The sequence below is a fragment of the Cydia pomonella genome, chromosome 1 (assembly GCF_033807575.1).
Source record: "Cydia pomonella isolate Wapato2018A chromosome 1, ilCydPomo1, whole genome shotgun sequence".
Classification (NCBI taxonomy): Eukaryota; Metazoa; Arthropoda; class Insecta; order Lepidoptera; family Tortricidae; genus Cydia; species Cydia pomonella.
The window spans coordinates 29,893,911-29,965,999 of NC_084703.1; the positions used below are offsets into that span (position 1 = coordinate 29,893,911).

At 37.0% G+C, this 72,089-nt stretch overlaps 3 protein-coding genes across 3 annotated transcripts; all 3 read left to right on the plus strand.

Moving 5' to 3' along the window:
* The first annotated feature begins 527 nt into the window (after positions 1-527).
* Positions 528-13,260, plus strand: LOC133528057 (uncharacterized). Its single transcript, XM_061865267.1, has 3 exons — positions 528-2,739; positions 2,868-3,130; positions 11,558-13,260. The coding sequence occupies exons 1-3, from the start codon at positions 2,673-2,675 to the stop codon at positions 12,611-12,613; spliced, it is 1,386 nt and encodes a 461-aa protein (XP_061721251.1). The 5' UTR covers positions 528-2,672; the 3' UTR covers positions 12,614-13,260.
* A 4,110-nt stretch (positions 13,261-17,370) lies between these two features.
* Positions 17,371-20,537, plus strand: LOC133528044 (uncharacterized). The gene is made up of 3 exons (XM_061865258.1): positions 17,371-17,531; positions 18,621-18,886; positions 19,351-20,537. The coding sequence occupies exons 1-3, from the start codon at positions 17,468-17,470 to the stop codon at positions 20,404-20,406; spliced, it is 1,386 nt and encodes a 461-aa protein (XP_061721242.1). The 5' UTR covers positions 17,371-17,467; the 3' UTR covers positions 20,407-20,537.
* Positions 20,538-22,296: 1,759 nt separating this feature from the next.
* On the plus strand, positions 22,297-55,786 carry LOC133528143 (uncharacterized). Its single transcript, XM_061865395.1, has 6 exons — positions 22,297-23,163; positions 45,783-45,901; positions 48,159-48,280; positions 48,549-48,682; positions 49,627-49,776; positions 51,578-55,786. Exons 1-6 carry the CDS (start codon positions 23,100-23,102, stop codon positions 51,727-51,729), a joined length of 741 nt encoding a protein of 246 aa, XP_061721379.1. The 5' UTR covers positions 22,297-23,099; the 3' UTR covers positions 51,730-55,786.
* Positions 55,787-72,089: the final 16,303 nt, after the last annotated feature.

Here is a 72,089-nt window from a genome sequence, read left to right on the forward strand (position 1 = left end):
ATTTTAGCCACATTTTTGGAATATAATATCAGCTAAAAGAGAACGTTTATTACTTATTAAACTTTTTGTCTTAACAGAACTTGACGAACTAAAATTATGCCTAATGATAATTATACTAAATTAATAAAATGTGAAATTATGTAAATCTACTAACCACTGCGATATGTTATTTGGGAATTGAAATTTGGTGAAAAATATTTGGCCCAAAGGGCAGTACATTGTCGCTCGCTTACTTATTGTTTTGTATTGTACCGCCTGATGCGAATAATAAGTAAAGGCTAACATTGACATTTTATTTAACAATTTCAATATAATACCTAAGCCTATAAAAGTTTCCGTGTCGGTTTCGGCCAAAACTAGAGCCAAAAGCGAACCTTCGGCACTGGTTTGGATGATTTGGAGAGTGTTAAATATTTGTTTAAGATTGTTGCCTTTTGCCTATTTGTTTCTAGGGAATTGCCTTGGAAGCGATTAATCTTTTATTGCCAATTTAATGAAGCAAATTCAATTCGGTTTGGTAAGATCTGAACCGAACATCGCAACCTTCGGGAAACTCCATATTCGGTCGATCTCTACAAATAACAATCACCACATGGCAAGGATTGCTGCAAGTACCATTATAATTAATAATACCAAAGTATTTAATAATACATACTTTCACCTCTTGTTGTCTCGCATAACATTGTTTGTTTTATTGTGGATGATTAAGAGGATACATACGTGGTCATTTTTCAATACAAACGTTCCCGACATTTTCCTCTCTAGATTTCGGCCCTAGAGAAATATTTTTTATATGAGTTCAATATCTATCTATTATTGTACGCTTTTCTTTTTTTGATATTCTTGTTGTTAACTAGGCTACTTGGAAATGCGTTAACAACAGACGCCTAGCGTATAAAACCGGTAATAATAAACGCAAAAATAAAATGGTCAGACATATTGTTTTTCTCATTCCGTTCCCAAAATTTTGTTACGATTGGTTAAGTTTGAGCGGAGGAAAATGAAGAGAACAAAACCTCGATTTCTGAGCTTTTTACGCAGGATTTTTCACCTAAGCTGCAGTTGTCCTTATCGCACTAATTTTAGATATTTACCTAAAATTCTCAAATCTGAGACGGGGCTCAGCTGGTAGGTATTTCCTTTTAATAGTAGTGGATGAGACTATCTGTCATAAAGACAGTATGTGGCAGATACATACTTTTGGCGCATTGTTCTATACGCTACCACGTATTGATGGTATGCTGACTGCACAATCTATTATATGCCTGCGGAATGCTTGATCCGAGGAGGGAACATTACCGACTTTATGGTAAATAGATACCTAGAAACTTTCATGTAAAAAGAGTATGACATATGTCTGACCTGGGAGTCTGGCTAAGGTGACAATTGCTTGCGCTGCGACAAAGAAAAGCTTTGTGTTCCTCTATCACTCTTCCACATTAGCGCGAAAGTGACCTTTGCGTGTCGTTCGCTACGAAGCGTAAACAATTGGCATGTTGGTTACGCACCCTGGTCCGACTGACTTAATGGAACACAAGTAGTAAGCATTCATCGTTTATTGTAAATAGATTTGAAGCCAAGACACAATTTAAGATGGTATTATGTCGAGCAAGTAATCATTACTAATATTATAAAATGCGAAAGTGTGCCTGTCTGTCTGGGTGACTGTTACTTCTTCACGTTTAAACCGCTTAACCGATGTAGTTGAAATTTGAAACAGGGATAGTTTGAATCCCATGGTAGTGCATACTTGCATAGGACAGTTTTTATTCCAGAAAGTATCCCTTAAGGGGGCGAAAAGATAGATGGAATTTCATATGGCGAATCAATAACCTCTGAACCGATTTACATGAAATTAGATATGAAGATAGTTAGAGTTGTAGAAAAGGATATATAATAGTTTTATCCACGAAATCATCCCGTACGTATAAAAAGGGGGGTGGAAGTTATACATTTCTAAAAAAAGGACTATAAGTTGAGGCTTATAATCGTTTAACTATTCGTAAGAAATAACTAAACTGGCCAATGCGAGTCTCGCCTACCGGCGGCAACAGAAATACATCATCCATCACGGTTCATGAGACAGCCTAGTGACAGACGGACAGACAGACAGGCAGACGGACAGCGAAATATTAGTAATACAGTCCCGTTTTACCCTATGGGTACGGAACCCTAAAAACAAGGCTATGCATTTTTGACCAATTATCTAGCCATCCTTTTAGGGGGTGAAAAGGAGGTAGAGTTTTGTTTGGGGAATAAGCTATATACTATAAAAATAAGCTACCCAAATGACTAAAGAAAGTAGGAAATAAAGCAAATAACTTACCTATAATGAGATTTGATACCCTACCCATTCGGGTAAAAACGATATATTGTTAAAATGTACATTATTTAGATTATGGAAAACTATCAGCGTTTCTACCTAAGACTTTATTATGATACTTAATAATATTAAAGATTAAAATTCTAGCAAGGCGATCACTGATCATTGTATTTTTATCTTTACGGCTTACCTCATACAAACCCTTCATGGAATAGATAAAAGAGATTCAGAAGTATAAGTATTTTATGAATCAATTCTGCGTAAAAAAAACATGTGCGATAAAATGTGACCTGCGATAGTGGTACGATGGGATGGGAGCGAGCTGAGCAGTAGCGCCCGAGCCGCCGGGATGTGGGGCCCACCGCAGCTTGTGCTCTTCGCGGCCGCTGTCGCCGCCGCCTCCACTGCCGCGCAAAGTGTGTTTTCAATATATGTGGCAGTAACATGTTTTGTATAATTAAATAGGCATTCTATATATCCAGTTAGATAAACGTACTCAACATCGTACAAGTGCAACGAATAAACGTTTTTTTCTTATTTTAAGGAGTTGGACAAGAGAAATCATTGGAAGCTGGCCTAGAGCATGGCGAGAAAAAATTAAGCGAAGTGATCCTGGCGACGATGGAGCACTACCAGCAGCCGGAGCCGGTGGGGCTACCTGGCGCCGACGTGCCCGACCCCTACCCCGTGCCTGATATGACGCACTCCATATCGTTCGGAACCACGCTGCACTTCAAAAACACTCTTGTTTATGGCATTAGCAAGTTTCGAATTCTACATATCAATGCAGAAATCGGAGACATGGAGGTATGAGTACATTTCCGTGGCACACTGTATTAGACAACATTCTGGTTTATTCTTATTAGTCCCCGCCGGGCACAGATGGGAATAGAAATGTATGGCGGCGGACTGGCGTGGGAATATACCAATATTTTGGATTGATTTTGTGATTTTTTTGCTGTAATGTCTGCTAAATACAATATTAATAACAACTTATGTAATATCTATAATATAATAATTAAGTATAATATCAGCCTATGCGAATAATACCTATTGTGAAATAATGATAAAATAAGGAAAAACCCTGTTAAGTGCGTGTCAAATGGAGGATGTCATACTTTTATAAGATACACGATAGGTACAAAAAAAGAACAAAGAGAGCGTACCTACTTCGTTGCATTGATCTTAGTATTTTTTTGTTTAATTTATATTGATCTCTTCGTGTTCATTTTACAATCTGAAACGTTACAAATTACGACGTGCGAAATGTTATTAAGTATACAGTTCATTTTATAACACTCACCTACTTAAATACCTAGGGTAGATCCCCTGCTCCTGACATAAGGACGGTTTACCCTACTCGTATTGCACTTATCTACTACGTAACATTACGTATCTACTACGTATTTTTAGTAAAATATATGCCTACAGTGTATTCTTACTTCATTCGAATCTTATCAGATTTAAACTACGACCTTGGAGTATGCTCCCACAGTGAGTTGATGTTACAATGTACTGTATCATTACAGTAACTTAATACTTGGATAACTTCTTGAATTCTGACTAAATGGTATGATGCCTAATACCTAACCAGGACCAGGCCATTACTACAAGATTGCTTGTCAAAACTAGTTACATTCCATGTACTTCACAGGTGTAGGGCGTACGAGATTGCCTGTCAAAACTAGTTACAGTCCGTGTGCTACTAGACCAGCGGTTGAACTAAAATGGGTTTCGATAATATTAAAGTTTTTTCTTTTTTGATATGTCATTGGGAGTATGTTAAATAATACTTTGGTAAAAAGTTAGAAATTTTAAGGTTGAGCTTTCGGTTATATTTAAATATTTTAATTTTTGCTAATAACTAAGTAAATATAGAATTAAAGTTACAGAAAACTTTATCATATCGAATAACACTTCAATTTATGTACAATTTTCAGTTTTTAGAAATCTGGAACAGCTGCTTTCTGGTAAACGTAAAAACACGAGTTATTTTGTAAATATAGAATTAGAGTTGCTGATATTGCAAAATTACGATATTATCGATCAACTTAGTATTCTAGTAAAAAGTTAGACATGTAGACAATGTGCTTGTCTAGATATTGATTTCAGGTTAAGCAGTATAGCTAATATTGAATTAAAGTTTGTAGAGTTAATAATAATCGATCATCAACAATGATCTCAGTTACTAAACAAAAATTTAGAAATATAAAATCACGGCGACACTCATTACTGATATGTATGCATTCCTTGCTTATATAAATACGTTACGTTTCAAACGCGCGGCAAGTTTGCGCGCGCCGCGCGCTGTGGCAGGAGGCAGCGAACAACGGTAGTGGGGAGCGGGGTCCCTTGACTGCGTCTACGGTCCATCAAAAAAATTCCTAAAGCGTGTTTTAAATTAATAGCAATAGAAAATTGTTATTTTGTTGTTACTATAATAGGTATTGTCCGCGGTTTCGTTCACGTAGAATTCGTTATCGCGTTACATGAATATTATTTATTTATTTAAACTTTATTGCACAAACAAAAAAAAAAACAAATGGCGGACTTAATGCCAAAAGGCATTCTCTACCAGTCAACCATTGGGTCAAATAGAGACAAAAAAACACATTCTCATACAGATGACCACCCTTCCTTGTACCATTTTAAAAGCCAGTTGCAGCTTTTCTTTCCCGATTTTTTTCAGATGTTTGGACTTGGTATTTTCCTCGCGATAGTTATTTGTTTAAAGGGGAATGTTGTTGTTAACCGCTAATGCTAATATTGATAACCGATAGTTATATAGAGATACGTTATAAGGTATATGCACCCTCATGTTATTTATTTCTGATAAGAAATAAATGTAAGACCAAAATTCACAGTGATACATTTCAAGTAGGTTGCCTTGTAAGATTGCGTACGGATAGTTTTTTTGTTTGTTATTTAATCGTATGATATATCAAATGAATGCTTATTTGAAAGTTGCCGTATTAAAAAAGTTGGTCCAGTTAATGGTCGCCTAGATTAACCGATTTTTATATAAGATGTAGGCAATCATGGACTGGACCAACTTGTTAAAAAGGCAACCTAGTACAGTTAGTAATATAGTACCTGGGCGACCGAGCTTTGCTCGGTTATAACTATTTATTGTAATATGGTGGTGATAATCTACATAAACTTAAAAAGTAAAATGTGAACTGACAATTATTATTATTTACCATCGATTTTAACCTTACAGCACTTGTCACAGAGTAACACAATCTATTGTCGATTTCTCTTATTACATAGGTAATTTTTTTTTACTAAATTAAACTTGTGTAAAACAATAAAAATTAAAAAATTATATTTAAACTTGAACATATTAAAAAAAAAACATATAAAGTCACCGGGCGAGATTCGAACCCGTAACACTCGTTTAGCAGTCCGCGTCTTAACCCGCTGGACCAGACGGACAGTGGCCGGCAACACGAAATTAGTGACCATATTCTGCGTCGAAAGAAAAACGCATGAAAACTCGAAAACACGCGTTTTCCCAAACATAAGACTAATCTAGATAGATTGTATACCCCCAAAAACTCCTATATACCAAATTTCAGCGAAATCGTTAGAGCCGTTTCCGAGATCACAGAAATATATATATACAAGAATTGCTCGTTTAAAGGTATAAGATAAAATAACTTTTCTTTTGATATATCATGTGACGTTTTCGTTTACACACTAAAAGCACAGTGTAAAAAGTAACAGTGGGCCGACGCCTTTGATGTTTGCGTAAATGCCGACACCGCTCAAGGTCTCCGTACCTACCTAGGGTTATCACAGACTTACACAACTGCCCAAAAGAGGATGGAAATGTTTTTAGTTTTCATGTTGTATGATGTATGTGTACTAATTTTACAAATGACGTCCATTTTGGAAATAAAGATGGGGGACGTCACTTTTTTGAAAAAGTCGTCATGGGTGTTGTTTTCTGGGTTTTTAGGGGTGTGGATTTCAAGAATGGCATCTATTTTGAAAATAAATATGGCGGACGCTACTTTTTGAAATGGGTGTCGATGTGTGTAGCCGTGATATCAACCACCTTTAATTCTAAAATGGTCTCTATTTCTGAAATCTGCACCAACAAGAACCGCCAAAATTGACGTCATTTTTGTAATTGGAACCCCGAGGAACCTCGGAGGTGACACCCATATCGATTTTTAAGAAAAATTAATGTCCGCCATCTTGGATTTCAAAATAGACGTCATTTTCGTTATCGGAATCCCAAGGAACCTCGGATATGACACCCATATCGACTTTTAAGAAAAAATAATTTCCGCCATCTTGGATTTCAAAATGAACGTCATTTTCGTAATCGGATCCCCGAGGAACCTCGGAGATGACACCCATATCGATTTTTAAGAAAAATTTATGTCCGCCATCTTGGATTTCAAAATGAACGTCATTTTCGTAATCGGAACCCCGAGGAACCTCGGAGATGACACCCATATCGATTTTTAAGAAAAATTAATGTCCGCCATCTTGGATTTCAAATTAGACGTCATTTTCGTAATCGGAATCCCGAGGAACCTTGGATATGACACCCATATTGACTTAAGAAAAAATAATTTCCGCCATCTTGGATTTCAAAATGAACGTCATTTTCGTAATCGGATCCCCGAGGAACCTCGGCGATGACACCCATATCGATTTTTAAGAAAAAATAATGTTCGCCATCTTGGATTGCAAAATGACGTCATTTTCGTAATCGGAACCTCGAAGAACCTCGGAGATGACACTCATACCGATTTTTAAGAAAAATGAATGTCCGCCATCTTGGGTTCCATAATGGATGTCATTTTCGTAATCGGCACCCTGAGGACTTTCAAAAATAATGAAAACATCAAATACTACATGATACATATACAAACAGAAGCAAGAAACAATTTCTTGCTTTTTAAAGTCTTAAACTACTCATAATTTCTTAAAATAAGTTATAAAACATGTCCGCCATTTTGAATTTGAAAATTGATATCATAATTATGATATATTTTTGTTTACACTGAGACAAATAATTAGCACATGTCGTATGAAATATTTTAATTGTGTTTTTTTTTAATTTATTTTTATACTACGTCGGTGGCAAACAAGCATACGGCCTGCCTGATGGTAAGCAGTATCCGTAGCCTATGTACGCCTGCAACTCCAGAGGAGTTACATGCGCGTTGCCGACCCTAACACCCTCCCACCCCTCGTTGAGCTCTGGCAACCTTACTCACCGGCAGGAACACAACACTATGAGTAGGGTCTAGTGTTATTTGGCTGCGATTTTCTGTAAGGTGGAGGTACTTCCCCAGTTGGGTTCTGCTCTAGATGTGGATTGACATCCGCTGTGCTGTGCCCTACCACACAGAGCCAGATGACATTTACAATGCCCATACCTCTCTTATAATGCCTGTGCTAAAAATGTGATTGCGAACTACCTGCAATAACTATACAGTACCTGGGCGACCGAGCTTTGCTCGGTTATAACTAACTATTTATTGTAATATGGTGGTGTATAGGTGATAATCTTAACTACATTCTTTTTCTAAATCAAACTTGTCTAAAACAATAAAAATTAAAAAATTATATATAAAATTGAACATAAAAAAAAACATAACAAAAATTAGTCACCAGGCGAGATTCGAACCCGTAACACTCGTTTAGCAGTCCGCGTCTTAACCCGCTGGACCAGACGGACAGTGGCCGGCAACACGAAATTAGCGACCATATTCTGCGTCGAAAGAATAACGCATGAAAACTCGAAAACACGCGTTTTCCCAAACATAAGACTAATCTAGATCGATTGTTTACCCCCAAAAACCCCCATATACCAAATTTCAGCAAAATCGTTAGAGCCGTTTCCGTGATCCCGCGAGATATACAAGAATTGCTCGTTTAAAGGTATAAGATAATTAGGCATTAAAACACTCGTGTGATCCTTTTAAGAAACTCACTTCGTTCGTTTCCTAAGCCCACACTCGTGTATTTTAATGCCTTTTATTATGTAGCAGTAACATAAACTACTAATATATGTTGAAAGTAAGTACAGGCGGCTAACACAATGGTAACAAAAGACAAAAGTTTTGAAAATGTAATTTTCATCATCGTCACTTGGCTGTACATTTGAGGGCCTATCGCGAACCACGTTCGACGTGTTACCTCTCTGTCGCACTTGTAAATTCGTACGTAAGTATGACAGGGAGGCAACACGTCGAACGTGGTTCGCGGTAAGCCCTCTGATGCCACCTCCATTAGTCTTTTGTACGCCGGTATAGCCTTCGACTCAATGTATAATCTACACTTTTTATGGAAACGTAGTTCCTCCTTCCCGTAGAAATATTTAACATTCCCATCACCAAGAAAGATTATTTGCTCGCAGTTATTAGCTGCTCAATTCCTCGTTTTTTCTCTGTTTCTATGTCAGTACAGTACACATATCAAACATTTTTCACTCATTTTGAAGTCATAATAACTTTTATTCTATAATTAAATTCATGTAATGTCCGCATCTAATTTATGTGCACGATAAACAAACAAATGAATGATTTGAAAGAAAAGACAAACAGCGCTTGCGAAGCTGAGCGGGGGGCGCGGGCGGGGCGAGGTATCTATCGCTCACTAGGTCGGCTACGATAGGCTCCCGCGTGCCGAGCCGACATGTTGACGGACCGGCGCGGCGTGGTTATGAATTTCGCGCCTTTTTAAGTTGATTTTACTATTACAATGCAAGCTACACACAGATATTTCTTACTTTCCATAAAATGGCTGCACATATTATTTTATAGTAATAGACTTATCTCTACGGACTTTAATTCAATATTAGATCTTACAGGACAAAAAACGCATATTAATTGTAAAGCACATATCCTATTCTTCTAATTTTTTGCCTTGCCTATTAACTTAAGAATTTAGATATGATATTGTGGATTTTTCAAACTTTAATTCAATATTGACAAAATAATAAGCTAATTTGAGTTTGACAAAGTAGCACGTTGATTTTTTTTCTAAAAATTTGATAGCATAAAGCCTCATACATATTATAAAAGACGATGCTTAAATTTTGTACTTTAATTCAATATTCAAAATTCAGCAATAAAAATACATAAATACCTTATTTATATCTAACGCTCGTTCTAAATTTTCTTCATATATTACAAATATACTTAAAAATATGTCCCATACCAGATAAACATCACTTTTCACTCTTTAGAATTATCGAAACTTATAGGGCAAAAATCCGGTCCCACTATTGGTCTATACACAGGTGTAGGATGTACAAGATTGCCTGTCAAAACTAGTTACAGTCCGTTTGCTCCACAGGTGTAGAATGTACAAGATTGCCTGTCAAAACTAGTTACAGTCCGTTAGCTCCACAGGTGTAGGATGTACAAGATTGCCTGTCATCAAAAATGTATCAAAAATGCGCCTAAAATCGGAATGATGTCAGGTTCAGGTGTCATAGGAAGTAGTTATTAATTTAGAAATAATATGTGATTTCCTAAATTATTTGCTTTTACATTAGTAATACAGCTTCTCATATTCTCCAGTCTGCTAACCTTTCGTTTTGGTACCTTCGCTGGGCTGACTGCTCGGACTAACCAGCATAGGCTCGCATACCAATTACGCGCGGGTTGTACATCGCTCGATCATTTTACGCTGGTTGACTCGATTGCTTAATCACCCACGCTAGCGGGGTGCTAATAACACTCTACACTCTGATCAGGTACTATTCGTACACTTTCCTTCACTTAAGTATTTTTTTGTATTTATTTTTTATAATTTTGGAATGGTGATGACTTGATGAGTGATGACGTGCGATTGCGAACGTTTCTACACGTCTTTGGCGCTAATATTTAACCTGGTAGAGTTGAGAATGTGATCTTGCAAAAATGGGATCTCTTTAAGTTTATATAAGGCCATCAAAATGTATGAAATTATCAATATTCATCGGTACCTCGTTTAGTTCTTGAATATCTTTTGTGTTGTCCTTATTAAATAACACGTGTGCAAAAAACCGAGAGTGGCGCGCACCGCGCACCCTTTTGTTCTTAATGGCCGTGTCTGACCCTTGTGAAATATTCTTTGTTCAACATAACTGCCAGCCTCTGGCCGATAAGAATGGTATTGGAAGACATAATTATATTTACTTACCCGGTGGCATGTGAGCTAGACGGATAACTCACTGACCGTGGTAGTTTTTGTGATTGTCTTATGCCGACATTAGGATTAACCAAGATGCGATGAGACTTGTGGTCATAAGGTGAAGAGAGAACTTTAAAATAGATACTTTGGATATTATTATTACATTTTTGCTAACATTGTTATCACCTTGTACCTGGTGAAAAAGTAGGTTAGTCCAAGCAGTCAGCCCATCCGAAGCACTCTCTAAGCGGTTTTAAATAACAATCATACTTTTTACTTATTAAGCCTGACTAAAAATTATGAATAATCCAGCTCTGCATCGCGTTATAACAGAACCAAATAAAGTAGCTGTAATAATAGAACGAAATCTTTTCTGTCGGTTTAATAAATTTCATCCGGACGTTATTTTCTACTTATTTAGGATAAGACATTCTATTTAAATTTTTACAATTATACCGGTAAAACTGTTATAATATTTTTGATCACTTTTAAAGCAGTTTACCTACTGAATCACTAACTGACATTTAATCATTTATTAAAGCACGCTATATTCATATTGTATTTATAACAACATTTTGGTGGTAAATATTGAGAAATGGAAAATCTCACCTTTTCCCAGTAGGTAGCTATCAGTGGTAAAAGGTCAGAAAAAAATCCCAGTAGTTAGCTAGTTACCACTGGTAATACCGATTCGGTATTACCGAATACCGAACCGAAGTGGGAATACCGAATAACTCTCAAAAATTGACTTTTTTAACATTTTATCTTTTTTTTCGAAAACGAGGTCATTGACCTGAACGCTTTTTCTTGTTAAATGATAGTACAGGATATCAGCTAAAACTTGACAGCTGAATGATAGACCTAGTTTAAAACATTTCACAAGTTACATGAGCCCAAGCAAGATCTTCCGTAATGAGCGTCAATTTAGTTCTAAGGAAAAATTGCCCGCCGCCCGAATTATCATTTGGAACTAAAGCAACTTACTCGTAGTTTGACGTAAATTACAGAAGGTCTTTTCTTAAACATAACTAGCTAGGTACATATAGAAGCCAATTTTACAAAAATAACTGTATTCCGGTACATTTCCAGGTGACTGCCGCCTTATTGATAGACAATCTGCAAGCTAAAGGGAACTACACGTTATCGACATGGTTAAACCGGAACAACGGGCCGTTCACAGTGCACGTCCGTGGACTCCATATCACCGCCAAGGCTAATCTCGGGGTAGAGCGCGACGGAAAGCTCAGGGCTCAGGACATTACCATGGACATGTCGTTCAGCTCAATGGTTGCCAACTTTGAAAACCTCGGCACCTTCGCGAGCATGCTTCAAAGTGTCATAAACTCGGCTGGCACTCTATTATTTGATTCGATCAAGCCATTCGTCCTCAAGGAAGCCTATACCAAAGCCAGAAATGGAATTAACGAAAAACTGGAGCAAGTAGCAGGAGATGTGCAGTTTCCTAATTCCGTGTCGCCGTTGGATATGGTGATCGCAGACGCCCGAAAGATCGTACAGGATAAGGGCATGGATCCATATCAAGTTAAGGATTATAATACTACAGTCAGCGTATTCACTGTATCCTTGACTAATATATGGATTACAGGAATATCGTCTTTTCATCGCGTGGGCAATATAACGTTGAAAATGGAAAATAATACGGCCATTGCTGACTTTGAAATAGGCACGCAGAGAATGTTGGGTACTTTGCAATGGGACTTCTCAGCCATCAGAGGCCTGGTGAAGCGTTCTGGGACTGCCTCTTTTTCAGTTGAATATCTGAACGCGAGAATTGTTCTGGCCCAGCCACTAGACGTGAGAAATACTCCCGAATTTAGAGAACTAGATTTAGAATTGGGTAATATACAAGTTCGTTGTGATGGCGCAGGCACTTTGGACTACGTCATTGAACTGTCTGTCAACATATTACCTAATCTATTACGTTATCAAATTATGGATGCTTCCGAAGGTCTCATAAAAGGAAAAGTGCAACAAGAACTAAATAAAATCAATGTCGAAGAAACAATTAAAGAAGAATTACCAAAAGTTGATGAAATTCAGCAACAAGGGTTTAAATTATCATCTCTAAAAGATATACCCTCTGTTACAGAATCTTTTGATGAAGATGATTTTTTCAATTTTTAGTTAAGTAAACTTTAAAAAACCTAACTTACTTAAACATATTACTTTCTAATTATTGTAGTTTATTTATCTACTCCAACCTCTTATCCAGATATAGGAGGCTATATCTATAAAATTAAGCCAGCTGATCCTATTTATAGCAAAAAATACCTACCTGCTTAATCACAAGATTAAGTAGGTATTTATAGTAGGTACCTAAATAAAATACCAACTTCCTTAAGTTAATTCCCTTTTTTTTCGCTAATTCGTCTGCGTGGAACTTCTTTATCACAATTTCTTACGATCGAACCACTTTGTAGATGGAATCCGGGATATAAATATACGCTGTATCCTATTCCAGTTCCCACGATGTGTACGAGTAAGTACCAAATCTAATCCAAAGTTCGCCTTTGGTTTCGCTCTTATTAAACCAAATGTAAGCTTACAATGCTTTTATTATGTTTTTATTGTAAATTTCCTGCCTGTGACAGTGGTCAGCTGAATTTATATTTATGATTCCAAATTATAAATAGGTAGTTAGGTAAGTAGTAAGGTTTTACACACACACAATGTTACGACAATGAAGAGGTTAATATCTTTTCTACTTTCTGGCTCTAGTGTATAAATACATGATTGGAGAACCAATTAATAAAGGTTAATTGGTTTGTTTATACATACTTTTATTTTCCTTCACGGGTATATTTGTGTATATTTATATATAACAAACAATTTAGTCTTACATATGCCTTACGGGAAACGGTCGGTGTGATAGTTCACAGCCTTCATACTAAAAGTTGGTAGCGGATACCAGCTCTATGTTCCCATCATTGACATGTATGTACGGTCAACCAATTTGATTCGTAGGCCACTATAGAACCATGTCATAATGACTTCTACGACAGTGCTTATTGAGTGATGCATGTCATGTATAGAGTAGTTAAAGCGACAAGATTCTATAGTGGCCTAGGATTCAAATTGGTTGACTGTACAATACTTCGTAAAGACGGGCCTTACGAGCACTACGAATGGGGTGAATTCAAGGGTGTCAAAATCGCATTTAGAAACACTCCTGCTCTCAGTCGTGTAGCGAATTGCGCAGTGCATATTTATTAAAATAAATATCATATTTATTGGTTAGGTTAGGTTAGGTTAAGGTAGGCTAGTTTATTAACTCACTTAAGAATAGTCCCTTTCAAAATTTTGACATTCAGGAAAAATAAACCTTCTTTGGTTATGAAGTATTTTGTAAGTAAGTAATTAAAAAAGAATGTATTTATGTAACACATTTTAACCCTTTGAACGCTTTATGTCATAAACATCATTGAAACGCCAAAATCCAGGGCGCAAGGGAGCTAATGTAAACCTTACTCGAAAGCGTGAAGGTTACTTTGACAGCGTCCGCCATAACACCTGTAGGTGTCCTTGGCACTGTGGGCACGAGTAGTAACGACGACTTTAGGTGTTCTTGGCGTTCAAAAGGTTAATATGTTTTAACTCCCACTTACTTATTTCTACTTAGGTAATAATATTGGTAAGTGAAATTAGTAAACTAGCACGGCAAAATCTGTAATAATTACACTTATATTAATAAAAATAGTAGCATGTCTTGTTTAGCTTTGGCAACAATGATAACATTCATTCAATTATCACTTCATCGTCGCCCTAAAGAAAGAAAGGGACTAAGGTGAAAGATCTCAAGAGCCATTTTTCTAGGGCCATTTTTTGGAGGCGAGAGTGCAATCTGCTTTAATTTGCTTTAATGTATGTATTTAACCATCAGCCACGTACCTACATTAGGCAGTATAAAACAGATGGCGCTGTGTTGCGTGCAACAAGAATGATCGACTGGAATTGTATGCATGGGCCTTTACTTTGAAATCATTGATTCCATGATTCCTACACTATATTGTATAGCTTTGCTATACAGGACCATACAGAATTATAATGTATAATACCATTCATGTGCATATGCACCTGCATAACGCCATCTTGCGCGTCTACTGTAAATACAGTGCCAGTAAATGTACCTTAACAGTGAGGCGTCGCACTTCTCTGAGTGTGCAAATTCTTATTTCGGTTAAGATTACTAGATGGCGTACCTACTAAAACGTCAGCAGCAGAACTCAGCCTAAGTGGTGGCGTCTGTACACGACAAAAATTTAATGCTAATGACTCCTCTTTTGCATTTATGTCTCGTAAAAAATAATAATAATGAACTGGTTAGCTGGATTTAATAACCTATTTATTAGTTCACATTTTTTAACATTGCTTATGCTCAGTGCACATAATGAACCAAAGTAAGCCGATTTAAGCGGCGTAGCTATGCGTCAGATTGAAATAGCAATATTGCTTGCTCCCTTTATTTGTAAATAGTAGAAGATTAAAATAGAAGATGATATGTTCCGTGAATGAATTGGGGATGCTGAATCATTTATGGTATCATATTGATACACATAAAAAAACTTTTTTGTTTAATTCCTCTTAGGTAACGCTTAAACAGCTGAATAAATTTAGTTAAAATTTGGTATATGTAGAGATATTTTAAGTGCCCGGGAAAGAACATAGTATACGTTTTTGTCCCAAAAGTCATCCCTTAGAGATGTGAAAAAGGAGGTGGAAATTTGTATGAGGAATCAATACCCGCTGAACCGATTTAGATGAAAATTGGTATAGAGAGTCTCTAGGAAGAACATAGGATATGGATATGAAAAATCTAAAAAAAATATATGATATACATTACCATGCAAACTTCCACCGAAAATTGGTTTGAACGAGATCTAGTAAGTAGTTTTTAGGGTTCCGTAGCCAAATGGCAAAAAACGGAATCCTTATAGATTCGTCATGTCCGTCTGTCTGTCCGTTTATGTCACAGCCACTTTTTTCCGAAACTATAAGAACTATACTGTTCAAACTGGGTAAGTATTCTTGGTGGGTTGGTATTCTATGAACCTCATTAAGATTTTCACACAAAAATTGAAGAAAAAAAACAATAAATTTTGGGGGTTCCCCATACTTAGAACTGACACTCAAAAAAAAATTTCCGTCTAAGCCATACGTGTGGAGTATCTATGAATAGGCCTTCAAAAATTATATTGAGGTTTCAAATATATATATTTTTTAACTGAATAATTTGCACGAGAGACACTTCCAAAGTGGTAAAATGTGTGCCCCCCCCCCCCCTGTAACTTCTAAAATAAGAGAATAATAAACCTAAAAAAAATATATATGATGTACATTACCATGCAAACTTCCACCGAAAATTGGTTTGAACGAGATCTAGTAAGTAGTTTTTTTTAATACGTCATAAAATTAAAAAATAAAATGTTTTTCATCAAACCCATACATGTGGGATATCTATGGATAGGTTGTCAAAAATTATATTGAGGTTTCTAATATCATTTTTTTCGTAACGTCTAAAATAACAGAATGATAAAACTAAAAAATATATATGATATACATTACCATGCAAACTTCCACCGAAAATTGATTTGAACGAGATCTAGTAAGTAGTTTTTTAATACGTCATAAATGGTAGGGAACCCTTCATGGGCGAGTCCGACTCGCACTTGGCCGCTTTTTTTCCTTTGGATTTACTTGCAATCGGAGGCTTTGCATGTCTAAAGATAAATATCCCATAGCGAAAAACATTTAGATTTCTATATAGATGGAAAAACACATATTTTAGCAAACTGCAGTAATTTCAAAATGATTTTTTTAAATCATGAAAAAGCAAAGTAAAGCAATAAGTCCTGGACATAATGCATTGTACATGATGAGTGCAATAAACGAATATGAATATAAAATTACCGGGATTCCCTCTTTCGTTCTAAAACTGCCAATATTACTCATGCAGCCAATGAAACCATTTTAGATAAATTTAATATTAAATAAAAATAAAATGAGTTACATAAGCAATTTTTATCTTAAATTTTAGTTTATTTACATGAATAATGCCAAATAACTTTAACAACCCATCTGATGTCGTAATAACGTTTAACGTTTAATGAAAGGGAGACTTTTTGCGATAACTCAAAAACAGCTAAATAGATAATGTCCGCTATAGTTTCAGTTTCATTTATTATCTTTCTTACGCTCTACTTCTACGTTTTTTTTTGCATATTTTTTGGACTTATGGTTCAAATGTTCTCCAAATATATACACTTTATCAAATAAAATTTTTTGAAGACTCCTATTAGTTTTGAAAGACGTTTCCAACAATACCCCACACTGTAGGGTTGAAACAAAAAAAAAAATTTCACCCCCACTTTACGTGTAGGGGAGGTACCCTAAACAAAATTAGGTTTTTACATTTTATTGTATGACTTTGTCGGCTTTATTTACTTATATATCCATACCAAATTGTAACTTTCTAGCACTAACGACCACGGAGCAAAGTCTTGGACAGACAGACAGACAGACAGACGGATGGACACGACGAAACTATAAGGGTAGTGACTACGGAACCCTAAAAAGCATACCTGCTTCTACGTTTAGTTTAGGACTGGTTCCTTCATTTTGAGACTACATAGGTACTTTGAAATTCTACTTAATTATAATGGTTGCCGTAGGTAAGCATTTACCCTAATAATATTTATTGGCAATATTATTGATTTATGCTAATCCATCATTAGTACGTAGAAATTAAGCGAACACGAAACAAAGCGCCGCGTGAACATTTTAAAGATAATCGCATATCGTACTGTCTGCAATGCATTAACTAATGTATATCAAAATACTACTTGATGTAGATCATTAGTACCGAGACCGAGTCCCTACGATAACAAACTAAGGGGAAATGTGACGCGGCAGACAGATAAACCGTGACCCGTCCCGGATGGCGGCTATCGCGAGTAGTATAGCGTGAGACGGGACGCGAGGATGTGGGCGCGCGCGCTGCTCGTCGCGGTCTTCTGCTGCTGCTGCCGCGGCGACCTCCCTCAAGGTACCTTTTTACTTATTTTTGTACTGTTAACAACATGCTATTTAACATGTCAATAATCGTGATATTGAGACTTCGCTAACTTTGAGAACATAGTGCGTAAGAAACCAGGTTACCTTTGTTTGTCCATTTGCGTTGCTAGTCTGCTTATGCGAACGGAATTACTTACTTGTAAAACTATTAAGGTATCTATATACAGGATGATTCATGAGACGTGAGCAGGGCCAAGTATACACAATCAGTATATGTTAATGAATCGTTCACCGTCATATTTAAGCAAAACAATCACGCTTTTTTCTGTTATCTAACTTTTTTTTTAAGGACAAATTTGATCATCTACAACACTTAATTAACACAGATAATTCTTCTTCGACCGTTATGACAACACTTTATGAAGAAAATAAAATGTCACACTTGAGTCAGTTACGATTTTTCAAAACTAACCAGACTCCGATAACATTCAATTTGTCACTTGTTATTGATAAAACAAAGAGGGTGATCATAAATGTCGTAACTAAAATAAAATAATATTTAACGTTAATCTCACAAATACTGGCACGAAACAGTTACTGATAAATTACTGAAAACGCAGGCTTGATCCTGCTCACGTCTCCTGAATCATGAGCTGTTATTTGATATAATCAATTTGAATTATAAAGTTAATATAAGTATTAAAATGAAGTAGTTATAACTTATTTGGTTAACACTTACAAGCAAGATGTAAATCATGATATCGTTTATTTAGAATAAATCACTTACTTACTCTTTGGAATAAATTCCAATTATTGAAATTTGACTGGTTACCTAGGATCAACATTTTTACCGTTGTTAATATGTATGGCATTTAAAATACATAGGTATTAGCGATAAATAAAGGCTAATTATAAAATATATAAAGTTTAAAATATAGAAAGGTTTCCGTGACTATCCATAATGGCAAAACTTTAAGTAAAATTCATTGTTAAACTAATGAATAAAACACATTCAGGTTTAAATAGCGAAAATGAATTTAAAAACTTTTACATCACGGGCGGATTGACTATTCTCGCGGTAGATCGATTATCTTAAATATTGTATTTGTGTTTTATTCAGATGCGGACACACCAGATGATAATACATCGGAAATGCTTGCCGAGGGTGAAGAAAGAATAAGCAAAAAAATTATACAAATCTTAGAACACTTCAAACAGCCGGACCCGATTGGAATCCCGGGCGCCGACATCCCGGAGCCCTACCCGGTGCCCAACATGAAGCAGACGATTTCGTTCGGCACCACTCTCCACTTCACAAACACTGCAGTCTACGGAATCAGCAAATTCCGAATACTCCACGTGAACGCTGAAATTGGAGCTATGGAGGTTAGCGTCGTAATGCAGTGTCGACATTTTACGTTTAGTTTTATTTTATCCTCACTAACAAATGCCCAATATACAAATACTAAATTAGTATAAAAGTGCCATTATGGTTCCATAAAAGCACTTTTATACTAATTTTAAGTACCTAAGTATAGCGTGAAAATAATAGTAGGTGGGTGTTTCCTGTGCGTAGTAACTTAATCTTTCCACTCAATGAATTTTGGTATCTGGCAGGGTAGCTTAATAAATTATCATAGAGCCAGAGGCATATAGTTTTTAGGTATTTTTCCATGACTTTAATAAATGACTTAATTGACTTATATCTAAGAGATTTTATAGTAGAGGACGTTATACATGGATACATGTTTTATGAAAGTCACTGTCATCAACATGCAGCAGCGATCGACACATTCGTAGTTCTTTGTAGATGTTAACAACACAGTTGCATTAAACTTACTGTATTACAGGTGAACGCGGCTATGCTGATAGATAAGCTGCAGGCCCGGGGCAACTATACCATGTCAACGTGGGTGAACAAGGCGCAAGGGCCCTTCACGGTGGACGTGACCGGGTTGCGCCTCACCGCCAAGGCCAACCTCGGCGTCGAGCGTGACGGCAAGCTCAGGGCTCAAGACATCCTCATGGATATATCCTTTAACACAATATCCATGAATTTCCAGAACCTAGGTTTATTTGGAGCCATGTTCCAAGGAATAGTAAATTCAGTTGGAAACTTTTTATTCGACTCCATCAAGCCATATATTCTAAAAGAAGCTTATACTAAAGCGAGGGCGGAAATCAATAAGAAATTAGATGAAGTTGCGGGAGACATGCAGTTCCCTAACTCCATATCACCATTAGACATGGTGATAGCGGATGCGAGAAGAAAAGTACGCGAGATGGAAATGGACCCGTACAAAGTAAACGATTATAATGCTACAGTTAGTATATTTTCTGTATCTTTATCTAACACCTGGGTGACGGGTGCATCATCGTTTCATCGCGTTGGAAATATAACATTAAAAATGCAGAATAATACTGTTATAGCAGATTTTGAAATAGGCACTCAAAAATTGGAAGGCACGACGCAGTGGGACATAGCTGCCCTCGGCGGTCTGTTGTCCAGAGCCGGCACCGCGTCCTTCTCAGTGGAGTACATCATTGGAAGAGTCGTCGTCGCCCAGCCGCTCGACACAAGGGAGAAACCCGAATTCAGAAACGTGGACCTAGAGGTCGGTAACATTCAGGTGCGGTGCAATGGTGCCGGCACTCTTGACTATCTTATTGAATTCGTAGTCAATATATTGCCTAATCTGTTGAGATATCAGATTATGGATGCCTTAGAAGGTCCTATTAAAGAAAAAATTCAGGCAGAACTCAATAAAATAAACGTTGAAGAAACTATTAAACAGGAGTTACCAGAGTTAGACAAAATGCAGGCACAAGGCTTAAAGTTATCTGCTATAAGAGGCGCTACCACTACCGCCATATCATACGACGAAGATGATTTCTTTAATTTTTAATGGTTAACACCCAAAAGTAATTTAAGTAGACACGTGTACAAAGTATCAAAATTATTAGTTTTAGTATGTACTTATTTTTTTATTTAAATTATTCGAAAATGCCTAGAAATAATAAAAGAGATATAAAAATATTAATGTTATTTGTGTCACCAGTCAGTCACGACAGATCTGATTTTTAAACCATTGGTTTTCGACGCCTGCCGCGTACTCTTTAGAACCAGTAATCAGGTACAAGTTAAAAATATCCAACTAAAATAGTAGATTGTTAACCAAGAAATCAGAAACATTTATTGTGTAAACTGTGTAGGTACAAGAATATGACTAGGTACATTTTTGACGTAACAACGTCTTATAATTCGATGGAGCCGGCTGCACGCACGAAAAAACATGGCTCATGCGGCGTTACCTCGCTCCGAGGCGTTCCATTTAAGGCTTGAAGTGCAAGCGAGAGCGCGCAACGAGCGACAAAGAGGCACAATCGGCCTCCGTGTTCGGCAGCGGCGTTCGACCTCTGTCTCTCTCCTACTTGAGTGAGCGATGCTTCCGCGTGGACAGCTGCTACGATAATACTTTTACATATTTTCGTGAAGTATGAAGTGAAATATATCCAAACAAAATATCTATCAAACAAATAAAATTAATATTTTCTTTTGAAAAATGTAACCATTCCATCAGTATTTTCTTATGACGTTGTCACGTTCAACTATCGTCAGTAAACCGACTTTACAGACAACCGTTTTTTTATGAGTATCAACAGTTTTACCCTTTTCGGGCGTACTACGTACGTTTAAAACTTGACTCCTTAATTCAGGAAACTCTGGCATCAGTTCTCAACATACGTTTTGAAGAAAGGTCCTGGACCCAGGCCACTCTACCTATTCGACACGGTGGTCTGGGTATCCGCAAAATTTCCAGTGTGTCGCTGCCTGCCTTCTTGTCCTCGGTGCATAGCGCTCAAAACCTGATTGGGAGTATGTTAACTAGATCTCTCGGGATCATAGAGGCAGCACATTACACCGAGGCCAAGAATGTTTGGACACCAACCTGTGGCAACACAGATCCGCCTGCCAATCCTTGCTCGCAGAGGCAATTGGACGAGCCGCTCTGCCGTCTAGTACGGAATAATCTTGTTGATACGTTAACTAGTACGGCGGATCGAGCTCGTCTTCTTGCCACCGCGGAGTAGGAGTCGGATCTGTGGCTACAAGCCCTACCCTCATCATCCATAGGGACCCTATTAGATAACACCACCTTCAGACTGGCGACTTGCTTGCGCATAGGGACTGTAACAAACGTCTCCCCCACCGCGGCCGTTGTGGTGGACAGTCATGGGCATCATGGGCTTTCCTGTGGCAGAAGCGCCGGAGCCCATCGGTCTGGCTAGGGACGATGGTAAGAGGCCCGACGGTATGACGTTGGTGCCTTGGAAGATGGGGCGGCCGACAGTCTGGGATGCCACATGCGTTGACAGTGACTTGGAGGACATGTTTTATTTATAGGACCTTTATTTTAAGTTTATTTATAGTTTGTATTATTATTTTTAAGTTTATAATGTATAAGTTATTGTTCCATATTTTAATTATTATTTTCTTTGTTCGATGGTAAATAAGTACCTGCCCTGCGAAAGTTGCTCAGAAATATTCGAAATACCTACTTAACATGATCATGACAAGTCGCAAACTGTTTATTTATGAAAAATAAATAATTTAGCTAATGTCAGATAAAAGCACTCAAAAAAGAAATTAACTATAAGTGGAACAACAAAAAAAATTGTATGAATAGGAAGAATTTATTACGAAGAAGCAATTATTTAAATCGTATCATTAATTTAATAGCTATACAATAATTGTTATCTATTTATGATTATACATTATATTAAATTTATTATCACCGTATACCTAGACTTGCCAGGCTACTTAACATATGATTTCGTACTACGTACCTATAGTATAACGGTTCGCTTCTTTTGTTTTTGGTAGGATTGAATTCATTGAAACCGGTCGAAGTAAACCAACGGTACCATTAACTGACGAGTGCATGTCACGATCGAACTTATAGGGACTTACATTACTTCCGATTGACCTACTAATTCTATTAATACCCATATTTAATACAAAGTAACACTACACAGCCTTTAAGAGCGTGAATGGTTAAAAATGTAGATAGGTACAAATTAAATAAATCTGACAGGCAAGCATTGTCAGTAGAAAAAGGCAACAAATATAGAAAATTTAGCGCAAAGGATAGACATATGATACAAATATTGAATTACGCGTGTTTTCCTACTGGCCAAATGTTTGCCTCTAAATACGTCCTTGATGAGTCATCAAAAACCAATCCTTACAAATCCATTTTATCTATAAAATCATATTCAAGTAGCGACATAATGGGATCAGTTTACTCATACTGAAAATTCACCCCAAAAGCATTTGAAAATTAGTAACAGGACCTACATTTGTTATATGATTCTCGTTTGTTACTTGATAACATGCCTGTCAGTAGGAGTAGTAAGGAAGAACGAAAAAGCCATCGGGGAGGTGTGTGTCGCTGGGGAGGGAGTGGTGGTGGCACGCACGCCGGCGCCGGCGCCGCCGGCATTGCCCCAGCTGCTGCAGCTCGCGGCACACGCGCTCCTCTCTTTTGAGTTAATGTACAGCTCGTACGCGTAACCACCTAAAATATACTCCAACACGATGGATAAGCTACAAAATATTCTTATTTTTGCTGCTGTGCTCGCATCAGGGACCTGTAATACAAGTAAGTACTAAACATATTTAATAAATAAAGGAAAACATTAACTTTCCTTTTTGCTATGTATGGTGCACTGCAGCATACTGTTAATTTTATTATGTATATGGTGATATATATTTTTGGTGGTAACTGAACGCTAACAACAGTCTAATGTTTTCTGAAACTTTCTTAATTGTACTAACAACGAAATAAATTATTTACGATAAGCTGAATGGACGAGTTAAATAATAAGTGGGTTAATTTTCCTAAAAAAATACCGTTAATAAATGGCACTAAGTTTTGATATAACTACACATCGTTTTTGAATAAAATCGATGAAAAATAACGAAATAAATTTGATCGTCATATTCCATCATAGCTATACCTGCACTTATACCTATAGTTAATTAATCCTGCACTCGCGAGATGTACCCTGATGGAGCGGCCTTATTTACCGGCCGCGACTGAGCCAGCTCTTGCTATTTAATGAACACCACAAGGTCATTGTTCTCTAAATATCAACAGACTCCTTAAGAAGACCAGAGTGTGACTTAGAACGGGCCCCCAACTGTGTCAGTTTGCAGCAACGTTTTGCACTGGAAACTACATAACATGTGTATTAAATTAACGGTCGTGTTCTGTTCGGTATTGTCTTGGTATCAGGGAGGTATGCCACGAGGTATTGTATAACTAGCCTGAGAGCCAAAGAGACTGCAGGACGGGGATACATTTTTAAGCGATATATTTTAGGCTAGATTACGTGCTTCAGGTGGTTTACAAGGAAGCAATGTTATTGTTCGCTCCTCGTGGTTATTTTGAGACTAGCATCCTACGTTCGTCCTTAGAGAAGTTCGTCGTACGATATTAGAATTTCCATAGGAAAATTCTTAGAAATTTAAATTTAGCAAACAATGAAAACTTGTCAAGACTTAATAGATGCGAGCACTTTTAGATAACGACTGCCTTTTAACGAATTAGATAATTAATATTTGATAAGTAATACTTTTAAAAATCCCACAAGAATCTATCTGAATGGAAACTTGCATTAAATTCTCTTTTAAGTTTCAAGAAACTTGCGAGAATATTTCTGCATTTTTGTAAATGTTCTGTAACTTGCACACAACTATTTCAGCCCAGAACATGCGAAAAGTTTCAAAACTGATACACGAGCAAAGCGAGTGGACAAAATAGAAAAAAATTTGAGCGTTGCGAGGGTTCCAAACCAAGAAAGTGAAACAAAATATGCTTCCTAAAATACTCATCCCATCATCGCATAGAAAACACTTGTTATTGTATATTAATATGTATGTATTAACTCTAACAGTGTTAAATTATCACGTAAATACAACTGATTTCCTTTAAAGTTGTGAAATGTATTTATTTATGTACGAGTAGCTCCATATAAATCAGTTCACGATCGGTCTGAAGCTATTTCAAACTATAAACATATACACTTACAAAATACACACTTATATATACTTACTTATATATATACCTTCAACTTTAAAACAAATACTGGAATCTGTATGTAAATTTTCTTTTTAGGTACCTCTTAATTTTTCGACTGGCCATACATAAACATGCATTTCGCATCCTAATATTTAACCAGCAAAGTCAATCTTTTAACCATTTCGTTCATACGTATATTTTACATTATGGAACAATGGTGTTCCGAACATATGGGAGGCGAATGCGGAGCCGAAGCCAACACGTTAAGTCCTTACGACACTTTAATGAAATGTAAAGGGTATACCGAGCGGATACTATCTTTGCCCTTTAGTACACACGCAGAGGCAGCACCCGCTAGGGTGTAAGACTGGGAGTACTATCTATTACTATAATCTAATATGTACTAGGCTATTTAGTGAAAGCGATGAACTAAGTACACGATCTTATTTCCGGCAGTCGGTGACTCGCTCCACAAGATGGGCCGTCCCTAAAAGCGACATCTAGGATGACACAAGGGCAACACCGGTGTGAGCGCTGAGGGTAGAGAGGTGTCACTTGATTTAAAACTTATAGCCAACTCGCCTCATAATACGTATATTTGTAATTAAGGTACGATTTCTACTTAACAGGTTGAAGCATAGACGAATCAGATGGTACCTAAACACGTTCTGCTCTTGATTTTACTTTAGCTTGATAAGTTTCTTGAAGAATCAGACAAGAATAAATTTAGCTCAAAAGTGTACCGCGAAAACCCGACGGATACCTTTCACTTCCAATACTGAATTAAATCTTACCACTTTCTTCCATTTTGGCCCCGTTATGGCATCGGATTGAACATGTTTACTTACTCCGTTGGCATTATGCATCTAAGTGGGCCACGAATGTCAATATCAAGTTTTATTATTATGTATTTAATTTTTCACTCTTACAGACCTTGCCTTTATCAATCTTATCATTCCTACCAATGGCGAAACATCCATCTATGTATGTACTCGTACATACTTGAAACCCAAAGTGTAAACAGTTGTACGAAAAACATAATTTTTATTATAAAAATATTATTGAAGCCTATTGTAACTAAGTATGTTTTTAGCTGAGCCAACAATGAAAACTTATGATACGTATATTTTACGTGGCAAAATTGGAATAACACTTGTCAAACCACTTTCAAATTGCCAGCAATCCTGAAATACAAACCGACGTATATTTTCATCAACTACACTTGGCTTTTTCTAAGAAGTTTGAGTTTTCCCTATGCACATAAGTATATATCTCTTCAAGATAAAGTATTCCAAATTAACTTAGGCTTACCTATTTATGCTGTCACTACACTTAAATCGACCGGGATTACAACCGGCAAAACTGTTATTTATGCTGTGTCTGTTTGACGCCTGCAACTTTAAGTAACATAAACACAGGCGGTTGTTCGGTGGGTATAATTCTGATTATCTCAACTACATACATTAGGTCATTACGCATACCTTTCTATACGCGGAACTTAACATAATGACAAAGCGACAGCATAGAGATGGGTAGATTGTACGTATCTTAGCAATCACACTTGAAAGCAAGACACTCTGAAATGGTTGTAGGTATTACATAAATTGAATGCGGAAGAGTGGAAAATGTAGAAAACGCATTTCGCGCATGTGAAAAGTGGACACCAAGTTGAGTAACATGGGAAATGGCGATGCCCGTGCACATTGGCCCAACCAGGCACATGCGCCGCGCTGCTGCGCCGCCGGTCACCGGTCGCCAGGCTAGCACGCCGTCGTCGACTAGACTAGACCATTGCTTTATTGTGCCATGTGACTTTCTTTGTACGCACTTCATTTTCAAATTTCGGATTAGTAAATACATTGGCAGATTTGTTTGTTATCTTCCTACAAAACATAAAAATTTAATATCTGGGGGCACGGTAGTGCCCCCGCCAAGACAAGTAAAGCGAAGCGCAAGGGCACTACATACCTTTTCTCGCAGCATAGCGCTTCGTCGTTTTTTGAACTTAGATTAGGATTATACCATAAACAAAATTCTCGAGATATAATTCTAATACTAATCTTATTATGCATAAAAAAATTATATTGCATAGCTCTCATGTTTTAGATTTTATTCATATCTAAATAACCCCGATTTCGACACTCACTCACTCACTCACTCACTCACTCACTGATTATCATCAATACACTTAGGGTACTTCCTGGAGTTCTAGAAAGCTGAAATTTGGTATTTAGGATAGTATTAGTACACGAACAACAACAAAAAAAACCTTGAACGTTTCAGCCGCTAAGGGGGTGAAAAGAGCAGTGGAATTTTGTATGGGGAATCTATAACCGCTGAACCGATTTAGTTGAAACTTGGTATGTAGATAGTTTTTCTTATGGGGCCTTCCGGTGTATCCTATCCTTATATAAAATAGTTTTCAACTCCAAAATCACCCCGTAAGGGTGAAAAGGGCGTTAGGGGAAAAAAGAGGTTGAAGTTTGTATGGGGAATCAGTAAAAAAAGCAGATTGTATAAAGGATTTTTAATAGATTAAATAAATTAGGGGATGGAAGATTGTCCTAAGCAACTGAAAAAATAAGAAGTGAAATCCCATCAAAAACATTTTCATATAAATTGTTGCCAAGACGAAACCATAAGGCACGCACTGTCACAAAGTTGTCAGATCTCTTGTAGAGCCAGGCTTCTAACTGTACATCTTAATCAATAGATGAGGCATGGCCGTTTTCTTACTACAAAAAGTATTGTATTATAAAAAAAAATAATGAATAGTGAATACAATTTTCACCTCACGCCCATGGGACGGTAGCGAAACGGCCAAGTCGTATATTTTAACTAAGGTGTAGAGTTTGTGATGTTAGAGCTTCACAACTCAAAGTCAGCTCTTTAAGAGATTTGATAACTTTTGACAGTGCGAGCCTTATGTTTTCGTCTTGGCAACATTTTACATGAACATGTTTTTGATGATTACTACTAAATTTTCTTTTACTACATATACTAACATAATATTAATTATAAAAAAGTTAACAAATAAATAACTATTCATCGTTCTGCAAGTAATTGCGTAGCTATTGACAACCAAGACTACCTTTTGCTTGAAATATGCAGTTATTTCAAGAACGTCTATTAGTAGACAGTAATTTGACTAAATTATAGACGTATATCATTACAGGGCTACCAGTTACCAGTTAATCATGTACACGTACAGTGTTCCAAATATATAAAATATAAACTTATAAAAGGTACCTGTGTAGACCATAAATTTAAATGACCTGGATGCTGCATCATCCACGATGTGTTTAGGAAAACACATTGCAAATAAATGTAATGGATATTTCTTTTACACTTTTGTAATGAGTCGAAAGTCGTTGCGGTTCCTTTTTATTGTGACGTTCATTTGGCCACCTTCCCAGCAGCATCATGAGATAACTCCGCATTAACACATAATAGGTAGGTACCCAGTCTATCTGCATCAGTGAAACCTGGATAACTGAGACTTGTATAAATGAATTTCTGTCTCATTTACAGAGGGTTCCATTAGTAGAGATGAAAATAGAAATTATTTCAGTTATAGAGGTGGTTATTTTGTAAACAATACCTATGTATGAGTTGTAATCTTTGAAAATATAAATAAGATAAAATAATATTTGTCCTTCAGAACATTAAGTGAACTTTTATAATCTATTATAATATTTTATCCTATTTATTTTTTATGATTCTACAAAGGATAGATTTTGACACATTAAATTTGATACAGGCTTTATTGCGTCTTACTATTTTAATAAATGAAAAATATATTTTTGGTTTTTCTTGTTACTTATTAGCTTTTGTTTCTAAATTTTTAACTATTTAAACGAAGTCAATAAAACTTGGAGACCTTTAGACACAATTAACCAAATGCGGAATTGGTGGGTAAACTATTAGTTGGCTACGGAGACTGCTTACCATCAGGCGGGCCGTATGCTTGTTTGCCAACGACGTAGTATAAAAACACGAGAATTGATCTGGAATAGTCCTAGTTAAGGAGGTCATAGATTGACGTTATCTCAGATACAGACGTCGTTTCCTTTAACATTCTAAAAAAACTATTGAGCAAAAGAATTATTGCAAATATAGTCTCAGTAAAAGAGGTAAATACACCCTCTGTCTCAATTATAGAGGTAAATGTGACTACAAAATCCAAAATACTAATCTCAGTTATAGAGGTCTGTTTTGTCTCGCTAGTGTCGCGACCGCACACCGCACCATGAGTCCTAGCTATGGAGTTTTTTCACTTATACAGGTTCTACTTAACTAAGTTTCACTGCACCTATTACGTAGGTAGTCCCCAAAATTACCGAAGTTTGCCAAAGTTCAGCTCCTACATACACCGGAAAGTGGTTCAAATTTAACTCGTAGCTGTTTTTCATGGAAACTAAGTAATACTAACATAAACAGTACGTAGATAGCTGTAAGGATAACATTAGTACTAGATTTGTCTACCCTAGGTACTAGCAAAATAAAATGATAGTCAAGAATTTTACAAAAATACACACATTTTACAAGTACAATTTTCACATGTAAGTAGTTTATTCGTCCAGTAAAGATTCGATAACCGTCAAGGATCTCTTTCATTATTTGTGACACCGACTCATTAATACGAAGATCAACAGAGATAACTTAACAAGACCATGTGTCGAGTTTAGATAACCGTGGGTAAGAAGTGCGGTGGGTTAGGTGGGTAGCCTGAACATGAAGCGAAATGCATTTTCGTAAGGAGCAACAACGTATAGGGTTGTTAGAAAAACGCAACGCAAACGCATCCAGATTTTTCACCTTCCTAGAGGTTAAGTATTCCAGTTTACACCCAAGCCAAGCCTCGCGTCTAGCGTGTGCAAAGAATTAACTGTATTGTCGAACAGTAAAGTGTTTTTGCGGGTGCCAAAGGAACTGGCGGGCCGGTTGCGGCGAGGGTCATCGCTCTCGACGCGCGTTGCGGGCGTGATGCGCTCCCATCATAAACCAGTTGCTTACATCTCTCCTTATCACGTACGTTTTAAAATTAGGCTTTTAGACCAATAGTGGGACCGGATTTTTGCCCTATAAGTTTCGATAATTCTAAAGAGTGAAAAGTGATGTTTATCTGGTATGGGACATATTTTTAAGTATATTTGTAATATATGAAGAAAATTTAGAACGAGCGTTAGATATAAATAAGGTATTTATGTATTTTTATTGCTGAATTTTGAATATTGAATTAAAGTACAAAATTTAAGCATCGTCTTTTATAATATGTATGAGGCTTTATGCTATCAAATTTTTAGAAAAAAAATCAACGTGCTACTTTGTCAAACTCAAATTAGCTTATTATTTTGTCAATATTGAATTAAAGTTTGAAAAATCCACAATATCATATCTAAATTCTTAAGTTAATAGGCAAGGCAAAAAATTAGAAGAATAGGATATGTGCTTTACAATTAATATGCGTTTTTTGTCCTGTAAGATCTAATATTGAATTAAAGTCCGTAGAGATAAGTCTATTACTATAAAATAATATGTGCAGCCATTTTATGGAAAGTAAGAAATATCTGTGTGTAGCTTGCATTGTAATAGTAAAATCAACTTAAAAAGGCGCGAAATTCATAACCACGCCGCGCCGGTCCGTCAACATGTCGGCTCGGCACGCGGGAGCCTATCGTAGCCGACCTAGTGAGCGATAGATACCTCGCCCCGCCCGCGCCCCCCGCTCAGCTTCGCAAGCGCTGTTTGTCTTTTCTTTCAAATCATTCATTTGTTTGTTTATCGTGCACATAAATTAGATGCGGACATTACATGAATTTAATTATAGAATAAAAGTTATTATGACTTCAAAATGAGTGAAAAATGTTTGATATGTGTACTGTACTGACATAGAAACAGAGAAAAAACGAGGAATTGAGCAGCTAATAACTGCGAGCAAATAATCTTTCTTGGTGATGGGAATGTTAAATATTTCTACGGGAAGGAGGAACTACGTTTCCATAAAAAGTGTAGATTATACATTGAGTCGAAGGCTATACCGGCGTACAAAAGACTAATGGAGGTGGCATCAGAGGGCTTACCGCGAACCACGTTCGACGTGTTGCCTCCCTGTCATACTTACGTACGAATTTACAAGTGCGACAGAGAGGTAACACGTCGAACGTGGTTCGCGATAGGCCCTCAAATGTACAGCCAAGTGACGATGATGAAAATTACATTTTCAAAACTTTTGTCTTTTGTTACCATTGTGTTAGCCGCCTGTACTTACTTTCAACATATATTAGTAGTTTATGTTACTGCTACATAATAAAAGGCATTAAAATACACGAGTGTGGGCTTAGGAAACGAACGAAGTGAGTTTCTTAAAAGGATCACACGAGTGTTTTAATGCCTAATTATCTTATACCTTTAAACGAGCAATTCTTGTATATCTCGCGGGATCACGGAAACGGCTCTAACGATTTTGCTGAAATTTGGTATATGGGGGTTTTTGGGGGTAAACAATCGATCTAGATTAGTCTTATGTTTGGGAAAACGCGTGTTTTCGAGTTTTCATGCGTTATTCTTTCGACGCAGAATATGGTCGCTAATTTCGTGTTGCCGGCCACTGTCCGTCTGGTCCAGCGGGTTAAGACGCGGACTGCTAAACGAGTGTTACGGGTTCGAATCTCGCCTGGTGACTAATTTTTGTTATGTTTTTTTTTATGTTCAATTTTATATATAATTTTTTAATTTTTATTGTTTTAGACAAGTTTGATTTAGAAAAAGAATGTAGTTAAGATTATCACCTATACACCACCATATTACAATAAATAGTTAGTTATAACCGAGCAAAGCTCGGTCGCCCAGGTACTGTATAGTTATTGCAGGTAGTTCGCAATCACATTTTTAGCACAGGCATTATAAGAGAGGTATGGGCATTGTAAATGTCATCTGGCTCTGTGTGGTAGGGCACAGCACAGCGGATGTCAATCCACATCTAGAGCAGAACCCAACTGGGGAAGTACCTCCACCTTACAGAAAATCGCAGCCAAATAACACTAGACCCTACTCATAGTGTTGTGTTCCTGCCGGTGAGTAAGGTTGCCAGAGCTCAACGAGGGGTGGGAGGGTGTTAGGGTCGGCAACGCGCATGTAACTCCTCTGGAGTTGCAGGCGTACATAGGCTACGGATACTGCTTACCATCAGGCAGGCCGTATGCTTGTTTGCCACCGACGTAGTATAAAAATAAATTAAAAAAAAAACACAATTAAAATATTTCATACGACATGTGCTAATTATTTGTCTCAGTGTAAACAAAAATATATCATAATTATGATATCAATTTTCAAATTCAAAATGGCGGACATGTTTTATAACTTATTTTAAGAAATTATGAGTAGTTTAAGACTTTAAAAAGCAAGAAATTGTTTCTTGCTTCTGTTTGTATATGTATCATGTAGTATTTGATGTTTTCATTATTTTGAAAGTCCTCAGGGTGCCGATTACGAAAATGACATCCATTATGGAACCCAAGATGGCGGACATTCATTTTTCTTAAAAATCGGTATGAGTGTCATCTCCGAGGTTCTTCGAGGTTCCGATTACGAAAATGACGTCATTTTGCAATCCAAGATGGCGAACATTATTTTTTCTTAAAAATCGATATGGGTGTCATCGCCGAGGTTCCTCGGGGATCCGATTACGAAAATGACGTTCATTTTGAAATCCAAGATGGCGGAAATTATTTTTTCTTAAGTCAATATGGGTGTCATATCCAAGGTTCCTCGGGATTCCGATTACGAAAATGACGTCTAATTTGAAATCCAAGATGGCGGACATTAATTTTTCTTAAAAATCGATATGGGTGTCATCTCCGAGGTTCCTCGGGGTTCCGATTACGAAAATGACGTTCATTTTGAAATCCAAGATGGCGGACATAAATTTTTCTTAAAAATCGATATGGGTGTCATCTCCGAGGTTCCTCGGGGATCCGATTACGAAAATGACGTTCATTTTGAAATCCAAGATGGCGGAAATTATTTTTTCTTAAAAGTCGATATGGGTGTCATATCCGAGGTTCCTTGGGATTCCGATAACGAAAATGACGTCTATTTTGAAATCCAAGATGGCGGACATTAATTTTTCTTAAAAATCGATATGGGTGTCACCTCCGAGGTTCCTCGGGGTTCCAATTACAAAAATGACGTCAATTTTGGCGGTTCTTGTTGGTGGCAGATTTCAGAAATAGAGACCATTTTAGAATTAAAGGTGGTTGATATCACGGCTACACACATCGACACCCATTTCAAAAAGTAGCGTCCGCCATATTTATTTTCAAAATAGATGCCATTCTTGAAATCCACACCCCTAAAAACCCAGAAAACAACACCCATGACGACTTTTTCAAAAAAGTGACGTCCCCCATCTTTATTTCCAAAATGGACGTCATTTGTAAAATTAGTACACATACATCATACAACATGAAAACTAAAAACATTTCCATCCTCTTTTGGGCAGTTGTGTAAGTCTGTGATAACCCTAGGTAGGTACGGAGACCTTGAGCGGTGTCGGCATTTACGCAAACATCAAAGGCGTCGGCCCACTGTTACTTTTTACACTGTGCTTTTAGTGTGTAAACGAAAACGTCACATGATATATCAAAAGAAAAGTTATTTTATCTTATACCTTTAAACGAGCAATTCTTGTATATATATATTTCTGTGATCTCGGAAACGGCTCTAACGATTTCGCTGAAATTTGGTATATAGGAGTTTTTGGGGGTATACAATCTATCTAGATTAGTCTTATGTTTGGGAAAACGCGTGTTTTCGAGTTTTCATGCGTTTTTCTTTCGACGCAGAATATGGTCACTAATTTCGTGTTGCCGGCCACTGTCCGTCTGGTCCAGCGGGTTAAGACGCGGACTGCTAAACGAGTGTTACGGGTTCGAATCTCGCCCGGTGACTTTATATGTTTTTTTTTAATATGTTCAAGTTTAAATATAATTTTTTAATTTTTATTGTTTTACACAAGTTTAATTTAGTAAAAAAAAATTACCTATGTAATAAGAGAAATCGACAATAGATTGTGTTACTCTGTGACAAGTGCTGTAAGGTTAAAATCGATGGTAAATAATAATAATTGTCAGTTCACATTTTACTTTTTAAGTTTATGTAGATTATCACCACCATATTACAATAAATAGTTATAACCGAGCAAAGCTCGGTCGCCCAGGTACTATATTACTAACTGTACTAGGTTGCCTTTTTAACAAGTTGGTCCAGTCCATGATTGCCTACATCTTATATAAAAATCGGTTAATCTAGGCGACCATTAACTGGACCAACTTTTTTAATACGGCAACTTTCAAATAAGCATTCATTTGATATATCATACGATTAAATAACAAACAAAAAAACTATCCGTACGCAATCTTACAAGGCAACCTACTTGAAATGTATCACTGTGAATTTTGGTCTTACATTTATTTCTTATCAGAAATAAATAACATGAGGGTGCATATACCTTATAACGTATCTCTATATAACTATCGGTTATCAATATTAGCATTAGCGGTTAACAACAACATTCCCCTTTAAACAAATAACTATCGCGAGGAAAATACCAAGTCCAAACATCTGAAAAAAATCGGGAAAGAAAAGCTGCAACTGGCTTTTAAAATGGTACAAGGAAGGGTGGTCATCTGTATGAGAATGTGTTTTTTTTGTCTCTATTTGACCCAATGGTTGACTGGTAGAGAATGCCTTTTGGCATTAAGTCCGCCATTTGTTTTTTTTTTTGTTTGTGCAATAAAGTTTAAATAAATAAATAATATTCATGTAACGCGATAACGAATTCTACGTGAACGAAACCGCGGACAATACCTATTATAGTAACAACAAAATAACAATTTTCTATTGCTATTAATTTAAAACACGCTTTAGGAATTTTTTTGATGGACCGTAGACGCAGTCAAGGGACCCCGCTCCCCACTACCGTTGTTCGCTGCCTCCTGCCACAGCGCGCGGCGCGCGCAAACTTGCCGCGCGTTTGAAACGTAACGTATTTATATAAGCAAGGAATGCATACATATCAGTAATGAGTGTCGCCGTGATTTTATATTTCTAAATTTTTGTTTAGTAACTGAGATCATTGTTGATGATCGATTATTATTAACTCTACAAACTTTAATTCAATATTAGCTATACTGCTTAACCTGAAATCAATATCTAGACAAGCACATTGTCTACATGTCTAACTTTTTACTAGAATACTAAGTTGATCGATAATATCGTAATTTTGCAATATCAGCAACTCTAATTCTATATTTACAAAATAACTCGTGTTTTTACGTTTACCAGAAAGCAGCTGTTCCAGATTTCTAAAAACTGAAAATTGTACATAAATTGAAGTGTTATTCGATATGATAAAGTTTTCTGTAACTTTAATTCTATATTTACTTAGTTATTAGCAAAAATTAAAATATTTAAATATAACCGAAAGCTCAACCTTAAAATTTCTAACTTTTTACCAAAGTATTATTTAACATACTCCCAATGACATATCAAAAAAGAAAAAACTTTAATATTATCGAAACCCATTTTAGTTCAACCGCTGGTCTATTTGCTTAGGTAATATATACAACGCGCTATGGTAGCTGACGAGAACTTTCCGGAGCTAAAGCATCCGCAAATCTATAGTAATACTAAATAAATTCCTTCTGTCCTAGTTGTAGTAAACCAAATAAATAAAATAAAAAAAGTATTGAATATAGTAGTAATCATGGAAGCATTTTATTATTGCCATATCCGTTATTGATGACTAAATGTTTAAAAACGTATACAAAAACACAAAATCTTGAATAAATCACATTTTAGTAATAATTTTAGTATCCTAAAGTAAAATGCGCATATGGCACGTTTTAGAAAACTATTTTTTTAAACCGATTAGCCAATTATAAAGACTGTATCGTTTATTATAACTACAGATAAAACCTAGTCTAACTGTTGACTTGTTTATTATTTTTAACCGACTTCAATTTCATAGAAGGAGGAGGTTCTGTATTCAATTGTGGATATTTTTTTTATGTACGTTCAGCGATTACTCCGACACCCGCGCTCTGATTTGAGTAATTCTTTTTTGTTTGAAAGTAATTATCTCCAAGTTGGTCCCATTTTAATTTGGTTCTAATCTGATGATGGGATCCATGAGGCATTGAGGAAACTACTCATTTTTTTAAGGCACGTGTATGGTGATTTGGGTGTTTACTTAAGCAAATTGAGCATTTTCTCTCAAAAACCATCAATTTGATGATGTGGATCTGATGATGATGATTTTTTAATGTAGTATGTTCACCGATTACTCTGACACCCGTGCTTCGATTTGAGTAATTCTTTTGTTGTTTGAAAGGAGTTATCTCGAAGTTGGCCCCATTTTAATTTGGTTCTGATCTGATGATGGGATCCATGAGGAATTGAGGGAACTCCCCATTTTTTAAGGGCACGTGTATGGTAATTTGGGTGTTTTCTTAAGCAAATCTAGCTTTTTCTCTAAAAAACCATCAATTTGATGAAGTGGATCTGATGATGACGAGTACTCCCACACCCGTGGTCCGATTTGAGTAATTCTTTTTAGTTCAAACGGGACCCTATTACTGAGACTCCGCAGTCCATCCGTACGTCCGTCCGTCTGTCACCAGGCTGTATCTCATGAACAGTGATAGTTAGCCAGTTGAAATTTCTACAGATTATGTATTTCTGTTGCCGCTATAACAACAAATACTAAAAACATAATAAAACAAATATTTCTTTCCAATCTCGAGGTTCTCATCCAATCACCAAAGTTAAGCAACGTCGGGTGGGGTCAGTACTTGGATGGGTGACCGTTTTTATAGATAATGTTACGGAACTCTTCCTGTGCGAGTCCGACTCGCACTTGTTTATTTGAAAGGAGTTACCTCCAAGGTGATCCCATAGTGTTTTTGGGTCTAATCTGATGTTGGGATCCAGGAGGAATTGAGGGAACTCCTCAATTTTTAAAGGCACATGTATGGTGATTTGACTGTATCCTTAAGCAACTCAAGTATTTCTTCTCGAAAACTACCAATTTGATGTAGTGTAACTGTAGCCTTACCACGAGTTTGACCCTACATCTGAGCTGACGTATTCGTAACATCCTTTCTATACATCTCGCTCGTACTAATAGGATGCAAGTACGAGCGAGATGGGTAGAAAGTAAGTTACGATATCGAATATGTCAGTGTCAAACTTACTGATTATGAAGACCACGGGTGATATGTAAGTGAAACTTACCTCTTATAATTGGGTGTATTATGATTTTTGATTTAGGTAGTATTTAGTAGTGCTGGAAAGAAGAGGTGAGGGGTAGGTGTGAGAGGTGTGTGAGGTAGACGGTGGTGGTAAAGGTAGACGGGGGTCTCAGGTTGGGGGTTGAGGGGTTGGGGATTGACGAGTTAGGGTTTGAGAAGTTAGGGCGTTGAGGGGGCGGTGAGTTGATGCGTCGGGGACTAAGGGATTGGGAGTTGAGGAATTGGGGGGTAGGAGATGAGTGGTCGGGAGTTGGAAGTTGAGGAATTGGGGGAGGATTAGGAGTTAAATGGTCTGGGGTTGAGGGGTCGGAGAACGACGGTTGACGCTTTGGTGGTTCAGGGTCAAGGGTTTCAGTGATCAGGGGTTGGTGTTCTGTGAGGTTGAGTGATCGGAGAATTGAGCGATTGGGTGAGTGGGGAGGCGGAAGCTAGATTTAGAGAATTAAATTTGATATTAAATAGATTTGTTGTACAATTTCCCATTCCATAAATCACGATATACTTACTTTAATTATAATACTTTTACTTAAATTGTTAATTAATAACCGGCCAAGAGCATGTCGGGCCACGCTCAGTGTAGGGTTCCGTAGTTACTCTTCCGTCACAATAAGCTAAACTGGAGCTTAAAGTATAGTAAATTGTTAACCAAGGGATGAAACGGTACTTTTCACCCGAGTTAAACAAATAGGCAAATTTGCATAATCAGTACCTAATTAAAGTAAGTCTTTTTACTATGAAGGGAAAACTTTTTGCGATAACTCAAAAACAGCTTAACTGATCATGTCTGCTATAGTTTTCATTTAATGTCTTTGTTAAGCTCTACTTCCACGATTTTTTTCATATTTTTGGACCTATGGTTCAAAAGTTAGAGGGGAGGACACATTTTTTTTTCTTTCGGAGCGATTATCTCCGAATATATTCACTTTATCAAAAAATGTTTCTTGAAAACCCCTATTAGTTTTGAAAGACCTTTCCAACGATACCCCACACTCTAGAGTTGAAGCCAAAAAAAAATTTCACTCCCACTTTAAGTGTAGGGGAGGTACCCTAAAAAAAATTAAATTTTTAGATTTTATTGTACGACTTTGTCGGCTTTATTGATTTATATATCCATGCCAAATTTCAGCTTTCTAGCACTAACGACCACGGAGCAAAGCCTCGGAGACAGACAGACACAGACAGACGGACATGGCAAAACTTTAAGGGTTCCGTTTTATGCCATTTGGCTACGGAACCCTAAAAATTGAAAGTACCCTCAAGAAATACTATAAAAGTTTATACTTACTCATGTTTTATTAAACACAGTATTTTAGTTTCCTCGTATTCGAAATTAAAAGTAAAGTGTTTAATTCGGATGAAAGGCACCATTTCAGTCTCAGACTGTTGGCACTTTTACTGCGTTCCAGCACCAAGCTACCTCGGCGGACAGAAGTGCCTTTCATCCCTTGGTTAACAATCTACTATTTAAAGGTGTCGCGCACTGCGCATGCCCGAAACGAGTATATCCGGTCAATACTTTATTTACACTTTGTTTGCGTTACAATTACATTTCTTGGAAGGTTATAGTGAATATTATGTTTATTAATTTGATTTTTTTGTGTGTTTTTAGAATACCCTCAACCATAATTTTGCTTGTTTTTTAAAGTAATTTTCATATATTTGGTTTTTGTGCAATTTTTATTATATATTTTTTAAAGAGCATTTTGACCTATGTTAGTGATTTTTTCTATCGAGTGAAAGTCATAAACTCAGGATTCAAATCGCTGAAGTCCCTAGAGAAAGGCTTAAGATTGCTAATTAAATTTATGGCAGCCGTTAGTATTGTGATCCCAAAAGACTTTTCCGCGTTGTAAACCTACTGCACCTTAATAGATTATTTTGATAATGAGAAAACATTGTATTTTGATTTACCTATTGCAAAACTCAAGTTAGATCGGTATTGAAACATATCTTAACTCTAGTTAATTGTATCTATAATTAGCCAAAAATATTATTTTCCAAATACTTACTCTCAGTTTACTAACTCCTCCTAATATTGAATAAGACTTACAGGTTATAACTTATAATTTCTGCTGATGCTATATAACTGATATACAGAATGCTACTGAATGCTGTTGACGTTGCTGTATGCAGCTTATGACTCGTGTGTCATATTCTGGTAAAACGTACTCGATGTGAATACAAATATTTTTCATTTATATATTCAATAATAAACTTTAAAGCAGTGTTGGCCTAAACGTTAATGCAATTAACCATTATTGGCCATTAACGATTATAAATTGAGCCGTAAACTGTAACTATCCGTAACGGTTTACAGCTCAATTTATAATGGTTAATGGTTAATTGCAATTAACGTTCGGCCAACACTGCTTTAAAGGGCCACTACAATAGATGCCCAATAACAACAATAATAATAGAAAACACTATCATTCTGATTAAATAAGCATACTTTATAAATCGACTTTAATAGTTATCTTTTTTATTTTATATTTTAATCAGAAACACTAAAAAAAGGATGTAAGGTACTGCTCTGAAAATTCTATGAAACTCCTCAATATTTAATTATACAGTTTAACGCATCTTCTACTGCGAACTGCAAGATGGAAAGCACAAACAAGGCGGCCAATTCTTGCGGTTCAAAGATGTGTTGAAACGGCATATGAAGAGAGCTCATATAGAGCCAACGAAGTGGGAGAGTCTAGCCAGTGACCGTCCACGTTGAAGACAAATTGTGCAGACTCAGGTGCGTCAGTTTGAAGCCAGGCGGCTCACAGAACTCGACGCTAAGCGCGACGAGCTGAAGGCCAGACCACCTGCGACCATACTTTACAATTATGTCGGAGGGGTGCTGACTTGCAACGAGTGTGGTCGTACATTTGCTGCAAAAATTGGCTATATCAGTCACCCGAGAGCGCACCAGCGACGCTCTCAGCGGTATAACGCAGTGGTCGAAAACGGCTAGGAGATGATGATGAATACAGTTTAATCACAGACGGCGTAACCAAAACATTAAACTATTTTTCTTGGAAACTATATGCAAACGGCCTAACGCATAGGCTTTAGGCCGGTTATAAATATGTGACATTATCTATGAAAAGGGACCTTATTGTCGATGGCGCTTACGCCGCATTGCGTAGCGCGGCGTTGTTTATAATATGGGAGCATCGTTGATAACGGCGTAAGCGCCACCGACAATAAGGTCCCTTTTCATAGATAATGTCACATATAATGCTTTCGGCCTGTACACACTGCGCCATACAAATGCAGACCAAGCGACCGTTCTCACCATTAAGGTGAATTAGGTTCAGAAAATAGAGTTTTAAAAAGTCGTAGCACTTCTTTGGATATCAAGGCTGCCATACATTTAATTAGCAATCTCTCACCCAGCCTTTCTCGAGGGACTGTATCGATTTAATTCCTGAGTTTTTGAATTTCGCTTCATAGAAAAAAATCACGAACATAGGTAACACAAAGGCTAATAATATGAAAATTGCTTCTTTAAATCGGTAATATCATGTTTGAGGGAACGTATGAAATGTATCGATTACTTTTTTAACATTGAAATTGTTTATCTGTACCCCTAGTGTAAATAAATTTGATTTCGAAACGTGACGTACGCGTTTGCGTTTAGTCTCATTTTGTATTGGATTTAGAAAGAGCGCGCCAAGCGGGACGTTTTGGAAACTCAAAATCCTATACAAAATGAGACTTAACGCAAACGCGTTCGTCACGTTATGATGTCGATCAAATTTACACTAGGGGTACTAATCATTTTCGTGGAAAAGTGTAATTCGGCTGTTTACGAAAGTTATGTTATGAAGATAGATCATTTTAAATTTTACAAAAATAATAGACCATATTTTTGAAAATCGGTCTGTTACTTTTTTGTAAAATATAAAATGATGAAAAAAACGACGATATTTCCCGGTTTTTTTGACAAGACGTAGATTATATTGAAAACGAAAGTCAATTTGAAAAATGTTTCCGTGGCAGATAGATTTTCTCTTTAATGTCTTGCTTTGATTGGTGCCTTATTTAGCAATTTTGAAAATTTCTGTATCTGAGTCCGCATTCTCCACTTTAACGTAAGTACCAGGGATCGGAAACCGGTATTTTTTGTATGGGAACGAAAACGGTATTTTTTCGTTCTTTGTAAATTACTTCATTTCTAATTAGGCAATCTAATAATACGAAGTCGTTATCTGAAAACACAACTGAGTCCTACATTTAGAGTATAAAATAAACCGAAATATATGGTTATTTCGATGTTTTTGCACAAAACCGGTTCCGATCCCTGGTAAGTACACCTTTTCTCTTGTGTAGGCTCTTGCGTGTGGCACAGTTTCCTTCACACTGTGTCTCCTGCCATTTTTTTAACAGGTTATTTTTGTCCACAATACTTGCCTTGACTTCTTAGTTTCACCAGGATGGATCCTTTCCTATGGTGAAACCTCCTTTAGCAACTCCTAGTTGATAACGTGCCTGGCTCTGGCAGGAATTTTCAAAGCTTGACCACATTGTTCCGCGTTGTTGTATTACTCATATCCTTTGTCAAGTAGTTACTCAAATCTTCTATGAGTGCGTTTCCTTTAAAGCCTATTAGTTCTTTCCTTTTGATTGTGGGTGTTTTGTCTCTAGTTTCTTTAATAAGCTTAGGCAATGAGTAGACTCCCACTAGAAACCTATGCTGAGAGGTCAGCACTTCTCTTGGAATTACTTTGCATTCCTTGAAGCCCTTTTTAGGGTTCCGTAGCCAAATGGCAAAAAACGGAACCCTTATAGATTCGTCATATCCGTCTGTCTGTCCGATTATGTCACAGCCACTTTTTTCCGAAACTATAAGAGCTATACTGTTCAAACTTAGTAAGTGGATGATTCTATGAACCGCATTAAGATGTTCACACAAAAATAGAGAAAAAAACAATAAATTTTGGGGGTTCCCCATACTTAGAACTGAAACTCAAAAAATCTTTTTTCATCAAACCCATACGTGTGGGGTATCTATGGATAGGTCTTCAAAAATTATATTGAGGTTTCTAATATCATTTTTTTCTAAAATGAATAGTTTGCGCGACACACTTGCAAAGTGGTAAAATGTGTGTCCCCCCCCCCCCCCGTAACTTCTAAAATATAATGAAAAAACTTAAAAAAAATATATTATATACATTGTCATGCAAACTTCCACCGAAAATTGGTTTGAACGAGATCTAGTAAGTAGGTTTTTTTTTAATACTTCATAAAATAAAATAAAATATTTTTCATCTAACCCATACGTGTGGGGTCTTCAAAAATGATATTTAGGTTTCTAACATCATTTTTTTCTAAACTGAATAGTTTGCGCGAGAGACACTTCTAAAGTGAAAAAAATGCGTGCCCCCCCCCCCCCCCCCTGTAACTTCTAAAATAACAGAATGAAAAATCTAAAAAATATATATGATATACATTACCATGCAAACCTCCACCGAAAATTGGTTTGAACGAGATCTTAGTGAGTAGTTTTTTTTTTTAATACGGCATCATATTTAAAAAAAAAATTTTTCATCAAACCCATACGTGTGGGGTATAGGGATAGGTCTTCAAAAATGATATTTAGGTTCCTAATATCTTTTTTTTTCTAAACTGAATAGTTTGCGCGAGAGACACTTCCAAAGTGGTAAAATGTGTGTCCAAAGTGGTAAAATGTTGAACAAGATCTAGTAAGTAGATTTTTTTTAATACGTCTTAAATGGTACGGAACCTTTCATGCGCGAGTCCGACTCGCACTTGGCCGCTTTTTTAATTTGCTGTCTTTCGACTATATTTTAGACACCCTTTAAAAATAATATAATAATTTATTCAAAACAGATATTGTATGTGCCACAAACCCATGACAATTAACGTCTGATAATATCAGTTGGTTCCAAGTCACTTCTCAATGTCTCAATCGTTGCCCAAATATGAATTCAAACTTAATTTCCAATTGTTTTTCTATCAAAAAACATTTCATACACTGCGCCCCCTAGGCTACTTATACTCCGAATCTACTGACATTTGACACTGACTTTAGGTAAGTAAGTGTTAAGAATGGAATAAATTGCAATATTTTCCAATTTTGACATATTTATCATGAAATATTTTTTTATAGTTTGTGCAAATATCAACAGATCTTATAAAAATGTTTAGGTTTAAGGAGAAATAGTAAAAATCACAATATGTGCACACTGACGCCATTTTGTGATCCCTACTCGGCGCGACATCCCAAGTCAACCACCTTATCAATCACCAGGATACCTATGATAAAATAACTAACATTTGAATTATAATTCAAGAAGGATAAAGGAGTCAAAAAAGTCATCAATAATTAACATATGAATATGGAGAGAAATAAGTACTCGTACTCGTGTCGTGATGAGTAAAGCTTATCTGTCCTAAACACTTGACAAAAGACAAAGGCCATCCTCGAGGCGGGTTAATCATCAAAGGTTAACAATGCCACGTGACGGGTGGCAGGCATTGTGCGCCGTGGTCAAAGCCGCGAAAGTGCCGCAGCGGGGGCCGGGGCATTGCCTACCGTTATGCGCGCAGAAGGCCCTCTTGCATACTGATGCCGCGCGCTCGTCACCGCATGCGAAAGCTGCATTACACGTTCACTGGATCAGCTGTCCAATCTTACGTTCAAAGTAATCCGTGTAGGTATATAAAATCTGACTATTATGTCAAACTTTTGTTGATCCACAAACCAAGCTAAGTTGGCAGTGATGTTGATAGTCCAGCCTGTGCAAGTGGCACGTAAACGTCATAATTTCACAGAGGTTTGACGCTTAAAATAAAACCTGGACTGTCTGGGCTGTCAAAATCGCCGCCAACTTCCACACGGCCACACGGCCGTAAAGTTCCAGAGCGAATTAATTAATTGCACTGCGCATGTAGCCAAAAGGTTACTCTTCAACTGGTTCTTGTCACTTGATTATAGCGAAACTGAGTCATTACTCCCAAGAATTGTTTAACATTATTAATTATATAAAACGAACTAGACTAAAATGTTAGTATATAACCGAAGTTATAAAGTAATAGTAATAATGAAACAATAGATAAATAGTTTTATACTGAAAATTGCATGTATCAACATAGGTATAAACCGGAATCTCATATTTAATATAGAGAATATATTTTAGTTTTTTGTTGACTTGCAGGACATTTAAATGTACTTCTGGTCTCCCACGATACAGGCCTAGCCTAGTGCGGGGACTCCTGGAAACTCTGTTGTCAATCTAGTTATGCACTAACTTCTAAAAACAACTGCTGTATACTTTTTCTGTGTCCTTTTGTGTGCAATAAACATATTTTTATCTTATCTTTATCTTTATAACTTATCTTGGTCTGCCTCTACAGCCTTTTCCTTACCGCACGCTGAAATCGTAATTGTTTTTCTTGCGCACTCAAGTAGGTAATCATTTTTCTAATGGTCGAAATATCTTGTTGCTACGAGTATAATATTCGAAAGAGCTTGTTCGTTAGGCCGAAGTACTTGAATAAAGCATATTTCTGATTCTGAAATACATACAAGTACAATGGGCTAACCGCTACTCTAAAGTCGTAGTCCTATATGTTTAGGCGTAGAGCGCTTAAAGGAGATCATCGATTTTCGGCCCACTTAGTACCATCGCGTTTAAAGTACATAAGATATATGATTCTATTAATTAAATGCGCATTTTAATATACAAAATAGTCATAATATTGGGGATAATTGAAAATAATTGAAACGGGTATTAGAAATACATAATCGAAAGACGTTTTATTGTTCTTTTCCGTAATTTAATATTTTCATTAAATACGTAAGAGGGTACTATTATAGGTATGTATTACATGTATACTCTTTCAATTTGAAGGAGCTCCATCGCTTAAGAAAATCGACGATCTCCTTTGCTGTACCAAAGGACGTGCACGTTTTTAGGGCTCCGTATCAAAAAGGTACAAAAAGAACCCTTATCGTACGACTCTGTCCGTCCGTCCGTCTATATGTTTGTCTGTCACGTCGCAAAATATATCGAGAACTACTTAAGCTATCGATTTGAAATTTGGAATAGTTCTGAACAAAGCTAACCCAGGCACATTGAAAGTATTATGTTTTTATTAACTGTATAGAAAATGCCCAATATGTGGGCAGGGGGCATAATTTCAAAGTCTAGTGTCCTCACCTAGTCAAGTGGGGTATTATTTAAAAGAGCTCAAATTGTCCATTCAAAAAAAATATTCTCTTTTAATTTCATAGTCAAAGAAAATTGATTTATGGCGGAAAATGAAAATACTGGTTCTGTATTGAGGTGTGCAATAAAGAGTATTTGTATTGTATCTTCGTATTTTTTTTTTATTAACGAAAAACATTCACGAATTCAGTTTGCAATTTAACCAACTTTACTTGTGTTTAATTACACTTGAAATTTCGATGAAATATTATTAAAAATACCTTTTTTCAAATAAAAGAATAACTTTTGAAATCGGTTCACATAATAGAGAATTATCCTCGAAACACTAACATGCGTGCAAACATTACGCAAATTAGTTAGACAATTTGCCTATCCATCGATAGGCAAATCCATTCATCATTGTGTAGGCGCCATCGCGCTGTACACAATTATATGGAAGAGTGATAGAGAGAGAGATGACTACACTACGCTACGGAGCGTTAACGATTGTAACGTTGGCTACGCGGCCTGATCAGGTCTTTCGCCTTTATAGTTACATGAGATAATTCAAATTTTGTACGAAACCCTCGGTGCACGAGTAAAACGAACACGCACTTGACCGGTTTTTTCATTATGGGGGATACCCCAATGTGGTTTATCTGCTGCGACGCCTGCGACCAAGTCAATCCGTAAACAAGTTGTTTTATCGCTGTATCAGACATGTTCGGTGGGCGCTGCTCGAGTCGAGACCCCGCCGTGGACGCCTGCCTGCTGCGCGGGTTCAACTCACTCGCGGAGTACCTGAAGGGCGGCGCGCCGGAGCTGGGCATCGAGGAGGTGAGCCTGTAGTGTCCGACATGTCCGGCCATGTCATGCCTGCTTAATTAGTTTAGCCCCACCTTTTTTCTTTGAATAAATAAATAATCATAATAGTTAATGGAAATGTGAGTTACCACAATCAAATAAGTTTGGTATTAATTTAATGAGATATTTATGTACCGGTCGAAATATTTTTTAAGAGCCCATCAACGTGCTCACTAGCGCCACTGGAAAATAATTGTGATTGTTTAAATTTAACGATAGATATTTAAAAAAAGGGGCCGCTACGTACTGTATTTTGTATGTTGCTGGATTCGTCGATCCATGAAGACAAAACAAAAATGGCCGTTTTAACTTTGGGCGCCTAGCTTGACGAATCCAGCAACGTAAAAACTATTATGATGTATTCAAAAGGTACTTAAATACAAAATACAGTAAGTAACGCCCCCTTTTTTAAATATCTATCGTTAAATTTGAATAATCACAATTATTTAGCAATGGCTCTAGTGAGCACGTTGATTGGCTCTTAATATTAGACATGATAAGAGGTGGGAGCTTTGAATTTGCATTTATATCTCTGTAAGAAAACACACACACGCGAATTCTGTGCCTCATAATCGACATTTAATGCTGGGTTCAATTGAAAATTATTATTCTGGTCGTTAAATATTAATTTGTTGATATTGTACATTTTCCTTGATATTTTAAGCATAATATTTTCGAGTGAAAACATTACATAGCCAAATATACTTAACCTTTCCATGAGGTCTTTTTTTCCCTTTTACGGATGCCTTGCGTTCCCGTAAAAGTGCTTTTAACGGTGTTACAGTCAGACCTCCATATTTTTCATGAAGATCCATTTTATTGCATTAAACAGACGATTATTATGTACATGAAAATATCCTACATGCGCCTGTCAAAACAAAACTTTATTTGAATGGCTTTGAAACTTTATCCGACAGTTTCTCGGCCTCAGATACAAAGATTAATACTTATACAGAGAGTTTAATTATGATGTTTTATAAAACATTGGTTTATTAAATATAAATATTTTTTTTAGTTATAAATTTCATACAACGAGTTGGTCGAGTTGTCTCAAACTCTAGTGGCGCCATCTACAATTAGCTTTCAGCCGCCTTCCCCATTAATAAACTGTCAAATGGCGGTAAATGACAACCTTTTTCACGCATGCCACGCATCCGTAGTTTTTTTTAATCAGAGACAAACTCGAGTCGTGGGCCTATTTCCATATCAAACTAACATGCGGGATATATCAAAATTGCGAACAAAAAGGCATCTCTACTGATATTACAATAAAGATGTTCCAAATTTGAATGTCATTACCAAATCGACTTTAATGTAGTAATGAAGCAATTACAACATTATCACTGATAAGAAATTTGTTGTAACAAAACAGTTTGTCTTAATGGTTATTTACGGATTTTGAAGGCATCATAGAGGGTTTATGATATGTGTGTACCTACATAAAAGTTTTAACTGTGGCCAAAATTATAATTATAATATATTATATTTATATGTATTTAAACGCCATGCTCATAAATGGGTACTATATTAAAATAATTTTAGTTCTAGCCACTTAGCCAGCTATAAGCATAGTTACAACACCCTTTTCAGGGTGCCATGTGTTTCTATAATTTAATTGTAATAACTAGGTATGTACCATGGTACACGCAATAAACGATTTCTGATAAGAGGAAACCTGCGCAATGTCTTTTTAATTGTGTGATTTGGGTGCAAAGGCTCTTTCACAAGCCATTAACACATTTATAGTTCATTCATTTGACGGAACTCATGGCATCGGTTTTTATTCGGTTTATCTCCTGCTTATTCCTTCAAATCTGTGTTCTCTTAAAAAAAATATGTACCCATTTCCGCGTTACTTTCTGCCAAATGTAAATGTTTTGGCTCTTCGTGTATCCGGGAACTCGACCCGGATGTCGTATCATAACCAATGGTCCTACACGGAACAAACACGTGGACAAGTGTACATAAATAAACGTACTCATCAAATATTTACTTACAGTTCAATCTGCGCATTAATATGTCCCATGTTTATAGAATAAACAATGTTAAATATTTATCCAATTTGTAAGTAGTTAATATTACCTGATATTAGGATTTCATTATACAAGTACATGCCTATAATACATAGGTGTATCAATAACAATAGTACCAATGGAATATTTATGTAGCATAGGTACCGTTCTATCGTACCGTACCAACTTGTTTCTAAATTGTCGCTTAACATTTTCAGGACGAGCCGATAGTGATCGATGAGTTATCGATAGCACTGGGGGGCGGGCCCGACGGCTACCGAGCCACCTTCAAAGACATACATGCCACCGGAGTCTCAAACATGACCATAACTAATGTCAGGTGCTGTATCTACTGTACATGCATATATAAAAAATCAAGCGAGAGATAGTCTTTAAAAAGAAAGTTCCAGCTACGTCTATATAAGTATTCTTTTGCTCAACAGTATTACTAGTAATATCGTATAAATATAGTAATTTATTTATTTATATTTTATCGTATGGCTTCGTTACATGTCACTGGATATAAAATGGTAGAGAGTATAAATTATAGTAAGTAGAGAGGATAAAATATAGTAATATCGTCATGTAACAGACTTTTCAAACAACAGGTCCGACCTAGAGACCCACCAGTTCCAGCTGACGCTGTTCGGGCCGCACATCAGCGCGCGCGCGCGCTACCGCTCGTCGGGCGTGCTGCTGCTCGTGCGCGCCTCCGGCGGCGGCGACTACTGGGGCGAGTATGGTGCGTACACACCAGTACTTACGGCTCATCAGCGCGAGCGCTATCGATCGTCACACTTGTAAAGGATAATTGACACATGCTGAATATTATTACAAAATTTAACTAAATGGATAGAAAATGAGCCATCCATTATAAACAAGTGGACTATAAAAATACATATTGAGATTATAAAAAAAAGGGTCTGAAGTAAAAAAAAAAATAACTATACTTTAAAAAAGAAACAATAAAATGGTACCATTCGATTCCTTCCATTTTAGTAAAAAATATATTGTATGACAACTATATACAAAAACGTAATATTTCAGGGTAAAAATAGCAATTTATCTTAATCTTCCATTCACTTAGGACAGACTTATGTACTGTGACGTCACATTACAATATCATTTTGGTAGAGGCATTCCAATCGTCGCGTGCGAGCGTCAGACTTTAACTCTCATTTCTGACCTTTGTATTGCTTAAATAGACATTAGATCCTCAGGAAAATCAAGATCGATTGACATTAGGGGAACTTGGGTATACGCTGCTTTTCCATAGGATTAATATTATAAAATCATATAAGTGACCAAGTCGATAAAAACATCTGTAAAAAGATAAATAAAATATATTTACATGGAATTGAGAACAGGCATGACCACTTTTAGGAAGTTGCCTAACTGGACAGTAAAAATGTCAGCATCCCGGACCTGCATAATTATGCAGATTATTTAATAGTGTGATGACCCGGACGGAAGGCACACTGGCAGCACGTACAGTACGCGTCACAGGGTTTGCCTATAGGCACCTACGCCTTCGTAATATTAAAAAAAAAAAACACTAACAAATACACTCGTTATAGAATACATCGTTGTCCAGTTAAAAAAAAAAAAAACTGTTTAAATCTGGTGACACAGCTCATATCACAAGTACCTTATAGACTAACATAAAAATTACATCTCATCTGGCAGATGGCGTGAAGGCTAAGGTGTACTTCCGCGGAGCACCGTACGAGCGCGATGGCCGCACCTTCCTGAAGCTGCAGCAGCTCAAGCTCGACTTCTCCGTCAAGGACATCCAGATGGGCGTCGAGAACCTGCAGAACGGAAACGCAGTACTGCGTAAGATGCCTTTCCTGTAACTGAAATCACATATTTGACGATCAGTCAGACTCTAATAATACATATTTTATTTATGATTCTAGCCGCAGGTCTGTGATTCTAACGGGTGAAATTGGCAGATGCTTATAAAGTTGCCTGATTAGGATCATACTCAGTTTTAGCATTCTCAAACTAATCGCCACAACCCTTTTATTTCTAAACAACTACAAACAAACAGTAAACAGGCCCTGGCCCGGTCTAGCGTGAGTCAACCTTAATGCAGCTGCTGAAATACCGCTGCCGACTGCATTACTGCCGCAAATTTCAAACATCCTAGCAGCGACATCGATTTTGACATTTTCAACAGTAAGGCAGTAATGTCACGCTACAATACTGCCACATCGCGCGCTACATGACTGAATTATTGCCACAAGGCTTTAGCTATACTACAATCACGCTCAAATGTTAAGAGTTCATTGTGATAATAGATCCCTAAAAAGCTTTTGTTACAAAATTAAAAATCTACACACTTCCAGATGATTGATAACCATCTAATTCACTGACCTATTACACATAGACGTTTAGTCTCCACATGGCTAATCTGCCAAAATTGAAGCCGAACCACGATCGACGTATGCGTGCGATGTTCATGTCTTACACTCAGCAACGTTGTGTACGTTTGTTGTCAACGTACACACGTATACAAAAATATGTCGCCAGTTTTTATTTACTCCCACTCTGACGAGAATAAATAAAAACTGTGAGTGTACGTTGCTGAGCATAACACACGAACATCGCATGCACACGTCGATCGTGTTTCGGCTTCACTTTTGGCAGATTAGCCGTGTGGGGACTAAACGTCTAAGTGTAATAGGTCAGTGAATTAGACATTTTAAAAACCAAAGTCAAGGCATACTTACTTTACTCCTTGGCCATAATACATAGTCTAATTAGTTTTAAGTATGTATGTAACCCATAACTTGTATGTCTGGTTTAACTGTTAATGTAAGTTGGTGAATAAATGAAATAAAAAATAAAAATAATGATGTGTAAAATAGCTCAAATAACAGATGCGTGAGCTTGATTGTAATCAATCCAGGCGATTTTTCTTTTCGGACGGACAAGACAAATTATGGGTTATTTTGTTATAGAAAGTGGTACATAGGTATTTTATGTTTGTGTTGTGTATAATATATTGTTTAATTTAAACTTGATTTTATACAACTAAACTATCTTATTTTTAAAAGTTAAAAGCAAAATTGTAAACTGGGGTGGCGCTGGGACGCGTGGTGGCAATTATGAGAACAGCGTTTTATAAATATACATATATCAGATAAACAAATATCCGTAGGGCTATGATTGTATATGCAACTAATAGGCATGGACGTAGTCTATCTTTAAAAAAAATCAACATATCATTATTATTTTACCTCCTTTCATGAAGATTTTGGCCCGGACGTGCAAAATTTTGCTCCCTTAAAATGACTCATTAATGTACTTTTAGTAAGTATATTAATTCAAATGCATTTATTTCATGTATCCAAGACGCATTTTATTAGATATGTTGTCTACGTATTTATTCTTTTACTGAGCGTCATTTATAGTGGGAATATGAGAAGATTCAAAGTTTAAGTACCTATAGCCTGTCCGATTTTCTAAGATTAAGTTCGATATTGTTACTATGGCGTACTTGATCCTAGAAAAGCAGACAGGCTATACCTATTTCGGTATCATAGTTACATATAGAGATAGGTAGGGGTGAGTCTCTGTGGTGGATCATCTCTAATATGTGAATATCAAGGAATGTTTTTGGTATATACAGAAGCGGCGCTAAACCTGTTCATCAACACAAACGCGCAAGAGCTGCTGAAGGAGATGAAGCCGGAGCTGAAGCGTGACCTGGCCGACAAGATGGCGCGCTTCCTGGCGCGGATTCTCGACCACATCCCCTACGACGAGTGGATCGTGGACTGACCGCTGACCGCACTTACTTAACTTACAACTCCGACCTTAACTATTCGCAACATTTTACTAAGTAACTCGTTGAAGACTAGTTTTAAATTATTGTAAGGCTATTTTTATTTATTTATAACGTTATCTTGACCGCCAGTATTCACTACTTTTGAAGTGACTTATTTTTTCAGCAAAAGAGCGAATACAAAGTCGGTTAAATAAGTTTGTCAGTAGAAAATAGAGCCAATTTCAATTTTTCTATGGGTCCTATAAAAAATTCAATTTGCTGTTTTCTTCTGATGACAAAAATGGCTTGGAAGACTATAGATTCAATTTTCAGGTAACCGTACACACCACGTTTAGATTTGCAGAAACGAATTGGACATATTCGAATTGTGTCACTGTATAGAGGTATACTGCAACATACATACCTACTTAGAAACGCACAACAATCATCTGAATATTTAGGGTCAGACTATTGTTGCTTACTGAAATATATATCTAAGTAACAGTCTTCTTCTTCTTCTTCCTCGCGTTGTCCCGGCATTTTGCCACGGCTCATGGGAGCCTGGGGTCCGCTTGACAACTAATCCCAAGATTTGGCGTAGGCACTAGTTTTTACGAAAGCGACTGCCATCTGCCCTTCCAACCCAGAGGGTAAACTAGGCCTTGTTGGGATTAGTCCGGTTTCCTCACGATGTTTTCCTTCACCTTCTAAGTAACAGTCTGACCCTAAATATTTATATTGTTAGGGCTTGATACTGTAGGTAAGTATCTAGGCATATATAGTACTAGTTGTTGCCCGCGACTGCGTCCGCGTGGAATCTTATCTTGAACAATTTACATCTTTAGTAGGTGCAAAATATTTATTAGATACAATACTAATTTTATTATCTCAGTAGCGGCTTTGCATTGATTCAAACTTTCAACGCATTCATAAGTAAGGGGAGACATTTTGAAAACTTGTTAATGTTTGGTACCCAAAAACCGGACCGTATTACTAAGACTCCACTATCCGTCTGTCCGTCCGTCGGTCTGTTACCAGGCTGTAACTCATGAACCGTTATAGCTAGACAGTTGAAATTTTCACAGAAAATGTATTTCTGTTGATACTATAATAACAAATACTATTAAGTGGGGGTCCCATACAACAAACGTGATTTTTTTGCCGTCTCTTGCGTAATGGTACGGAGCCCTTCGTGCGCAAGTCCGAATAGCATTTGACCGGTTATTTTTTCTTGTAGGTACACGACATAAATGTAACCTGTAAGGTTAAGATGGTCAGCTCTTTACCATTTGTCATTATGCCTGTCACGTTCTAACAAGTATATAAGCGCGAAAGTGAGGGGCATAGTGATAAGTGATAAAAATGGAACCATGATGCCACCGCTGATGTGCTAACTTCAAGTTTTTGGCCATAGTAGCTCCCGCTTAGCGTTACTTAAAAAAATCAACTCATTACTCCTTCAGGGGATGAATTTTTATAAACGCTGAAATATGCGCATATACAAAGTTTCAAGTTCCGCATTAGATTTTTTTTATCTGTATATAAATTTTCACCCCTTTTTAACCAACCACCTTTAATTTTCAAAACACTGAAATTAGTTTACTTGTATATTAAAAATATATCTTTTAACGAAGTTTTAAATTCCTAACTTAAAATAAAACTTGAACCCCAAGACCAAGTTTCATCCCCTTTTAACCCCCTTCGGGGTTATATTTTTAATAGAGTTTAGTTAATGTTATTTTGTTATCTTATATTATGCCTTTATAAGAAGTCTCAAAGAATTTGTAATGTATTCCAACTTTCAAACCCCTTTTAAGCCTGTTAGGGGATGAATTTTTAAAAACGCTGAAATTACTTTTCTTGTGTTTTAATAATATGCCCATGTACAGAGTTTCAAGTCCCACACTCAAAAAAATTTTTGGTCTATAATACAAACTTTCAACCCCTTTTTCATTACTTTAGGGGATGTATTTGCAAAAACGCTGAAATCTGTTTTGTTGTATTTTAAGAATTTATCGTTTTACGAAGTTGCGTATTCCTAGCTAAAAATAATACTTTAACCCCATACAAACTTTGGACCCTCATTTCATCCCCTTGGGGGATGAATTTGAAAAATCCCTTCTTAGTGGACCCCTAGACCTTATAAGGAACCTACTTGCCAAATTTGGACTTTCTAGTCCCAGCGGTTTGGGCTGTGCGTTGATTTAAGTCAGTCAGTCAGGTCTTTCCCGTTTAAATATATAGAAGACTAGAAACTAGAATTAAGAATCACCTAACAGTTTGATAAACGAAATAGGCAGTGGATTTGTTTGTTATTCCCAGTGTTTACACATAATTATTTTTTATTGTTAATAAAACACCAGGAACTAAATGTTCCTGACGGAGCATTACAGGTGCTACAAGTAATTTTATATACAAGTAGGTTTAGTAAGTACTAGGTACCTACTTAGCTTAGTTCAGAACAAGTCTAAGCTATGTACTGCATCTTATTTTCTAAGATTAAACGAGACGTCGAAATCACTCCGTGTCGCTTTGTAGGCAGCTATGAATTCATATTATTGTATTAGAAAATTATATGGTACAGACAGTGCCGATTACATGTTAAAGTTATAAATACATATTATATCAATTCTTGAGCAGGTGCTTCCAATTTACTCATGTCTTAGTCATTAATCCAGATTGTAAGTATTAAACAGTGTCTAAACACTCATTTTAATTTACTTAATTTAAAGTAAAAAGTTCAATATTTTTCTTGGCTGTGTCGTAAAGATACAAAATGGGATTTAACAAGACCCCTTGTATTAATATATAAACGTTTTCTCTAAATGTGTGTGTACCTATTAGGACTGACTAACAAACAATGCTGAAGGCGATGGAAAACCTAAAGGTGGGTTATGGTGTGGTGTTGTGGTGGGTCTACGCTAGACGAGCCGAGCACGAACGGAATCGTTCTGGGCTTCGTCGTTCGCGGCTCAAGCGTGGACTTACAACGATCACTGTCCTCGCGCGATGCACATCCCTTTGTGTTCGTCAAAAAACGAACGATTGGCGGAGCACAGTCGAGCACGAGCAAAATGCCTCGAACGCGGACACACTAAACGGATTGTTCTCGGTTCGCGTTTAGCTCGTGCTCGGTTAATCTAGTGTAGACCCGCCTTAAACTGGAAAGGTCATGTACGAGTATGGAAATGGAATCACCGGCAAGACGGATGTAAAATAAAAATCAGAGTTCTGTTTGAGCCAGGTTTTAGCTCATATGGTTATGAATAAAATAATACTAAAACATTTGTATGAACAAGAGTATCGATAACACTTTTGTTACCTAAGTAAATAGCATTATTTACATAAGCATTATTTACTGTATACAATAGATACGTAATTAAGAGTAATTCCATAATGTACAGATTTTACAAGTAGAATTGTATACTTTGTATCGGTTTCTATGTTCATTTTAATAAAGTGCGTCTAAGTTAACTCTGCACCACCTACAGCGACAAAGCACAGGTACAAAGTTACAAACGTTATATTTTCACAGTGTGTTGACGTATATTCTGTCACTTTTCAAGTCAGTGCTTGAGACGTGAGAGTCCGCGAAGAGTTATGGAGAGACTCTAAGCATTTAACATCTGTCGTATATTTTAGGTAAATTATAGTTGTGAAATGAGCCAAATAATATGTGGGCAAGAATAGCGTCTTATGTACCATCAGATGAAAGGCTAATTATAATTCATATAATTTACGTATTATATTATGTCCAGTAAAACCTTTTTAAAAATATTTGTAGTATTATTCACCCTTTGAAACTACTCATACTCATACTCATTTATACTTAAATTCGTAGAAAACAACCATGACTCGGGAACAAATATTCGTGCTCATGCCACAAATAAATGAGTTGTGTAATTAAAAGTTCTTTGTTTCGTAATTACAACAAATGATGTTGACCGTCTACAAATTATCTGTTTTTTTTTTCAAAGGTTGACTGGTAGAGAATCCCTTATAGCAGTAAGTCCATCTTTTGTTCAATTGTATTTTCTTTTGTGCAATAAAGATTAAATAAAAAAAATAAAAGTTTTGCAATTGTTTATGCTGATTAATACCTACTCTTGACTTGAAATATTTTTTTTTCATTTTTTTTTTATAAAAACCATACATATCTCGCAATACATTAATCCTGAGGTTGAGTTTCAAGATTTTGTTATAATAATTATAAAAAGGTAAAGCGCTTATTTTTTATATGTTCATGCGACCAGCTGACGTTCGTTTCACCGCGATACACCAGATGATGATTTTTTAAATTAACAATAGCATCTAAACTATCATCTGACAGTATCAAACGGGAGGCGATGACTATTTTTTTACGTGTTTCGGGGGCTGCCATTCCTCAACCCACCAATGGAGCGGCAGGTGACATCCACGAGGATGCATCATACAAAGCCGTTAACCACTATACGAGTTATCGCCTAGGAGGCGATTGGTCATGGAAATCTGTTTCTGGCTCGCGGTCTATTAGTGCAATTACCGCATGCCACAGCACGTTGCGCGTTTCTAACATTGCGCAATCGCATTTCGCATCATGGTATACAAGTATATAGGCGTAGTACATCATAGTAAATAATGCGCTGGGCACTTCCCGCACTTTCGTATAATCCCAGATAGATTTTAGGCAGCGTCACGTGGGGCTATTTGGGACAACTGGGTCTGTTTGGAACGTACATGATTTCAAGTGTTGCGTGTGTGTGTATACCAAACGTTACAACATACACCTGACACTTCATAATTCCGAATAACATATAGTCTGGTAAACAATATATGTACAGTTATATCATCATATTAACCCTTTTTCAGTATAGCAATTTTGGTGGAAATTAAAGGGTTGCTATTTATACTATACAAAATTTTATTATAAAATAATCCAACCCTTAAGGCCTGTAACGAAAAAAACTGTAAATTTCAAGCCGTTGTAATTTTGTTTCTAAGCAAGATGACTACGACTTTCTTACCGCGATAAAAAGTCTGATTGAACCAAAACCAGAATTATTTATATTATATAAATAATTCAGAATTATTTATATTATATAAATAATTCTGGTTTTACGCTGTTTGACTTTACATCGGTAAAGGGAAGAGATCACTGAAAATTCGTATTTTCCAAATAGCAAGAAAAATTGCAACATCCTACATGCCTGATTTCGAAACACTTAAAATTACCTCGAAGTTTCGTGCATTTCATAATAAATAACTAATTTAGTATGTTGTCTCTTTAATAGAGGCCTCGAAGTGGCAGATCTCTGTCGTGTATCCATAAGGCTCAAATAGCGCATAGCGCGCATAGATTATGACAGCTAATATATGGGTGTGGTTGTAAGATGGCGAATCTAAGATACAAGATTAAACAGTAATTTTCTATAATAAACCAGTGTTTGCTTTTAAATAAGAATATTATATTGGCGACGAGGACAAAAACAAAACCATGGCCATGATAGGCAGTATAGAAAACTATCGCCAAGGAGGCGATTTTGTGGCCTACATTGAGAGAATGGAGCAGTTCTTTATAGTGAATGATATCGAGGACGAAGCAAAAAAAGTAGCATTGCTGATAACATTAATCGGGCCAGAGTGTTACGGCGTGCTAAAAAATTTGTTATCCCCTGAAATACCTAAAGATAAAACGTACCAACAATTAATAAGTACGCTTAAGGAGCACTACGTTGAAAAGAAGAGCATTATTGCGTGGAGATTCGATTTCTACCGGTGCCAACAAAAAGAACAACAATCTATCAACGATTTTGTGGTAGAAATAAAAAGAGTAGCTGCTAAATGCGACTTTAAAACCTTCCTGGATGACGCATTAAGAGACAAATTAGTGTGTGGATTGAAAAATGAAAACATTATTAGTAAACTATTAGCGGAGGAGAAATTGACTTTAGAAAGGGCAATTAAGTTAGCGACTGCTCTAGAAAGCGCTGCAAAAGATACAAAAAATATTCAACCAGATGCTGAAAACATACAAATGCTAAACCAAAAGAAGAAAATAATCAACAAAACCCCGGCACCCAATAGATCAGGATACAACTCTTACAACAACAATAATCCATCAGGGAGAGTAGAATGCAGATGCTGTGGCGGTTCACATTCTACAGACAGGTGCTACAAAAAAGATTGTGTTTGCTTTGTATGCAAGAAACAAGGACATTTAGCTCATAAATGCCGTTACAGAAATATCAGAAATGTGGATCAAGGACCTGTGGCAATGGAAAGTCGGCAGGAGAGAAGTGAATACAAGCCAGAGGAAGATGTGGTACTGGGCAGCATTGGCAATGTGTCAGAAGAGGATTGTGCAGAACTCCCTTTGTGACTAGGTAACAGAAAATTGAAGATGCAAATTGATACTGGAGCTTGCAAGTCGGTGATTCATCTTAAAGACTATAAGACCTACTTTGCAAGGTATGAACTAAGAAAGTGTTTAGTTAAGTTAAAGGCTGTTTCAGGAAATCCCTTGTTAGTACTCGGGGCTATTAAGATAGAACCCAGAAATGTGAGAAAAGATTTATACCTCATTGTAATTGACTGTGATAGTTATTTTAAACCTTTAGTGGGTAGAAATTGGTTGAGAATATTATTTCCTAACTGGCAAGAAAGATTTAAGCTTCACAAAGTAGGTTATATACAAAAAGAAGGGATAACTCAAGATAAAAATAAGCTGATTGAAAGTGTTAAAAATAAATACAAGTGTGTGTTTAGTAAAGATAGATCCTCACATATTGTAAACATGCAGGCTACTTTGAAGCTTAGGGATGGGGCAACTCCTATTTTTCATAGGGCTTACTCCATTCCTTACGCTAAGAAGAAGGAAGTAGAAAATGAGATACTAAATTTAGAAAAGGCAGGAATTATTCAGAGAGTAACCCATAGTGACTGGGCAAGCCCTATTGTTGTAGTTCAAAAGAATGATAAAAAAATTAGAGTATGTGTAGATTATAAAGTGACTTTAAATAAGATGTTAGACACAGATCATTACCCCTTGCCTCTTCCAGAGGACATATTTGCAGAGTTGGCTGGAGCAAAGGTATTTTGTGTTCTGGATTTGAGTGGTGCCTACCAACAATTGTTATTAGATGAGAAATCACAAGAATATATGACTATAAATACACATTTAGGGTTATTTAGGCCTACTCGCTTACAATTTGGTATATCATCAGGTCCATCAGTTTTTCAGTGTGTTATGGACCAGATATTACAAGGACTGAATAATGTTAAAGCATATATTGATGACTTGATCATAACGGGTACTAATTTAGAAGATTGTCATAAAAATTTGGAAAATGTGTTAGAAAAACTAAAGCAGTATAGTGTCAAGGTGAATTTGGATAAATGCCAATTCTTTTGTAGTGAAATTAAGTTTTTAGGGCATTTAGTGTGTGAAGAGGGAATAAAACCATTACCCGAAAAAGTAGAGGCTATTGAAAAGGCACCAGAACCTACATCCATTACACAATTACAGGCATATTTAGGGCTATTAAATTACTATGGAAAATTTCTACCTAGACTTTCGGATACATTAGCACCTTTACATGCCTTATTAAGAAAAAATGTTCCCTTTAAATGGACCAAGGAGTGTCATAAGGCTTTTGTAGCAAGCAGGAAGTTAATCACAGATTGTAATTTACTAGTGCATTATGATTGTAACAAAGAAGTGTTTGTCACCACAGATGCAAGTCAATATGGCCTCGGAGCGGTTTTAAGTCACCAAATAAATAGTGAACCTATATGTTTTGCATCGGCTACCTTAACTGATGCTCAGAAGAATTATTCCCAAGTTGAAAAAGAGGCTTTGGGGATAATCTTTGCAGTTCAAAAGTTTCATAAATTTTTGTATGGCAGAAAATTTGTGCTTGTTACAGACCATCAGCCATTAAAGTTTATATTTGATCCTCTTAAGAAAATTCCAATTACAGCTAATGCAAGGTTACAAAGATGGGCTTTAATATTGTCAGGTTATCAGTATGTAATAAATTATAGAAAAGGCACATTACTAGGAAATGCTGATGCTCTGTCAAGATTACCATTACCAGAAAAAGCTAATGTAGCTGACTGCATAAATTATTTTAACTTTACCAATGATGTTCTACTGGACTTTCAGGAAATAGCTAAATATACACAAAAAGATGTGGCATTGAGTAAAGTGTATGATTATGTGTTATCTGGATGGCCCAGCTCAGTAAATGATGAGTGTATGAAGCCATATTTTAATAAAAGGGCTGAATTAGGCACTGAACAGAAATGTATACTATGGGGAAATAGAGTTATTATCCCAACCAAGTTAAGAGATAAAGTATTAGGATTATTTCACGAGTCTCACCAGGGAATTGTTCAGTCAAAAATGTTAATGCGAGGTTATTGCTGGTGGCCTAATATGAATGAAGATGTTGAAAGAGTTGTTGCTGGTTGTAATATATGTCAATCAACAAGAAATTTTACCAATGCAAGTCCACCAGTCAGTTGGAAAAAATGTGATAATATTTTTGAAAGAGTACATGTAGACTTTTTCATGAAAGACTCTGTAACTTATTTGCTAATAGTGGATTCAACTTCCAAGTGGCTGGATGTACACATAATGAATGGCACTTCAGCTTCGCAAGTAATAGAAAAATTGTGTAAAACATTTGCTATAATTGGTATCCCTGTATACCTTGTCAGTGACAATGGGCCACCCTTTTCCTCTGAACAATTTGTACAATTTTTGAAAAATAATGGATGTGTGCCTTTAAAGAGCCCTCCATACCATCCTGAATCAAATGGAATGGCAGAAAGGACTGTTCAGACAGTCAAACAGGCATTAAATAGGTTATTAGTAGAACATGAGTCCAGACCCTCAAAAGAACTTTTGTTACAAAACTTTTTATTTACATATAGAAACAGTCCAAATTCTACTGGTATGTCTCCAAATGAAATTGTTTTCAAACACAAACCAAGAACGCGTTTTGAACTAATAAAACCATCCAATACCCTGTCTAAAAAAGTGGTACGTAAAGAATAATAACTTGGATAAGATTCTTACTTTTAAGGAAGGACAACAAGTATGGTCAAAAAATTTAAAAGAGGGAAAAGGGTGGACTAAAGCCACTATTGTTAAAATTCTAAGCCCTGTTAGGTATGTAATAAACTCAAATGGCATACAAAAATTTTATCATGTATCAGATTTAAGACCATGTATAGAACTGCCTCAGATCCCGGTTGAAAATGGGTCATCAGCGGAGGTCACACCTCCTGTTATTATAACACCGCCAGTCCCAACAGATGAGGTCGAAATAAGTCAGGGTACTGAGGAGATAGGATTAGAAGAGGTGGGACCTTCAGCTGAACCATCAGATAGAGTGGAAGTAACTGGACTACCACTACCACTAGAAGGCAGCACTCCTGAGATGCAAACATCACCGGCGACTGGCCCGGATCTGAGACGGTCTACAAGAATCAGGAGAGCACCTGATAGATTAGATCTATAACTTAGATAGTAAGTAAATTCGTTTTGAAAAGGGGGACGAATGTCGTGTATCCATAAGGCTCAAATAGCGCATAGCGCGCATAGATTATGACAGCTAATATATGGGTGTGGTTGTAAGATGGCGAATCTAAGATACAAGATTAAACAGTAATTTTCTATAATAAACCAGTGTTTGCTTTTAAATAAGAATATTATAATCTCTAGGAACGAGTGACCCAGGGCCCACCACAACGATTGCTAATAGAATTTGCGAAAACGAAGCATACCTGTCATAATTATCGTAAAAACTGGGGCAGATAGGTATGTGCCTAAAATGCAACGAACTACGATGAAAGTCAGTTCAGTTCTTCCTATGAACTTCATATTATGAAGGTTAAGATAGCTAAAGTTACAGAAAATGTGTGTTACTTAATTCTAGGCCAAGTCGAAAATCATATAATTTCCTTCGTACAAAATTCGCTTTTGGTAGTTGACATAGAATAGAGTATAAGAACGCTAAACGTCCTGCAGTGCCGTTCTCTCGACTATTATTGGGCTCAAATCAAAAGTGTATTAAATGAGAAGAATGAAACTGCCAAAAAACATTAACAATTCCAGCAGGTGATGGGCTGATGCAGGCAAATATGAAAAACGGGTGCTACAATATGTGCTAGGAAAAAGCTGCCTATCACTCCTATGGAAAAAAACAGACAATTATCCAAATTAAAAGTCGCTTTTGTTGTGGTTATTCTAAAAACCTTAGTTTGTTCTCAATCGCATCAGTTTTTTTCACTTGAAATTTATAGTTTTTTTTCGGTACACCCCTTAGTATTTGCCTTGACCGTACCTACCCTTAACATTTTTGAAATGTACTATCCAACGATAAAGCCCACCGCAGAATAAAGTTAAAACGAGTTAAGGGAGACTGGGAAGACTTGATCCTAGGGGAGAGTTGGACATCTAAATTATAAAACCATAATTATAGGTTTAGGTTTAAAATGTTTATTTCTCAAAAGATTGCTAATAATCACTTACCTACTGAGACATACATGTTTAAACTTAACATAATACAAAGGAAAGGGTACTCGTAATTATACCCAATTATTATTAAATATTATATACAGCATGTATTTTTGATACTAACACATAATATTTGTAGTATTATTCACCCTGGGATCCAAGGATCTAGATATTGACGTTTTTAATTGCTCAATCCCTAGTGTAAGGCGCAATCTAGTCAATCAATGCTTCTAAATAACATGTTGCAGGTAGTGATATGCTATGGAGTGTGATCTGTAACTTTAATGTATTTGAGCCCGGTCCATGTTGTTTTATTTTATTTTATTTTCTTTATTGGGGAAAAAAACAGACATAGGCAGGTGATACAGAAAAGAGGATATTGGTTTTTACATTATAAGTGCAACCTACATCCTGAGACAATTCCCACTAGGATTTATAAACTAATAATTTATAAGTGGCATTGCCTTCGGATTGAGGTATAAAATGTTAGTAAAATAGGTACTAAACTAATATTATTACACTGACGATAATATTAGTAGTTACAGTGCTGACAAGATTCAAACATATATAACATTAAAAAGCAAAACGAGGGACTACACATATACAATGTTAAATATAGGACTAAGTTTATATTGGGCCAAAAGTTCCTACTTAAATTAAGATGAACTTCGGAAGTACGTAATGCTTCATAACAGTAAATTTACTTTAAGTTTGAAATTTGCACGACTATTGTTAAAAATGTCAATCGAGACTAGGTCGTTATTGTACATTTGACACATTCTGCGAAGCGGGGCACGGACTCCGGCGTTACTCGACGCAGCAGGCACCGCGAACAGGGATGCAGTTCGTGTTCTATAGGTTGGAGCACGGAAACCAATATGTTCTAGCAGTTCGGGACAGTTATAATGACCCCTACATATATTGAATAAGGCAATAGCGTCTTGGGCGTTCCGTCTGCTAGTCAGACTCTTAAGTTTGTACCGTTCAAGGAGCTTGCCGTATGACAATGGGGCATGGGCCATTCTATAATGAAGAGCTCTCAGGAATCGTTTTTGAACAGCTTCAATCGCGTTTTTGTAGATTGTGTAATGGGGGTTCCAAACTTGTGATGCATATTCAAGGTAGGGACGGACTAAGGAATTATATAACAACAAGTAAGATGAGCTTTTTCTTAGAGGTTTGGCTGCCCTAAGAACGAACCCCAGCATTTGATATGCTTTGGTTGTAATTTTATGGACGTGTTGATCGAGAGTAAGCTTTTCATCTAGTGTGACCCCCAGATCCTTAACATGATTTACTCTTTGAACAAGTTCTCCTCCTATGTTGTAACTTGTTAATATTTTATATTTGTTTTTTGTAAAAGTTATATGTACGCACTTATCGTAGGCTAAATACAGTTTGTTGGTTAGACAGTAGGCGTGGAAGCGGTTAAGATCATCCTGAATAAGTTTGCAGTCGCTTTGGTCATTCACAGCCTTGTAAATTTTTAAATCGTCTGCAAACAAAGCAAAGTTGCAGTTCAAAAAGCACTTATTAATGTCGTTAATAAACAAAGAATATAGCAACGGTCCTAGTATAGATCCTTGGATTACACCAGATGGCACAAGGGATGCTCGAGATTCAAAGCCGTTTATGGTTATTTTTTGAGTGCGATTATCCAGGTACGAAGCGAACCACCTTAGCAAGTTACCCTTGATGCCATTATACGCTAGCTTACGCAGTAACAAGACATGATCGACCTTGTCAAAAGCTTTACGGAAGTCCGTGTAGACCACGTCAACCTGAGCCCGCTTGTCCATGGAGGTAAAAAGAAAGTTCGTATACACAAGAAGATTCGTGACTGTCGATTTTTGTTTCATAAAGCCATGTTGTTGTGGTATAATGTTATTTTGAACCAGTGGGTAGATCACATCATGAATTAGGGACTCTAGCAGTTTGGAGATACAAGATTGTATAGAGATCGGCCTATAGTTCTTTATTTGCGATTTAGATCCGGATTTATGAATAGGAGTTACATAGGATATTTTCCAGCATTCTGGAAATATTCCCTCTATAAGGCATTTATTGAATAAGATCACAAGTGGATGTATTATTGCTGGGGATGTATGTTTGAGAAAATGAGGGCTAATTTTATCAGGGCCCGGGCCTTTGTTGGCGTCCAGTTGTCGAAGCTTGTGCTTAATATCTGAGCCACGTATGTGTAAGTCGAGGATAATATTAGCCTCCGGTGAACATGGGAGGTCGTCGAAATCGGATATATTATATTTACTTTTAGTTTCGAATACTGAACTAAAAAACGTCGAAAATAATTCGCATATATTATTTGGGGTGCTGGCAGATATATTGTCCAAAGACATAGTGTGCGGGTAGGTTGATTTAGATTTTTTTAAGGATGAGATATATGCCCAAAATGATTTAATATTAGTCTTCATCGCGTTTTCAGTGTTATCGGTATAATTACGGAAGCAGGTTGTCATCATATTTTTGCAGCGTGTCCTTAACAGAGAGAATTCTCTATAATCCCTAAGACACTGGTACGTCTTCCACTTTAGCCAAACCTTTTCCTTTCGTTTAAGTGTTTTAATGAGTGCATGGGAAAACCATTTGGGGTAAGCCAGGTTTTTATTTTTACAGAGAGGGACATTACTTTCAATTATTTTATTAATTATGTTATAAAATTTAGTGACAGCGGCATTTGTTTGTAATTCATTTAATTCAGCCGACCAGTTTATGTTATTTATTTCGTTAATGATTTTCGGGTAATTAGCTTTGTAAAAGTTATATTTTGGAACGTTTGTTGAGGACAGTGTGGGAGCAAGTGCCAGTCTAATATTGAATTGAAAGGGTGGATGGTGTATATCAATATTACTTTAAACTACATCGGGAATGGAGACGTGGCAAGCCATATTTGAAAAAAGCAGGTCTAGTGTTCTATTATTCTGGTTGGTGAGATAATTGTATTGTAGCAAGCCTAGGAGATTACTTGTATCAAGCAAGTATTTAGCGGCTTCGCTAGGCGTAGACAGTAGCTGAGCCCTAGCCGACCCCTGGGCGTCAACCCATGTTCAAATCAGGTAAATTATAGTCCCCCACTATGCACATTTTACTATTAGGCTCTAAATCACATATTCTTTCTAGTTTTTTGAAATGTTCAAAGTATATATCTTTATGTGAAGCGGGAGGGATATAAATAACACATATAATCAATTTAAAGTTAGCGGTAGGTATCACTAAAAAGAGATCTTCGGAGCCTTTTGATTCCCAATTCGCGTATCGGGTCGCCTGTATGGATTTCCGCACTCCAATAAGTACCCCTCCTTGTTCATCTAAATGCGAATATAAGTTGTTTATCTTAGTGTAATTTCATAAGTTATAAGTGTTCTTACTTATTGCTCATATCTATTTCTTGGTCTCTCTTTTAATGATCAGCAAAGTAGCCACAGACCCATTATCTACGGTGTTCCTCAAGGTTCCATTTTGGGGCCACTTTTATTTTTAATATACATAAATGACATACAGAATATTGGCCTCAAAGGAGATTTAACACTCTACGCTGATGATACCAGTATTTTTTATCACGGCTCTTCCATTTCCGAAATTATAACTGATGTTCAAAACGATCTACAGTTACTTAACACTTGGTTTTTGCATAATTTACTAACTATTAATATTGATAAGACAAATTACATCATCTTCGCTGCGAAAAACAAAAAGATAGAAGCCTTTACAGATCCCACCTTAAATTCTAAATCAATTACAAAAAAAACTTCCGAAAAATATCTAGGCTTAATACTCGATAGCAAGCTCACGTGGGAACCACATGTTCAGAAAATAAAGTCAAAATTATCATCATTAACTGGGGCACTCCGAAGTGTAGCACAGTGTCTACCGCACAAAGTAAGATATATGATATATAATACATTAATTAAGCCACACATTGATTATCTTATAGAGATATGGGGGGCCGCGGCCAAAATACATTTAAAAAAAATACAAACTGCCCAAAATAAATTAATTAAACTTATGCTTATTATGAGCACACTCGAGTATGCCGCATCCATCCTAGCGCATCGTCTTATCTGCTTCATACATCGCTGGTTCTGTTTGGTGTTCAGTTGGTAACGTAAAGATATGTTCCGAGCGTTTAGTAATAAGTATCTTGTAATGCATTTCTACCCACTATGAATTTAATAACATGTTTTTTGTGTACACTGTATGCTTAGACTTAGTTTTAACATGTGAATTTTCTCATGTAAGTGAATTATATAATTCTTATGAGAATAAAGTTCTTTAAACCTAAACCTATTAATTGTAACCTTGATATATTTCATATTGTAATATCTTGTGTCACATGTGCTTTTGTATCTAGTGTGTACTTTGTAATTATATATACAGTTTCTATTTGTGAGTTCCTGTAATTGGCTCTGTACTACTATCAAAAAAGTTTAATGTATTTTTTAAAGCTGTTGGAATTCCTTGTATAAATAAATAAAATAAATAAATAAATAATCAAAGGGCAGTTAGTTTAGGCTGTAATTAACACACTTTCATAGGTTTTATAAAATTTGGACGACTTTTATTTTTTCATACAAAATAATTCAGCAAGCAATGTAGCACTACTTTGTTTTAACTCAAAATGTCTCATTAATGACGCGACGTCACAACTGTCACAAGTGGTCATGATGTAGGAAATACATTGCCGCTCGAAAAAAATGCAAAAATTAATTATGCTCTGGTAGTGAAGACTAAACTAAAAAAAACTTTCAGAATTCTTTATAGCACTAAATCCTACGTCTAGTTTAAGTTTGAGGTTATATGAAAAATACACACTGTATATTATTAAAACAACTAAGTACTTACCTGTACAACTATCTAAACTATTCTATATTACATATTAAAACTACAAGGAAACATGCATGTGCTTCTACTAAGTTTCATTTTAACAGGTTCGATTAGACGAGATCTGGGTGCGTGACCAACGTGCCAACCGTTAACGCTCCGTAGTGAACGAAACGTAACTGTCGCACTAATATGGAAGAATGATAGAGAGATGACTACGCTACGCTACGGAGCGTTTACGATTGGCACGTTGGCTAAGCACCGTGAACCTAGTGGTTAACCGCCGGTTACGGTCGGTAAGTTAATTACCTACATATTGTACATTAACATTTTAAAATTAACACACTGTTTAATATCTAGGAACTTTTAAAATTGGTAACAAATTCTTAGGCAACTGTCTGTCTGGCGCTATCAACTATCTCAAGTAAAATGTGGAGCCAGCGTGACTGAAATAAATATAAGTACTATTTTTTATTGCTTTCCACAAAAATTGTGAAGAATTGTGTAGCTTTATTTACAGAAATTTGGTTTCATATAGAGATTGACAGTCATTGTTAATTAACTTCTCTCTGCGTCAAGTAAAATATAACCCGACCAAGTAATGGTATTGGCTATACCATCCATATTTAACAAACAAATTTAAGACCTTTTGTAACCTTCTTATTTTGGCAAATATATACCGACACATCCGGTCATGCACATTGCGAAGGGTGGTATTCTGGTTTTTCATGTTTCCAATATCTTGGTCCAATGTATATTTGCGTTTCACATTTTGTTTAATGAGAGAGTGAGACGCAATGCACATTGGACAAAGATCTTAGACTAGTGGAATATCACCCGAAAAGAAGAATTGAGTCACCGGGTGGTCCGGAGGCTCCGGGAAGTCCGATTTTTGCTCAAAGCATGACCGGCTAGTCTCCGCTACGAGCCCGCACCGGGCCACTCCCGAGCTCCGGTGATGACGTAATACTTTCCATAGAAAACGAAGCGTCGGAAGCTCCGGCCCGGCCCTGCCCCTGTGGAGCGTGAGTCAACCTTAAAATTGTATAAATTTTTTTTTTCTTGTTTTCTTAGAGTGTAAGTAAAATGACCTTGGTTCCTGGGGCGGCCCCTGGCGTGGGATGTAACATGCGTTGATACGCTGGCCCCATCCCATGTCCGGCGCTCTGCCAGGAAGCCGGGGACGGCAGCAGACGACGCCCAAATTACCAAGTGTCGCAAATATGCATTTTTAAAAAGTAATTATGTATTTGCGGCACTTGCGATTGAAACTTTCGGTCCTTGGTCGTCCGACACCAAGAAACTAGTAAAAGAAATTTCTACTAAACTAGTCTGGGTGTCTGGCGACCTACGAGCTGGCGCTTTTTTCGCATAAAAACTTAGCCTCACTGTGCAGAGAGGGAACGCGGCCAGTGTCCTGGGAACAATGCCTCAGGCTAATTTAGGCTTAGTTTTTTGATAATATAGCTATTGTAATTGATTATGTAAATATATAATTACACCTAAATGACAATTTGAATTAGTTTTGACATTTTTATGCACGTGATTTTTATATTTTTGTATGTGTTTGATTCAGCATTATTAATTTATTATTCTTGATAATTTATGTTTTCCTAGCATGTAAGTGAATTGGTCTGACACTGTAAACTTGCATTGTGTTCAATAAATAAAATAAATATCAGGCGGTTTGTTTTTGTTCACTGATGTGTTGTGATACCCATTCACCGCACAAACAACCTATCTTGTATTTTTTAATTTATAACCGGGCGTTGTACACAAACCAACTCGACCTCATGTACTGCGAGGGCCGTTCGGATACGATGACACGAGTGCGACATAATGTTGTACTGCTTTATAAAGCTAATGCTTGTTGCATTAGCTTTATAATTTTTAAGAAAAAAAAACGACTTCAATGAGGGAGACCGGTGAAAGAACGATTATTGTTGATTTTAGATTTCATACAATGAAATTAAAAAGACAGCGTCCTACGCCTAATTATGTAGAAAAGGAGGTAACATGTTTATTTTGCCACTGCACCTACCTTGACACATTTCAGATTTGCCCTATGGTTCACTGGTAAGATACCCGCAATAGGGTATTCAACTGTATTTAAGATAAAAAAATTCACACCATGCATGTAATAAAACACCAGATAATTATAAAAAAAAATAGAATAGAAATATAAAAATGTGCCTTGAAAACCTAGCTGCTTGGCAAAGTGAACAAATTGCCAAACGTGAACTATATATCATTGAAGAGTTCCGTTCTGTTCATCATCAGCAGTTCCACTCCATCAAATGTCACTTCTACAAATGTAAATACTTGATTTGTTAATGAAAATACTAAGATCACTATATATATATGCCTTTAACATTTGAGGAGTTCCCTCGAGTCCTCATGGACCCCATCGTCAGAACTTGAACTTGACAAAAATTTGTTTTGGAAATTTAATTTACTTAACAAACACAGCGAAGAGGAGAAATCGCCAAACGTGTACTATGCGTCGTTAAAGAGTTCCATTCTGATCATCATCAGCAGTTCCACTTCATCAAATGTCACTTTTTTAAATGTGAATGCTTGATTTGTTACAGAAAATACAAAAATCACTATATGTATGCCTTTCACATTTGAAAAGTTCCCTCGATTCCTCATGGATTCCATCATCATAAGTGAGTTTTGACAAAAACGAAACCAATCTGTATATATATCATTTCAAACAAAAAAAAATAATTTTCAAAATCGGTTCAGAAATGACGGAGTTATGGAGTAACAAACATTTAAAAAAAACACAACCGAATTGATAACCTCCTCTTTTGAAATCTTGAAGTCGGTTAAAAATGGAAATAAGCAGGCCACTTATCACGTATCCGAGAACTGAGAAGGACAAAAAGGTTTTTGGACCCGGGTATGTCCTTAAACTACGTCCAACAAGAGAGGTAGGGCACAGCGTAATGTCATCACGCTTGAATCTGGAGCAGCCCAACTGGGGGAGTACCTCCACCTTATAGAAGACCACAGCCATAATAACCTGCTGCCTGCTCTGTAGGTACGTAGTGTTGTGTTCCTGATGGTGAGTAAGGTTCCCAGAGCTCCAGTCAGGGATGATATCAGTTCTCGCCGCCTCAGAAATCTTGAAGGTAGGGACCTTTCCACCTTATGGCTGCGTATAGACAACGATGACCATCCCCGCGTCTATTCGTGCCTATATAGGTCCCATAGCGGTGATGCCGAAACTGACCGACTCATGGAGCAGATCCAAACGGCTGCAGACTCTGTGCAGCAACAGATCCCATCCGCTGCGTTATTGCGCCTACACGAATCCCAGATGTGGAAGGCCACGAACCTTCCCTGTTGGACCTTCTGCTGACCTCTCATCCGGCTGACTATCGTGTATCCGTTGAAGCCCCACTCGGTTCTTCGGATCACTGCCTGATCCGGAGTACGGTGCCACTCGCGTGCCCGCCGCGTCGGCGAGTTGCTTGTAGCCGCCGTGTGTGGCACTATAGGTCAGCAGATTGGGACGGGATGCGGTCCTTCTTGGCATCCTACCCTTGGAGGCAGGTTTGCTTCTCGCCGGATGATCCCAACGTCGTTGCCGATTCTGTTGCTGACGTGGTGCTGCAGGGAATGGAGCTTTTCATTCCGTCCTCTGTGGTTCCTGTTGGTGGCAAATCCCAACCCTGGTTTGGTCATTCCTGCAAAAAGGCCTCTCGCCGAAAGCAAGAGTGTTACCAAGCCTGGGTAGATGCAGCGGCAGTACGGGATGTAAAGACTAGCGCATTAAAAAAGGAGTTTAACTATGCCTCCAGGTCCTTCAAAAGAGTTATTGCCAGAGCAAAGTCGCTGCATATTGGTAGAATTGGCGAGAAACTAGAGCGCCTTCCTTCGGGAACTCGTGCATTCTGGTCTCTTGCCAAAGCTATCCAGGGGAATTTCTGCACGCCATCTTTTCCGCCTCTGCACATAGGAGATGATTCCTTGGCCCACGACGCAAAAGACAAAGCCGATCTTTTAGGTAAACTCTTTGCGTCCAACTCGACTTTGGATGACGGGGGATACGCGCCGCCGACCATACCGCGGTGCGAGAGCTGTATGCCGGATGTCCGGTTCAACCAAAGTTCAGTGCGTAAAGCTCTTCTTTCCCTCGACACTCATAAGTCGAGGGGGCCCGACGGAATCCCTCCGATTGTGCTGAAGATATGTGCTCCTGAGTTGGCACCGGTCTTAACGCGTCTTTTTCGACTCTCTTACTCTTCTGGCGTAGTCCCAACCTCGTGGAAGTCAGCTTTGGTACACCCGATCCCTAAAAAAGGCGACCGCTAAAATCCATCCAACTACAGGCCAATAGCTATAACCTCCCTTTTCTCGAAGATAATGGAGTCCATTATCAACTGCCAGCTCCTTCGGTACCTGGAGGACCACCAGTTGCTTAGTGACCGACAATACGGATTCCGTAGAGGTCGCTCGGCTGGTGATCTTCTAGTTTACCTGACACATCGTTGGGCACAGGCGATCGAGACAAAGGGTGAAGCATTGGCTGTTAGTTTGGATATAGCGAAGGCCTTCGATCGCGTTTGGCATAAAGCACTTCTTTCGAAGCTACCATCTTATGGGCTTCCCGAGAGATTATGTGTATGGGTCAGGAGCTTTCTAGCAGACAGAAGCATAAAGGTCGTAGTTGACGGTAAATGCTCAGACTCCATGTCTGTGAATGCTGGTGTCCCCCAAGGCTGTGTGCTATCACCCACCCTATTCCTTCTTCATATCAATGACATGCTGCAAATCAGCGGCATTCATTGTTATGCTGATGATAGTACGGGTGATGCGTCTTACACCGGCCGCACCAATATCTCTCGGGAAAAACGTCATAGAGAGCCGGAACAAACTTGTGTCTGAAATTGAGACTTCCCTAAACGAAGTCTCTGAATGGGGTCGACTTAACTTAGTCCGTTTCAACCCTACCAAGACACAAGTTTGCGCGTTTACCGCAAAAAAGTTAGAGTTTGTCGTATCACCTCGTTTTGAGAGCAC

Coding starts and splice junctions, on each gene's coding strand:
- LOC133528044 (XM_061865258.1), top strand. CDS start 17,468: ATGTGGGCGCGCGCGCTGCTCGTCGCGGTCTTCTGCTGCTGCTGCCGC. Junction 17,532..18,620: donor CCGCGGCGACCTCCCTCAAG/GTACCTTTTTAC, acceptor TGTTTTATTCAG/ATGCGGACACACCAGATGAT. Junction 18,887..19,350: donor CTGAAATTGGAGCTATGGAG/GTTAGCGTCGTA, acceptor ACTGTATTACAG/GTGAACGCGGCTATGCTGAT.
- LOC133528143 (XM_061865395.1), top strand. CDS start 23,100: ATGGATAAGCTACAAAATATTCTTATTTTTGCTGCTGTGCTCGCATCA. Junction 45,902..48,158: donor CGGAGCTGGGCATCGAGGAG/GTGAGCCTGTAG, acceptor TAACATTTTCAG/GACGAGCCGATAGTGATCGA. Junction 49,777..51,577: donor GAACGGAAACGCAGTACTGC/GTAAGATGCCTT, acceptor TGGTATATACAG/AAGCGGCGCTAAACCTGTTC.
- LOC133528057 (XM_061865267.1), top strand. CDS start 2,673: ATGTGGGGCCCACCGCAGCTTGTGCTCTTCGCGGCCGCTGTCGCCGCC. Junction 2,740..2,867: donor CGCCTCCACTGCCGCGCAAA/GTGTGTTTTCAA, acceptor TCTTATTTTAAG/GAGTTGGACAAGAGAAATCA. Junction 3,131..11,557: donor CAGAAATCGGAGACATGGAG/GTATGAGTACAT, acceptor GTACATTTCCAG/GTGACTGCCGCCTTATTGAT.